The 65,372-nt window shown below is 44.5% G+C and overlaps 2 long non-coding RNA genes across 2 annotated transcripts; both read right to left on the bottom strand.

Moving 5' to 3' along the window:
- Positions 1-28,887: 28,887 nt before the first annotated feature.
- On the bottom strand, positions 28,888-32,943 carry LOC142586925 (uncharacterized). The gene is made up of 3 exons (XR_012829296.1): positions 32,894-32,943; positions 31,811-31,985; positions 28,888-28,992 (listed from the first exon to the last, which is right to left on the bottom strand). It is a non-coding gene; the product is annotated as an uncharacterized LOC142586925 (long non-coding RNA).
- A 9,926-nt stretch (positions 32,944-42,869) lies between these two features.
- Positions 42,870-48,178, bottom strand: LOC142586924 (uncharacterized). Its single transcript, XR_012829295.1, has 3 exons — positions 47,955-48,178; positions 46,240-46,414; positions 42,870-43,020 (listed from the first exon to the last, which is right to left on the bottom strand). It is a non-coding gene; the product is annotated as an uncharacterized LOC142586924 (long non-coding RNA).
- Positions 48,179-65,372: the final 17,194 nt, after the last annotated feature.

Below are 65,372 nucleotides of genomic sequence, written 5' to 3'. Positions count from 1 at the left end.
GGCCTGGTGATGAAGAAGGGGACGGTAGTCGAGAGGTCCACTTAGTGGCAACGAGATCGTCACCGATATCTTGAGGCTTGCTACTTGCTATCTCTTGCTTCTCTTGCTATCTAATTTGCTATCTTGCTTGATGTACAGAAATGGGATATTTCAAACTTTTCTGACGCCCAAACTCAAAGGAAGTGCGCGTCAGGCATAGCCGTTAACATTGCTTTGCCTCAACACCATGCCTTTTCGAAGGACGTTGTATCGTACGTATTGCTGTAGGGCTGTTGAATGTCCTTGGAGATACTTTCTTTCCTTTTCTTTTTACCCGTCAGGCTAGTCAAGATGCCTTTTCTCTACCACCCTACACACATTATACACAGCAGCTCGCCCTTTAAGAAATGCAGATTGTGTGGTCTCTGCTAAAAATACATTTGTTTTCGAAACTGCCTGTGATTGTTGTGCTCACAGTGGCAGTTGAAGACAAGCACGGCAGCACGGATCCTCTAAATGCTTGCTTAGGTGCTCAACCAAATAATTTATAATTGTCACTTGGCTGAGTGGTGGAAGTTGTGTATGGGGCATAACAGTATTTGTTTGTTCACACATGCATGCAGATAGTAGGCCTGTTTCACTTCAGCAGAAGCCCCTGCTGCCGTAGCAAGCCAGCCATCGCCATGTTTAGTTTTATTTCTTCGTTTCTATACGAAGAAATATGGTCTCACCGATTCAATATGAGGCCACACGTACTCTTAAATACTACAGTTGGTGCCATGAGAAGGGCGTGTATGGGCGATGATCACGCATATGTGCGCGGCGGGTCTTAAAAGTACTACAAGCTTACGCTACAACATCCAGTCACCACGATGAGGAAGGAGATCAATTATTGAAGATGTTCAATTAGCAATGAGAAAAGTCTAAACTCGGTATACAGTAGTAATGGGTGACCAATGCAACAGTGGGGAAAAAGCAGGCGGGGAACAGAAAATTGGCAACTACGGCGTCTAATGTAGAAACGCTAGAGCAGAGGTGCCGGCAGAATTCGCAGAAAACAATAAGCTGAGAATTATGAACACCTTTTTCTGGAAACGTAGCAACAGAAAGCGGACCTGGAAAAGCCCTAATGGTGAAACAAGAAATAAAACTGATTTCGTACTTTCTGCCGATGTCAGCATAGTCCGGGATGTAGGACTGAGAGGTAGGGTCAAGTGCAGTGATCATAGGTTAGTGAGCGCAAGGATACATCTCAACTTGAACAGAGAAAGAACAAAATTGGTCAACAAAAAACAAGTAAACTTGGTGGCAGTAAAGTTAAAAGGAGACAAATTTAGGCTGGTATTTGCAAACAAATAAGTAGCCTTAGAACAGAGAGATGATAATGATGATGATGACATAGAGGTAATGAATGAAACCCTAACAAGACTGGCTTGAGAGCCAGCAACTGAAGTTGGAGGCAATTAGGCACCAAGGCAACCAGTAGGTAAGCTCCCCCAAGTAACAAATAAAGTAATAAAGAAACGAAAAAAATGAAAGTGTCCAATCCAAGGGATAATATAGAATTCGCGGAACTGTCAAAACTGATCCACAAAGCGAAAATAAGTGATATTAGAAATTATACCATGAGAAAACTGAAGAAGTCGTAAAAAATGGACGCAGCGTGAAATCAATGAGAAGGAAACTGGGAATAGGACAAAACAAGATGTATGCACTGAAAGATAATATTGCCGCGACAACAGTTGCGCGCCCTTCCTATTGGAACGACACCACACAGTACCGTGGTGTCGTTCAGCAACAACAGGCAGCGATCTTCGTAGCACGGGTAGCCGATTGTACCCGGCTCGCATGCGCCACGCGCACGAGGTGTCACGTGTGGAGAAATAACACGTTCTAGGCCAGTTTGAGAAAGCGACAGCCGGGGACTTTTCACGACCGCAGTGACTTTTGGTTGTGGGCACAAGTTTGCTCTTTAAAAATACCGTTGTTTTATTACCATCGTTACATTTCAGGTGGAGGTGCCGTGTATGAGGCGAAGCCCAACGAGCGGAAGTCAGCATAGCCTGACCACCAGCGAGTTCATCCCGTGGAACTGACACCTGTTCACCAGCGGACCAACCGCCGTCTTCGAGACGACTCGCCCGAATTCGGCCCTCTTCTCTTCATGCCAAGGGAAACTCAGACAACGGATGCCGCCACAATGACTAGCTGGTAACACCGGCACAGCTGTTCGTGAGCCAACCTCGCAAGCCGCCAACATTCCATGGCGACTCGTTCGAAGGCGTGGAAGACTGGTTAGAACTGTTCGAAAGAGTGGCGAGCTTTAATGAATGGAATGAGAGACAGAAGCTCCGTAACGCATATTTCGCTTTGGAGGACTTCGCAAAAACGTTGCATCAAAACCACGAATCCTCTTTGTTCTCTTCGGAGGAATTTTGAGGACAACTGCTAGCAACATACGCCAGCACTGATCGTAAAGAAAAGGCGGAACTTCCACTTCAAGCGTGGAACCAGCTCACAAACGAGAATGTGGCGATGTACATCGAGGACATGTCCCGCCTGTTTAAGCGTGCTGTTTAAAACGTGAGTGAAGATAAGAAGCTGCGCCATCTCATGCGTGGAGTAAAGTAGGAACTATTCGCAGTTCTCGTCCGCAACCCACCGCGCACGGTCGCCGAGTTCAGATACGAAGCAACGGCCATCCAAAAGACGCTCGAACAGCGGGCTCGGCAATACAGCCGTGAGGGAAGCTGTGTAGCTGCCAATGTCTTCTCTGGAGGCGTTATAAACGACCTTGAAGCCCTGCGCGAGCTCATCCAGTCACTGATCAGGGAATAGCTCAACAAGGTGCGGACACCTCAGACTCCAACTGCACTATCTATCGCTGACTTTGTCCAGGACGAACTGAGGCAAGTCATACGGGAGGCAGAGCGTGAGCCACAGCCGATGCGGCGCACCCCAACTTACGCCCACATACTAACGCAACCCGCGGTACACAGTAGTGGAGCAGTTGCGACGACCGTTCCCTACCGGCCGACGGCACGCAGTGCACCTCGTCTGCTGGAAGCAACGGCTGCCTATCCGTGTCCAGCATGTAGTGCACCTCGTTTTGTGGAATAACAGCCCAGGAAAAGTGACGTCTGGCGTGACTACGAGCGCATGCCTCTGTGTTTTCCCTGTGTAGAAGCGGGTCACCTGTATAGGTTCTGCCCGTACCGTCAAGCTGGATTAAGGGGTTTTCCTTTAAGTGCACCATGCTGCCGAAACGGTGAACGGCCAGCAGGTATAGAAGAACATTTGTCCACGCGCCAAAGTCCCATTACTGCTCAAATCAATCACCCTTCGATGTGTGTAATGTCGCAAAGGGTACGAAGAAATTCATGTTGTTTACCTGCAATAGGTGGCCTGTGTGTAACCTAGTGCACTTACTGAATGGATGTGCAATTGAATAATGGATTGTTCAGTGGATACGGACGCTGACACACGGAAATTCATATAATCATCATACAATCACGAATATGCTGCTGCTGGGATGATTATTGCAACGTTGTCACATTTTTCGTAATATGCTCATTATACTGCTATCGTCACCCCATCGTGATCATGCTTTTTTCGTTGTACTGCCTTTATCATTCCATCCGCATTATTATTCATCATTCCATCGTCCATGATTCATGAGTGTCGTCATACACTTGTCATGCGATCATGGTCATTGCTAACCCGGGTGATGAAAGATTTCAGTACTAAGCATAAATTCTTTAGCATGTCAAATTGTACCAGAAAAGGATTTCCGATAAGGAGGAACAATTGTGCTTTGTAATAAGTCATACTTCTTATTCAGCATTTGACCCATCTGTCTGTGTTGTTCTTTATACTGTGTCAAAAGTTCCTGAAACTGAATTAACTAGTCCATAAACAAATACTACTACATGCATGTTGTGTGCTCATTGTTTGTTCAGCTCCTGCAGTAAGTTGATTTAGGATTTGAAGAAGTGGCATGGCTTTTATTCCGGTAGGCTATTCACTGACCTCGTGGGTCCTTTGTTCATACCATTAGTATTCAAGCTGTATCAACCTTGGTTAGATTCATATGCAGTGGATGCCTTTAATGAGCTTGCTTGCAACCTCGGTTCGTACAATGCCAAACAGTGCTGATATATTGTTATGAGGCTTATAGTAGCAAAATGCTGATCCACCTGTCATGGAGCAATAGTTTATTGTGCTGTTGCCTTGTTGCGGGCATCAGAAAAAAAATCTGGCTGCAGCTTCACGAAGGGCTGGATGCAGTGCTATTACAGAATGGACACGAGCCATCACCAACCACCTGTACTGGTGTGCATGCGCTTGCGGTGGCAATGAGGACATGCTGCTGGCGGCATGGAGTAGGATGCTGAACCACATAAAGAACATACATGAAGGACATGGTGGCCTGTACCCCCGCTGTCTTCAAGGACAATGCCGCCACATGCAATGGCTCACTGTTGGTAGGCACAAATATACAGCACCAAGAAAAAGTGCAGCACATATAAAAGAACTGCATTGATAATTCCCTTTCTTCTCAGACTCTCCAGCCCAAAAGCAAATTGAGCGCATTGTGGCAGCACCACTGTTGCTTAAGGACATCCGTCAGCTGTCACCATCTGTTCAGACGTACAGCCTGGAGTCCTTCCATAGTGCTCTAAACGGTTTTGCCCCATAGTCCACTGCATTCACATATGAAGGAATAAAGGACCGGGGAGTCTGCATAAGCTAATATTCTAGCAATGAAACTACAGTGGATTATTAATGCTGAGACAAAATAATTTTCTAGTACACTGATCGTTGCGCTGCACTTCAACGAGAACTCCCAGCGAGAGCAAGCAAGGAGCTGTGATGGCAAAGAACAGTGGCGCAAATGTCTCCCAAGGTCAGGCAAAGTACCTCGACAGCATGGGCGCTCAAGACAGCTCCCACATTTGGCAAGTCAATTTGAAACTACTTGCTGTGCTATGCTTTGCCTGTTATTGCAATATGTTATGCAGCAATGTTAGTAAAAAAAGGGAATGTTTTAGTCATTATGTACTGTCTACCAAAAGCATCGACATCTCTTGTAATGGAGAGTGAAGTGACTGCGACAGCTGTTTTTCACCGACATTTTCTAAACCTTCATGGCAGACTGTCCAATAAAGCCATTTTGTCAGATCAATGGAATTTTGTTGACGATTGCCACGCACTGCCAAAAGCTAGACAACTTGTCTCACTGAAAGGGTGCAATGACAGACACTCAGCGATAGAGAACATGGAATATTTGAACGGCCAACGTTTCCGGAGCGAAAGTCAAAGAGGGGAAACGCTTCTTTAGCGGGCTGGCGGCGGAGGTCTATGACATTGGGATACAGAAATTGGAGCACAGTCTACTAAAATGCATGGAAAAAATGGCGATTATGTAAAAAATAGAAGAAAGATTCACCTTTACAATGACGTTAATTTTTACGAGAATAAACAATGTTGTCTATTCCTCAAATTGATGGTAACGTTATTTATGGATCAACGCTAGTATATGGAGTGTTTGTTTATGCCAGAAGACATCCCCCTTTTAGGTGTGTGTAGTTATGAAAGGGAAGAAATGCAATAATGCGTTGAACTTTTCTTTTTTCAGACTATGTGCAAGAACTGCACAAGCAATTGATGGAGCTGTGTGCACAGTATGAAACGTTCTCAAAAGCACTTGCACAAGTGGAGGAAAGTGTTCTAGCTGCATTCGCATCTCGAGATAACCAAAGAGTGCCCAAGCGAAACCTTGTAGCTGCACACAAAGCACGGTTCCTCAAGTTCTTATGTGGTGCAAAGATCGCCATCACGCATTTTCTTGACTCTTTCCTGACCGCTAACAAAGTGCTCATTTTCAAAGGGGTGATTCCATTTCAAAAAGTACTAGCCACAACACGTACGATAAAAAAATTTTAGCTTATATGCTAGTTAAACGGGCAAATTTAGCTGCACTTTGAGCGAGTGCACCGTTAGTGTGGTTGTAAGGAATAACTCTGTTGTGTCGCGTTAGAAAACAGTGCCAAAACAAAGCAAACGGCCAAATGAGAGAGAACATTGTTGTTTCCTATTCTGATGGAACGTGTAAACAATATGCCTAATTGCTTGATTTCCTAAGTCCTGTTATGGAAAGAGTTAAACATGCACACATGATTTTTCCTACTCTGCCGTATTGCTGGCATTCTAGTCATCACTAACTTTTCCATTATGTCTTAAGTGAAGAAACACATCATCAACAAGAATACCTATTTTTTACTGCTCAACACTTTAGCTTTAAAAACTGAAAACCTTGTGACTAGTGATACCTGCGGACAGGTAAGCATAACATTTTCGATATCTGAGGAGGAAATCAAATGTGCACGGCGATTTATCGATGACACTCCACTGCTTCCGCCATTTTTTTCCCTCTAAGACCCTGGGTACTTGAACCCTGTGGGTGTTTCTGTGGGGAATGTCTCCCGAATTTTCGCGACAGCGCATGATGGCAACACAAAGCGTTCACCTTTTCCAAGCCGCCCCCACAGCCACCGTACAAATTGCCCATACGCTGTGTACCGGTACCTTCTGTAAAGAAAAAAAAACACAAAACAATTATTACACACTTGCATGGAAACAGTGAATTGAAGGCACTTCACTTGGTTGGATGGATTGTTGCTGTTAGTAGCACCTGTGCAAGAGGCTTCAGGCTATGGCCCCTAAGCATTTTTATTGATAATATTATTACAATTCTTTCGGCCACAGTTAAACCTTCATCCCACGTTAAATAACTGCCTAGCAGGCACTGGAAGTAAACAAGCACAGTTAACTGTTGTAAATCTATTCGTCAGCCAGCAGGACTACGGTGGCTGTACTTCCCAAGGCTAGAAGGGGGTTCTTTCTCCCTACAATTTTTTTTCATAAAACTTTCCCATGTTCAGCGTAATACATTTTTAATATCTTTTTAAGTGGCTCGTTCCCTGTTCACATATTACCTTTAATAATGTGCTATAACATTACTTCAACATTAGGTAGCAGTCGACAGCCAGCGCACAAATCCAATGTGATATCAGTTTTTCACTGTTTGTAGGTTGACTATAACATGACTGTGCTGCTCACATATCTATTAGGAGGTTCCTGTTGGTGTCAGTGAATCCATCTATGAAAACCTTCTACATTAGTATTTCTTAAAAACATGAACTACCTATTCTTCTACCCATCCGCTACATCTTGTTGTCACCTATTTTGCCACTTTCAACCCAAAGATATATTGTACGCATAAACCTTGACATCTTTTGCAACATTACTTTATCAACGGACATACTCAGCCGTCTATTTCTATTTTTGCTTTGTATATCTAGCATTCTAATTGCCATTTTCAATAAGTAGCAGTCATTCTAGCTCAATAGTCCTTGTAAATAAATACAGACTTATCTGCTGTTTGTTGGATTCCTTCTTAATTCCCAACCATCCTGAACTGCTTCTATCACTGCATGAATAAACAAAGTGTTTTTCCAAACAGCTCTTTTAACATCTATTAGCTTTGCTGTTGGGATATGTCATGCAGTATATGCTCATCAAGATGTTTAGAGGCAGAATGTTGCAATTGGAGGGCTGGCTGAAAAGAATAGACAAGCGCTGCCTACAAACAAACCGACTAAGTATTCCTTAGTGAACCCCTAACAATTCCAAGGTGTGTGATGAGGCCACTGTGGCAATTGATGTTAATAAAACAGTGTGCATGACCATTATAAATGGACAATGGCTTTGATGCACAACTATTTCTTAGCCAATGCTGAAATTAGGTGCACAAGAGAAGTAACAACCTGGGTGTAACAATTGCATGCAATATGAATTCCACTAAAAGCGTCAGAAATATATCTGGATTTATTTGGAAGATCAACCTTACAACAAGAAACTGTAAACTTGTCTCCCCCATGGTACCTGCGGCATCCTAGATGAGCATCAGCTTGTTAAAGCTATATGTATGCCAGGCACGTGCCCAGAATTTTTTTTCGGGAGGGGGCCTACTCCCAAGGTAACTTTTCTATGCAAAATCAGGGTCGGGTCTGATTTTACTAGTGCGAACTTTAAAATTTTCCATCGCTCACTATAAAGACACGTCGTAAACCTTCGAAATGGAAAAGAAACACGGTGTATCTGAGAAGTACGCCTGTGGTATACACCTCTGCTTTATTTGGCAGACAAGGAACCACATCAGATTGACTCACGCAGGAAAGAGGCACTGAAAGGACAGAGCCAAGAACAAGTAAAATGAAGATTTCTAGTAGTGTTTCTCTAAGGAGCTCTCCATGAATTGCAGTGAAAGATATGTTTGCAGAACAATCCCACTTCTTTTATGTGTCTCGTTTCCTGCTCTACGAAGTGAAGTACTAAGGCTCCTAGAGTTTCATACAATAATTACTACAGGGAACTCTGGCGGTAGTGTCTACGGGAGCTGCAATGGGGGCGGTTGAGCCAGCAGGGAAATTATGGGAAGTAAATGGATTTGCCCAAACTTCTTTCTTCCAGCTTCATTCGACTTTACAAATTCGTCATTTTCAACAATGTACCTTACAGTAAACAATTAAATAGACATTATTAAAGTTTCCGACCATAGGATTCGAACACAGGACCGCTAGGCACAGACGTCCGATACTGAAACCATTATGCCGCGATCGTATGCACCGACACGTGACAACTCCCTTATGAATTCATTGTGGGTACGCCACCCCAGTACCTTGAGATGCTAGGCGTGTTTCTATTTGGCCAGCTCGACAAGCTGAACCGTTGCAATTAGCAGCGATTTTTTGTGTTCGTTGGTCTTCGGCATTTGGAAAAGTGTATATTGCTCTGAAATTTGTGGCAATGAATACACAAAAAGCGTAATAAACAAATCCAAAAGCATGAAAATCAGACAAATCCATGTACTTCCCATCATTCCCTTGGCGGCTCAACAATTGAAGCGCCAAAGTTACTCATTCTTCGAAACTCTATGTCAAAAACGACTCGTAGTGTTATTTGGGAAGTTGTGTAATGATGCGTGGCCGCTAGTCCCGTACAGCCGTGTAGAGCACAGGACGCTGTAGTTCTAGACGTACTGCGCCCATCGTGGAAGGTTAGAAAAGCGCCTACATAGGCACAGCAATCAGTGCCTACGTCGGGCGGCTCGACTGATAACAGTAGAAGCGCAATTCAAAACACGGGGACTCATTCTCCACATCCGGCGGTATTTTCTCTACTTCCTTTTTATATCGAAAGATCTTTCATTCATAAATATTTTCATAAACAACAGCTTAATTTTTCAATTTTTGCAACTCTCGTTGCCCGTTGCCACGTTTCCACGAAAAATACTCTACATTTATGAGAAAAACCAGACGAGGTAACGGGTGACATTCGTATTGCTTATTGGTTCAACAGTTATTGCAGGGTTTGAATAAAATTTTGAAATTTTTAGGGATGACTAGGAAACATAAATTGTTGGAAATATATCAGTGGACCTTTGTAACGGCAGCACCTTCAGATTTCTAAACAAACATCGAAATAATGAGAAAAGTGAAAACATTCTGCCATTGTTTAGCTGGGAGAATATCAATATGTTTCACGCCCTCAGTTTACTGACCTTTCCCTTCACCCGATCAGCTATCGCTTCTATGCCTTGGCCATAATAACACTGTAACTGTAACATAACACTGTAACCGTAGCCCGCTGTTGACCGCCGAATAGCTGTCAAGTCTCAAGATTGATTTGGAGGCGCTTTAGGCCTGCCCGGGGGGAGAAGGAGGGGGCATCCCACCCGGGCCCCTCCCTGGGTACGTGCCTGATGTATGCTCTCCTGCCCCACACACAGCTGGAGATTTGATGTGCACAAACTTTTCATTTCTGATGCAAAAAATTGTCGACTGGAAGTCTTGACCTTGCTGTGTTCGCAAACTAATTATTTTAACATACTGAAAGAAATCTTTCTTCATGTTCTCTATTTGTCCCTTCCAAAACAATCCGAGCAGGAAAACAGCATTTAAATAAGTTCACGTGTTTATTAAGCTTTGTGTTCTAGTGATGCAAGCTTATTTCTTTTGGTGCAAAGAAAGTTGTGCAAGAACAAGAACTTACTTGTTCATTTCATCGTCCATGGTGTGCCGCATGAACGAAGTTCCAGGTACGCCACACGGAGCAAGGCAATGTTCAGACACAAAATATTCAAGTCTGGATGCTCCGCTATGCAACCCTGTGGTTGGGCGAGACTTACGGATGCACCCATCTCGCGACAGCACAGAAACTCGGGCTCAAGGAAGTTAGCGCGCGCCTGGCAGTGTCCATATTCGCACCTGTAATATGTAATCTGAAAGTAACAGTAATGCACGCACCATAAAATAACGATAAAACTGTTCAGTCTAAGAAACCGGTACAGGTTACACACGTAATTCGCAATGTTGCGTCCCGAACTGTTGACAGGCCGACTCATAGGTCCGTCCAACACGAAGCTACAGGCACCGTACTTGTTTATGGCTTGACCCTGAACTGCTTTCAATCGTTAAAACACGAAAATAACATGCCGCGTAATAGCTGGCCACGAATGAGAAAACTAGCAGGTTTCAATTAGATTCAACTGCGCATTGTGAATGCCAGGTAAAGTTCCTAAGCGACGAATGCAGCGCGTAAGAAGTATCTGTAGGTACCGGTCCGTGCTTGAGAGTCGCGACGGCATGTCCGGACTGTCTTCGTCGCCCGAAGTCGCATCGCTGGAGCCCTCGTTGCTTTCCCGCTCCGGAGAGCCGGTAACGAGGCCTCCGTCGTAGTACGCAACGACGCCGGCAGCGCGAGGCCTCAGCAGCAGGTCGCGCTCATCTGTGCTCAAATTGCAGAAGTTGAGCCCAGCATCGCGAGCCAATGTGTCGTTGTCCGGGTCTATTGCGACGAGCGCTGAAGTTTGCGTCATAGAATAAAGTACCAGCTTATTGTCGCGCGTTTCTCCTTCCGTTAGCCACCATACTCCAGCTTTCGCAGTGCTGTCGGCTCTGTCTTGGCTCTCTTTCTGGCCGCGCGTTTGCGTTTTGCGCAGAAAAGCTGTAGCGCCGTCTGCGGACGCTGTTCTACTCGCCGATGGCTTAACGTCACTATGAGACCATAACGTCACCATTCCTCGATCGGAGGGCGGGTGATTTGAACTGTGCTAGAGGTACGCGGACGCTTCAGAACGCATTTTCTCTTATAAGTCTCTCCTTGGCACGAAGCAAGCGTTTCGAGGTTGCTGGGGTGGTATTTCAACAGTGCACGTTGACTTAATAGTAACCTTTAGTGTCCCTTTAACATTTAAGATGCACACCAATCCTTCATCTGCGCATGACGACAAATGAGGACACCTAATGATCAGCTAGCTATCACTATGGGAAGGCAACCAGTTCCGCAAGTAGCGAAACTCTTTTTGTCGGCTGTGCTGGCTTCCTCGGGAAATGTTCGGTTTTAGTATGTTGCATCGCAGACAAAACAAGATGGACACTGAAAGCATGTGAGACTATCCAGAACGCGCAATGTCCTTTGAACGGCTTTCCGAAAGGATCATTTTCTTATTTTGTCTGCGACAACTTAGCTGGCGAATAAGTGGGAACAAGACGGGGAAGGGAGGGCATTTTCTGTTAGACACATTGATTCGAAAACAATAGAGAAAAAAGCGAAGGAATGCATACGCTATATTATGATCGTTTTATTTGAAATCAGTTAGCGGCTAAGCGATGGTCTTCATTCCGGCAACTTTTATGCCTTCAAGTAGCAAACGAAGGCATATGGGTCATCGGGTTGGTTCCTAATGTGCGCGTACAACTAAATTACCCTGGCTAAACAATGTGTAGTCACTGCTACCATAATACTTAAACAACACGGACTACAATGACGAAGGCTGTTTTTGTCGTTCTTTCTCAAATGCGTTCCTTAAGCGGTATAGACTTAGTAACTGAATCAAACTAAATATCCCAAGAATGTGTACACCTAATCAATGCACATATACCATCACGCCCGTTAGTGAAACTAGCTAACACTAAAGTGCTAAATTTTGCACAGATACACAAGTACTCGCAAAGAATCGTGAATGACGGAACAGCCGCCACCATAGCTCGCTTGCAGATAATACCAGCCACAATGCAGAATATGTGGATTCGGCTCCCACCAGCAGCTATTCTTTTTTGTCGCAGTTTTAATTCGCTTTTACTTATTAGTCTTCAGATGAACGAAAACGATATGATATTGCTATTTTCTTTCTTTCGATTCTGCGCCTGGTGGCGGAATGTGCACTTGATTTATATATTTGCGCATCATACGAATGCGTTCATGTGTTCATGAAATGTCCCAATGCAGCACAAGTGAGAATGCGATAGCCGGTAAGCCTGCGCCAATGTATTTTATTCCACATGATTGTGATCCCAAAATTGCGTTATGATGACTGCGAATATGACATTATATATATATATATATATATATATATATATATATATATATATATATATATATATATATATATATATATAAATATAGGCCTGGTGTATTGAATGATCCGTACGTTTTTTGAAGATGAGGAGACAACATTCAGATCAATTTTACCATTTCTGGAATTTTTGAATATTACCTATTTCACATAACATAAGCTCGGTTATTCGAAGAGGCGGGCATTACTTGTGAGAGAATTCGAAATACACATTCAACTAATTCACAGAAGTCCCCAAATTTTGTTTAGAAATTTTATCGGATGAGTTTGCAAGACGAATCCACTTGGACGTAGTTTCCAGAATGACGCCAACCTTGAGATATAGGCAGTAAAACTTTCTGTAGATATGCCAGTTGTTCTAGTTACTTGTTTATTAAACCCTGTTTGTTGCGATGAAGCACAAAATTAACTAGAACACCCACGTATTTCAGTTCACACTTTGTACAATTATATCTGGGAAGTGGTGTCAGCCTGCAGATCTGTATCAGTGTATACGTGCTGCAAGGTCACCGGCTGCAAGTTAAAAAGTGCGCTATGTGCAGTAACGTCATAATCTAGGATGTTAATTAGTGAAATTTAGTTATTTAGATGAACAAATGTTTTACTTTCTCTTGCTAGTAATGTGCTCCTCTTCGAATAATCCAGCCCAAGGACACTCTAATGTCGGATTACCTACTGCCAAACGATAACCTACTGCCAAAGGCGACATGTAATAATTCCACAAAAAATAAGAATTATCACTTTGTCTAGCACATATATCTGTATTCGTTCCCTTTTATTCGTATTTCAGATACAGAAATAGAAGATACGTTTTATGTAGCCTATTGAAATCCAGGTAACCGGGGTTCAAAACACCTCAAGGGAGAGACAATTTACGTTGGTTTGAATTGTCGCTATGTAAAAGTGAACACTTTTGACCACACGGCCTTATGGAATAAAAGACTGCTGGAACCCTCCCGTAAGTCACATATTACGCGGTACAAAATTTTAGGTTTTTTCACAGTGCACATTTAAAGGAGGAGTCCCAGCTTGTTTTTTTTCGCACACAATACTCACCTATGCGTCTGCACTAAGAGAAATAAATTCTTCACAGTCAGAAACAGCTGATATGGAAGTTATAGATCGTCGTCATAACGTATGTTCTCGGTCTTGTTGCTTTCGCAGACAGTGACTGATATTGGCTTCCAATATTTTCTTTGAAGAACAGCAAATGTCCACTTGCACATACACAATGGCGCATACCCATTTGCACATATTCTTTGGCATGCGTGCAGTAGCACCAGTGGCATGTAACCAAGATTGCGAGAGAAGTGCAATGAAGAGCGGCACACACCCTGTTTGTCCACAACCAGTGATGTACGCTAATTGCAGTGGCACGTCGACCTAGCTTCTTTAGTTTGCATTGTCTGCGAGATCGGTCATCCAGAGCGACCATGTACAAGACAGATTTACAAAAAGAAAACTTCAACTGTCGACGTTGCATCTCACCAAAATTAAAACTCATTTGTTGCAAGAAATGTGATAAAAAGATAATTTTTCTAAAAGGTCACCTTGACACATCCAGTTTATTATACTTTAACTGATGTATCCTTGTAATTTACACACAACTACTGAAATAAGACGCTTAAGTACGTGCTGCACAGTACTCATGCCGGTAGCGGAAGTCAGAGCGGAAGCTCTTACTCCGCTGTCAATCCGGCTCCGTGAAAGGAGACAGCGTGTCTAATTGACTCCTTTATTTTTGTGTGCCAAAGCTGTCTTCGGATAATGGAGTGTGTAGAAAAAGACCCTTGAATACTGGGTCATAAAAATTTTTACTTGGTGCAGTGGGCTGAAGTTTCAAGCGCCTGAGCAAGTGAAACTTGATTGGTGGGAACTGTAATGCAACATTCTTATTTCATGAATGCGGTAGCATTCAGCGGAAGTGCGACGCCGACGGCAGGTAAAATGGGCGGGAGCGCATATACGAGCGAAAAAGGTGAATAGTTTTATGTATATTTGTTCTTGCCTGTATCTCCTGATAAATTCTGAATAACCATTTACTAGCTTTTCAGAGAAAAATATATAGGAAAAATTGTAGTGTCTCGACGTTTCTTAGATGCATACACCACTGACCTAAATCCCTGCAAAAGGACAGAAAAGGAAAATGTTTGTGTTCGTTCCGCAATGAAAAGTGAAATTAGCATCAACACACAGAAGCATGTGAAATTAGCACACATTCAAACGCCGATGACAAAGGAAAATGCCTACGTTTGGGAGATAATTATCATTCAGTTGTTCACTTTTCCGCTAGATGACTACTCCTAATTCTTATTGCGAATGTTAGTCGTGAAAAACTAAACTGGGCGCTTGGTGTTCCCGGAGAAATCAATACGCCACTGTCAAGCTTACGTCGTACTCCTTGCGTCCAGCTGTCATCCCGGCAAACTTTCACCGATGACGCAGTAGTGCTGATAACGTTCGGCGGCCAAGTGCAGGTTACCATGGTGGCACGCGTTCATTCCTGCGCAAGGTTGTGACACTATATTGTTTTACACCACCATAGTGGAAATGATAAAGTATGAATGACAAAGTAAGAACAACCGGCTTCAGAAAATATCTGCTTGATGTTTTTCCTACGATAGATCTGCATTGCAAGTAAAGATAGTACATCTACAATACTGGCAGCTGAACTGCGTTGTGCGCTTTTGTCGGTGGTCGTCTTCTTTGAAGACACCGATTATGTAACGGTGTGCTGGCGCATGCGTTCGATGATGGTGCCGAATTAAGAAGACGAGGTTTTCGGGGAGACATCTACAAGCTCCCCGCAGTCCTTGCTCATCTGATGTATCGTTCCCCGTTTATTTGAACACTTGCTTTAAATCGCGTAGATGTGATCTCAGTAACAGTTTCGCAGAAAGGCAGAGTGTTTTGTAGTTTTTAAAAGTTTTCTAATTATTCTTTTACACAAACACGCGAATCACGGGGACCCACCTCGCTGGTTAAGTGCCTATTGTAGTAGGCTGCGGAATAGAAAGGTCGCAGATTCCAATCCTGGCTGCCATGGCAGTATTCCGATTTGAAAGCAAAGCAAAAAATATCTATGTACAGAGCTCTCCGTACATGATAAAGACCCAGATAAACCAATTAATGAAAGTTATTCAATATTATATCTTGAATAAAGCCCTTTAAAGCTTAGGCCCGTTAAACTGCAGTACAACGAAGTGTACGTTCAATGGTCGTCTTCAAATTTTATTGCGATACGGCGTACTAAACACATAATAAAGAAAAAGCAACTGTGGGAGAGAACCACCGCACAATTATATGCAATGCTTCCAACAGATAGCTTATTTACGCAGTGTGTACCATTATATGTATATATATATATATATATATATATATAGAAGAAACTACAATATTCAGTAACTCTCGAATTCTGAAAATTTTGCACAACGTACTCTGCATTAAGAAGAGACTTGGAAACGTACGAGGTCGACCAACCTGTTCTTCTAAATTCCTGCTTAAAGCCATTATTCACTAAGTGTAACGAAATTCTCTACACCAACAAAACCAAATAATTGACTGCGGCAGCTATGTACGAAACTGGAATGGCTTCGCGCCGCGTGAGGCTCGTTTAGTTGTCTATTTGTTAGGGTCACTGGAGCACCCTTTCACGCTCCGAGAGACCACTCAAGAAGGATATCCGAATGTTGCGTGTGGTGTTGCGTGTGGAATGTTGTTGTGTGGTGTAGATCGGTTTGACAACATAAGGAGAAGCTGTGTGCCGCTGAAGCGCTAGCAGCGAGCCGGGATTCTCCGGAACTGCATCGCCTCCATAATGAATGATAAAACACTTCACAAGACAGTTTGAGTATACTGTACTAAGATTCCAACAGACACGTGTGAATTTCTGCACTGATAATTGCTATAATTCGCAATTGCAAGTACCACCCATCCGCACATTAGAAATAATTAAGTCAAGGCCTTCGAATATAGTTCAAACTTCATATTGCCTGTTCTGCTACAGATAAAAGCTGCGGATACTGGGGAGGCACAGATTCCTGTTCTGGACGACATGCAATTGCCTCACTGTAGAATTTGTTGCTTTGAGCTGGGTGCAAGTCATCGCTTCTAAACTATAGTAGCATGCTCAAAGACCGGTTTCACACAGTAAACGGAAGAGGGTGGACCGTACTTCACTGCCCACTGTATTGATGTCTCATCGCAGTTCCATGCTAGAGCGCAGAAGAAAAATATTTTTAAGGCCAAGCTCTTCATGCCACATCACTAGAATTTGACGTTGATCGGCGCTTACTCCATTTTTAGGGGAAGCGGGCTTCTTGGTACGTACGTGTGTGCTCTTTCGCCAGTAGACAACTTGGGCTTTTGGGTATTAGCTGATTTTAGGCATGATTCCCACAAAGTGGTAGGTGTCAAAGGGACACAATGTATACATATTCTAAGTTTTATTTTCATATCTGGCATACTTATTTCTGTATACGCCTCTGAATAACTTTGTACGCATGAAGTGACGACGATATATGGAGTTTAATGGAGCAAAGGATCATCATCATCATCATCATCATCAGCGCGGTTACGCCCACTGCAGGGCAAAGGCCTCTCCCATACTTCTCCAACTGCCCCGGTCATGTACTAATTGTGGCCATGTTGTCCCTGCAAACTTAATCTCATCCGCCCACCTAACTTTCTGCCGCCCTTTGCTACGCTTCCCTTCCCTTGGAATCCAGTCCGTAACCCTTAATGACCATCGGTTATCTTCACTCCTCATTACATGTCCTGCCCATGTCCATTTATCTTCTTGATTTCAACTAAGATATTTTTAACTCGAGTTTGTCCCCTCACCCAATCTGCTCTGTTGTTTTATTTTCTTTAGGAAAGGCTAATTATAGTCAAAAAGCAATGATGGAATGTCAAACAATGATGGAATGTAGTCGACTATTTGGTCACCTACAATTTGTAACTGCACAGATGAACCTCGGCTGTATTGAGTGCAAAAAACTATTGCTGTAAATCGAGTAAAACATATGTGCGTTAAAAGAACGAGAATGGCTGGTGGGGTGTGCTATTTACAAGATAAATTTAGTTTGACCACAGCATAATGTGTCCGAACCGTGTATTCATAAGGGAGCAACTGAAACGCATGCTGTGAATGAAACATGTTCACCACTGCCAAGGATAACCCATATGGATAAACCACAACAAGGAGTGGAACCACAATGCTCCATCCCTCACCCAGATGAGATGAAAGAGCACGATCGCCGTATTGTAATAATGTTCAAGTATTTGATAAACTCAATTCGCACGCTTGTAGGCAACCCGAATATGCCGACAGCTCGAAGTACAGTGCAAGTGTTTGATGCCCTGAGCCCAGTGCTTGCAAATCTTGCATAAGCACAATGGCTATTCCACTGCCTTCACTCCGTCATCAAGTGCGGAATGCCAGTGGAATGCCAGAAGACTTAAGTCACACATCTTATGGTACCGCCAATACATTTTTACCAAACGATTTCCTACACTGGTAATATGTGAACCAAATGTGTCAAAAGCGCTAAGGCTCTCTGGCACGAAGCCTTCATGGCGTCGACGGGCGGGGAATCTAGCAAAGTATTTGGTTACATCCGCAAAGAACTAACATACATTCCCCATTCGGTGGAACCTCATGATGGAAACCAATATGTGTGTATCCGCATTACAAAGAGTAAAGTGTTCTCCCTTATCGGCGCCTACATTTCTTCATCTACTGGGTTCGAAGGCGACCGACCGCGAGACTTCCTGAATGCGACTTCTGGTTCCTCGATTACAACTGGTGACTTTATTGCTCCTCATTTCGTTTGGGGAAGTTCCATAATACATTCTAGGGGGCGAAGCAGCATTATGAACGATGGCAGTCCTACGTACTTGCGTGGCTCGACTTATAGAAGTTGCTTAGATTTGACTTCGGTGTCATGGCGTCTTGGTCAAAATGTTTGACTGTTCTCTGACATCGAGGCTCATGGCAGTGCTCATATTCCCACCTACTTAAGAATCACTGGGTTTGGAAGCTTCTTTTTTTCTGCTTACGTTTAGGATAAAGGTAGAAGACTTATGCTAAGACGGTTTTGCCTGCACCATTGAGGACTCATTACAAGTGTACTGGAAGCGTCCAAGTACACCTCTACATACACAAGTTGTACGGATTTGGACATGGAACTTGAGCGACTTCGAACGATTCGTAGAAGGGACGAGAGGCGATACAGACGCACTAAGACAATTGATAACCTTAGAGTCGCTCTACGTATAGAGGACAAAATCCAACGTCGTATGGACAGGCAGGAGCAACAACGGTGGATGACGTTCTGCGAATCACTTGACCCTCGCAAGGATATGGAGGACGCTACACGCCCTTAGTTCGTCTCCACAAGAACGAAATCTATTCCACGCTCTAGCCGTCCATCAAGGCCACTCGAAAGTTTATATAGCCGAAGATTTATGTGTGAAGATGGCCGGTACTCTGGTCACCGTTAATAGGGGAAATTCTGGGTGACGTTCCTGCGATGCACTTCCCAGAATTTAATGTCTTTCTCACTTGAGGAATTAGACGCTACTTGGGCCACATGCAGACGCTCATCGTCGCCAGGAAGGGACGCCATCACCAGCTCTGCTTTATGTTATCTAAGTGAAGATAGATGAGTTTGACTTCTGTAATTTTACGACCACGCATGGAATGATGTCGTTCATTTACGGTGGAAGTCCAGCCGCTTGATACCGCTCCTAAAGCCTGGAAAGTCGTCACTTGACAAAACGTCCTACCGACCCTTTGCGCTGTCCAGCTGGGTGGGGAAGGTCATGGAAAGGATGGTTTTTACATGCCTAGAGTGGTATCTTGAGCGGCGCAACGTATACCTTAAGGCCGACTGGGTTTAGAAGAGGCCGTTGCTCTGTTGACAATGTCATCGACCTCTTGACGACGGTGCAGCAAGAAAACATGGCAAACGTACATCGGTTGCAGTTTTTCTCGATGTGAAAGGCCCCTGTGATAATGTCAAGCATGGATCCATCCTTGATGCCGTGGAAAATTATGAAATTGGTTAAAGGAGGGGGGGGGAGAAACTGCGCCAGTTTATCCGACATGTTTAAAGAGGAAAAGAAGCGCTACTTCAGACGCGACCGCTCGTCTTGTCGACTTCTTCGTCTTACATCCCCTCTGAAGCCTTGGTTCTTTTTGTCTTTAAAATGAAATTGGTGAACGAATGTTTGGGTCGATCTGGAGTTATATTTTGAAATGATCCTTCTTTGTGCAGAGTGCAGATGGCCGAACTGCTGACCATAACACTTGCCGTGGCGTTCCGCAAGGCGAAGTTACTAGCTCCACTTTGTTCAACCTTGCAATCCTTGGACTTGCCTGCGTTCTACCACATACAGTCAACCTTTCCAATATGCTGACGACATATGCATATGCATAGTTACACTTCCTTAGGTGCGTGCACCGCTCCAAAAAGCAGTGACCGTAACATCACCGTACCTGTGTGCTGAAGGCCTCAGAATATCGGCCCAAAAGCGCGCCTTAGTCGCCTTTGCCTGCAAGCGCATGACCTGGTACCCAAGTTCTATTGACCATTAACTAATTTTGTACGCAAAAGGTCACCGATGCCTAGGTGGTATTATCGACAGAGATCTTCCTTGGAGCATCCGCATCTCATACTTGAAGAAGAGGCTCACCTCTGTTGTCAATATACTAAGATTTCTGCCGGTAAAACGTGGGGCATAACCGCGACATCTATGTTTTAACTATACAGGACCCTTTTTCTAGGATACTTACACACGCCAGAACGCTAACTTTTGTTTATACAGCCTTGACCCAACACTGAAACTGAAATTACCTGCAAGATTTCGACGATATCACGCAGCACTGCTGTGTCGGCTGTGGGTAGAAGCAGCGTTCTTTAACTGCAACCGCTATCTTATTCTAATGGCAGAATCACCAATGTGCACTGAGTGGAAGTTTGAAGAGATCATCGGTAACCTTCTTTCCCACTGTTCTCGCTTTGATAACCAACGTCAGACTCTCCAGTGTGTCTTGAATAGATTGGGCGATAGACCATTCCCAGAAGCAAAGACCTTGGGAGCATGGCCTCAATTAGAGCGCTTCTTCACCATCCGTAGGCAACAGACTTGAGTGCCCAACTGTAGACATCCTGCACCTAACTTAGTGCATGAGAAAGTGCTATACAGACTCGTGTTCTGTCTCTCTCTCTCTCTCTCCTTTACTCCCCCTCCCCCTCCCCACGCGTATGGTAGCAAAATGAACTCCGTCCTTCCTTCCTTCTCTCTCTATAGTTTGAATTGATTGATATACTGAAAATTATGAATATCAGTAGCGCTACTGCATCGTCATCGCCTTAAACGCAAGGGCCTGGAGAGGCGCGCTCTACGAAAACCTGCAATGACAGCGGAAGCGTCTGGTGGGAGGATGTGCTGCGAATATTGTGGGCTAATTAAATGTAACACTTCATTCATGAAAACTAGGACACCTTTGGTTCTAAAAAACAGTTGCGCACGAAAAACACTGCTGGATGGAGACAATCATGTTGTCTGTAAACTGCAGGAAAGTGCTTTTTTTGATCAGCTGGTGCTTCCTGGCACTCCAGCAGGACATTGAGTACGGTCAGCCGCTCGCCACATCTACCAGAACTGGGAGGTTCACAGCCAGTTAAAAGGTAAGAATAGGACCCCTATATGTGCCCTATTCTCAGTCGACAAAACGGGACATGAGTTCGTCGCCCTTTTGCTATAGGCGAAAAATTACTTACACGTAGCTTGAATAAATAGAACTAATTGGATCTTGCTTTGTTTCAGAATGGTGCCAAAATGTCGGAGTTTTTTCCATAAATATGGCTTGAAACTTTTTGCAGGGATAACTACAGAAGATTCACAAGCTTTAGTTGTGACGTACGTAGCAATTTAGTATGCAAACATATAAGCTATCGCCGGGCACGCAACATAATATGACATGCTATTGAGATACATGCCCAGAACACAGAAACGGGAATAAATCATTCACTACAGGTTCTTATGTCTTCGAAGAGATATTGATGCTCCGACAACGCTTAGCCAGTCTGTAAATATAATTGCTATTAGTATTTTTACTTTGATGACGTGCTTTACAGCTGACAACAGTGCATAGACCTCATCCGTAAAGGTACTTCTTTCCGGATTAAGTACATCAAACCCTAAGAAGCATGGACCTACTGTGGCATGAGACATGCCAGCATTTGATATTTATATGTTAGTGTAGCCTTCCTGGCAGGACTATTTTCTTATGTTCCAGAAATTGCATCTTAATATGTTCCACTGCAGCGCAAACACGTTACGCCCACAAATACGTTACGCCCACAAATACGTTACGCCCAGCCAAGTCTTTTTCCACTCATTGTACCTGATAGCCAAAAGTGCTTTTGACATTTTGAATTTACTCTTCTCCATTTGGCTCTCTGATGGAGTAGCATTCTGACTCCCCCTCCCTTTCTTTTTGAATTAGTTTTGTTGCAGCCTTCTGAAATTTAATTTTCAATCACCGGTGGCTCTTCCTGTTATGCGTTCCTGCAAACCCACGTACCGCTATTTGTTCCTTCTTTAACTGCTCCTCAATTTCTACCAAATTTTAGTTTCGTCTGCAGTCCTGCATGCTTATTTAGCTTATCGCATGCCGAACTATCTTTCTTGTTTTGCTCCTTTTTATGTTATATGGCAATACTGTTCAGAGGTTCCCCTGGAGGACCTTGTTGATCACTACTTACAATGACCTCCTAAGCGCCCGTGGACGCTCTGAACAAGCAACCACGCGACCAGCAAGTCACAAGCCCACTTCTCGTCCAAGCCTGTTCTTGAAGTGGATCCCATCGCGTTCCAAGCCACCACACCTTCTCACTTGCCCGTTTACTTCCCCAACCTCGAAACCATTGTCTCGTCTCATTGTCCATATAGCCTCATTAGTAGCCATAACGGCCCTTTATACGTTACTGCCACGTACATCCACATCCGGGACTGCGCATACCACAATATGCACCTGAGGGGAGAGCTTGCTCAAGTCGTCTACATCCCTTCGCCAATCGCTGGGCTAGTCCTGTCTCGTCTTTGTTTAGAACATCATTTATCCCACCTGCTACTACGACAACATTGCGTCCGTAGGCATTTTCCGCGAGCTTGGCTTTTGCCCGCTGCATGACAGTGCCCAATGTTTGTCCTGAAAATGTTCCTACCGCCACTCTTTGGCACCTTTCGCCCTCTCCAAAATTGCCGCTCAGCACCTAGCCATGTTTGAGTCCTTGGCGATTATTACCCTTTCACTCCCTGCTACTACGGAGGCCTCTCCCTGCTTCCGTTTGCCATCCTTTACTGTGGGATTTGGACTTGACCAAGGGTATGGAAGTGTGCGATCCTGCTTTTCTTTTGTGGCTGCATCAAGGCAGCTGCAGCTCTTTCCCGCTACCCCTCCCCACGTTGGGTGCATCCACGTGCTTTGTTGACACTCTCTCTCTTGTAACGTCGGCAGACTAAATTTCGTTGTCTCTACCATACTCGTTTACCAGGGCGGCCCTGTTCAGATTTTCCTCGGTTACTTGAAGTCTTTTTTCCATCGCCTTCCGTGCATGACGCTCCATATTTAGCTCACTTTTGAACTCTTCGCCCTGTTTCACAATCTGCCGCTGAAAATCCTCCATTTTCTATAGCCTATCATCGACATCACAGTGCCAGCCGGTTCACTCGATTTCTTCTCTATTCTCATCCCTCGCCTCACCAACCTTGATGGACCACAACACACACTGCAGGTGCTGCCGATTTTCTTGCCATGTGTTGCACTTCACTTTTTCTAATGGAAGCATCGAAGCTATCACGGGGATTAGCTTCCTGCAAAATAAAATACGCACAGTATATAAATCCTTAAAGTGCCTTAAAGTAATTATCAACGATGTTTAAAAAGGAATAAATGCCGCACAGACCTAAAGTATGACACGTGTTCGCATGTGTACAGCCACGCGGCCATGCTCTCAACTGTTCTACCAAAGCAATATTCCCCACACGAATACACTCAATGAAACCACTAATAGCTAGTAGTCTTGCCACTTTCAAACTGCTATTTAAAGGGTATACAAACTTTATGAGCCACATTGTTGCACGTGTTGATGCACGTGGCGCGAAAGGACGCTCCGACGATCCTGCATAACCAAATTACACGGAACACACCCGAGCACACGAAAAATAAGAGATAAAAAAGAAGGATGGACAATTATTTGTTAAGGTCTCAAAAAATCAGCAAATGAGAAACAGGAGCAAGCTCAAAGCATGCAAAAAAAAAACTGTTTTCGTCGCCGCCCTCGACCTCTGAAGAAACTCGTCCGTCCTCCACAAGTGCCACCACATCAACCATTTTGCCGTCATTTTGCAATTGCAGCACCGTCTATCATGCGGCACCATGCTGGTATGTGTGATCGCGCTGGAGGCTGCACTGGGAACGTTCTATTGATGACGAGTGGCAATGTTGTCCCCAGAGATGACAGCAAGTTGTTTGCATGGGAAAACTTCTTAGCATACCATCACTTAGCCTTTTGCTTCAATATAGCCCCAGTATCGAACGACGACGGCCCTAGAGGAGGCATGCGTATCTTGAAAGGATACGCATCTGAAAACGGCTGATGCCATTCTGCGTGCTGTTTTTGCCCCGCTCTCGCCTTGAAGCGAAAGACAACACGAAGGTGACTTTACTCGCTTCTGCTGGCCCACTTACTCAAAGCGGAATGGGCATCAGTGAGATTTTAAAGGAACAACGCCATAACGTAAAGCAAACGCAGGCTTTGTTTCTTGAAGCGCGCTGCAGATAATGTAGGCATTCCGGTGCCGGTACATGTCGTGATCACCGTACCAATCGCGTTCGAGTATATCAAGACTCCTCCATTGTTAGCAGCAGCAGGGGTCATTAGCTCGCAAAAATATCCAAGTCGAAATCACGATAGGTTAGCGGATAACTAGGTTATCCGCTAACCTATCGATAAAGATAATGATAGGTTAGCCTTGCAAACTGCGCACTTGTGACGATTCCTCATGTTGCAATACATGTGGTTCTCTTACTGAAAATAAGCACTGTTGTAAGTCAGCGCTTGCGTGTACCACGCCTTTCGGTGTCGTCGTCATTCAACGAGGCATGAGTCTCCTCAGTCCAGCGTTTTGACAGGCACTGTCCACGCTCATTCAATGTGATTTGTTTATGTTTGCTTGTGCACGCTGACACCGTACTTTTTAAATCAGTTACTAAGAGAACTTTTCCAAGTTTATTTGGCCCCGAAAACTATTATCCTGACTTCGTATACCTGTGTACTGATTTCCTATCGCAATCGATCCAAAGCCATTCGGGTGAAAGTGTGACTTTTTTGAGTGCTGAAGAAGCCGAAAGGGCAATCGATTACTTTCAAAATGTATTTCACCTTCGCCTCCGCACTAATTTCCATGGTGCATTGTAAGTTCAACTTACGTTACGAAGAAGAAAGGTGGCCTCGTCTGTAGCACGGCTGGTCGAAAGAGCTGTTGTAATTGCGTAGCTTGTAGCGCAATCATTAGCGACACCATCCAACTTATTTACAATAAAATTCAGAAAACATCGAGCAAGTCCACACTAACAATAAAGTCGTCAGCCTGGACATCGATGTTGTAAAGTTGCACGGCCGAAAGCCAGCAGGCGCACACGTGATAGGACAGGGATCTGGTTAGCATATGCCAGGACAGACTAAAGAGTTTGACTACAGGACGTTAGTAAACAGTGCAAGCAAACAATGGAACATTAAACTTCTTTTTTGTTGCTCTTTTCAGGTACCGCGACATATTGAGCCATATCTGTCATTTATCTGTGGTTTGCTTCTGTTCGATAAGTCACTTTTCGTTTTAGACGCCGCTTCTAAGAGAGGAAGAGCATTCTCGCTCCCGGGTTGTCTCGCCTTTCATTTTATGGTCGCCTTTGTGCGACCCTGCTTCACCACAGAAGTCATCCGCTATTTCCGATGGCATGACAGGCCAGAGTAATTTGTGCTTTGTGTCAATATATTCTCAACGCATTGCGATTCATTGTTGTTCGCGCAATGTTGTGATAACGCAGGTTGCTGGAGTGCCTCTCCTAGCCTGCGAGTGGCTGTTGAGTGTAACTGCTGAAGGTTCACGCCGAGGTTCTAGCCTTTGAACTCCTTGCTGCTGTAAGAATGCTACAGCACTAATACTGCAAATGCATTACATCATTTGTTTCACGTTTCGCAAACTATGATATATTTGTAGCTAGCATCCTAAACCATTGCTTGCACGTAAAGCGAAGAAAATGATAAGTACAGCGACGTAATTTATTATCCTTAAGGGAACATTTCTATAGCAGACTGTTGTTTCTCTCAATAAGCTGTCTATTGGCTGTGCTTATAGGACGTTCGTCACAGAAGTGGTGATGTAGTGCATTGAGGAATCGAGAAAATGTACACGTGCATCAATATAAAACGCATACAAGTATATTTACAGCAATAGAAAAGTAGAAAGAACAAAATAAACCAGCCCATCAATCCAATGCCACTGTATATACTCATGCAAAATGTTAGCCAGTTTCTACGTGACTGCTCCTACAGAGTATGCAGAGTGATTAAAAGTGTGTAAGCGCGCCATCGGTTTCATTAACTCTCAGGGAGGTAGCCTTCCTTGGCCGTCCCCTTTGATATTAGCGCATTCCATGTTTTATTGTGAACAAGCTTTAGCGCGTAAAATTTCTTTGGAAATGAATCATTGTCTTCTCTGTATAATGTTAGTATGTGGTCTTAGAACAAAAAATTTTATGCTTCGTGGTTTTTCAGCCACTTTGGGGACATGTATCACAGGCGTGGCTTGTTTTTCTGATTCCACACGTTTGCTAAAGTTATTATCAGCATTGCAAACATATTGCATCAAATTTCGTTTTTGTGCAGGTATTCACACAATGTATATTTGGCCAAATCAAGGAAAAGATGTAAAAAAAAAACGAAAACACAAAGGGCTTTCCCCAGGTGGTGCAATTGTATAATGGCTTTAATACAGCTTGCTGGTTGTGCCAAAAACACAGTTGGTAGCCTGCGCCCTTTTCTATTGCGGCTCTTCTTCTCCTACCTAACAGTAATTGTTTCGCGTAGTACATGAAGAATTTCAGGAAGGATTTTATGTGACGTTGTGGTAGTAGCCTTAGGCATTTTTTTTTCGCTGAGGGGAAAGTTAACGCATGCTAGTCACCAATATTTTTTTGTTGCTTCCTAATTCGCTTCCCTTTAGACCAACGAATATAATCACTATGCTTACCATAAGTGCTCTCGTCGTAACACTGGCTTTCGCTGGCACATCATCAAGAACGCCCCTTAATATAATAGCTCTGAAGTTACAGCACATGTAATCTATAGTTCATGCGCCTCTTTCGGAGAGAAAACAAAATTCAGAAAGGCAATATCTAACATACCTAACATTAAGACGTCGTCAGCTCAGGGAAAGACCGCAACTCTGCACAATTTTCCGTTGTGACCAGCTGCTCCTTGTAATATTATGTTCAAGCACACTATTTAATGGCTGAATATTCTATCAGGTAGTTGCACTTCAGAAACATGCTCTCACCTGTTGTTGCTAAGAAATAAGAGATATTGAGTTTAACTTCAAGTATTTTGAAAATCGGTGGGAATTTTAACTAGAAGTGGTAAATCATGAAACGGTTACAGTAGATGTTTACTCGACAAATTCGCTGTAGGCACGTCCAAACTTCCGCTGACTATTACATTGAACGAAATACTCTGGCGCGCAGAAATAAAGTTATCAGGAATTCCAAATATTGCATCATCTGCATCAAGCATACAGTTGCTTTAATTTTATGTTGGGAGGCCTCCATTATTCTAGGAAATCTTTGAGCCAATTCGTCCTCTTCATCTGGCCCACTAGATTGTGCGGGTTATCCTGCTGTGTGCACCTAAACCTATTTTTTTGTGAATTTCCATCCCATGGTCAGTGTCCCTTCTGAGTATTTGACTTAGATAAATTGCTCCTTCTCAGACTCTAGAGGCTGACTCGCCGTCATGAAACCTTGTTGCGTTTACAGGCTATAGAACATTACCTTGAAAATCTGCATTAAAATCTTCAACCACACTCTCACAATTTCTCGGCTAAAGTTCTCTATGATTTCTTGAATATATATCCAGTGTTGCTGAAAAGAGCAACCTAATCTTCACGCCAATGGTGATGGAAATATTTGCTGCTGATTCTCACTTCTAAGCGTTCCCAGTCTAATGGCTTGGATACTTCTACCAAACATGCAATGACTACCATGCAAGTGATTGCCTAACGCGTTAGGGATAGACAAATTTTCCACTTTTCTTGTCCAGAATCAACGTAGCTATGGAATACTTGTAGATATTTTCAAATATATTAGGATATAAATTATGTACTCTTTGATTGCCCAATGGCACTAGGATCCATGTTATCTACTCAATGAAGTGCCTCATCATAACCCATGAATACCATATAAATAGGTTGATTGCACTCTGCAAATTTATAAAATACATTATTAAATAAATTATTATGATCAATTGTAAAGTATTCCTTCCTGACGTCAGCTTGCTCTCATTGTTGATTTAATGGAAATGTTTCCTTGATTCTAAAACAAATTATCGTAGTGACTATTTTATACAGTACCGGAAGCAGGCTAGTGGGTGAATATTTCTTTAGGTTTTAACGTCTTCGTTCTTGTGGATTGGTACACTGTTTGAACTGTTCCTGTTCTCGGGTACAGTTGAGATCGTGAGTCATTGTGTATCATTTCGCAATTAATTCAAGCAGGTCATCTCCTCAATGTTTGATTAAATCAATTGCTGTTCCACCTGTTCGTTCTTTTCACGGGGACATCTGTCTCAAGGCCCTCCTAAATTCATCATTTGTTATATAAGCAGCTGTTGTACGCGGTTGCTGACTACTTGCAATGCATGTTGTGTGGCTCGTCTATGTACTTTACAGGTGAGTATATAATTGTTCTGCTACGCCTACCATAATGTAGTATTCATAAATTTTCATTTCCGACTTCATAAAAATAGAGAAATAGCGGCAGCTGTTTGACAGAATGTGCATTAGTTCGAAGCCGAAAAGAGTTTGGTATATTCAGTAGTTAATATGTCCGGTATTGAATTTTTAACTAGTTTCTGTTATGCAAATGCATAAATTATGACGCGTAACATGCGTAGCAAACAGTTGAAAATACCCAGCTGAAAGATGGCGAGTTTAACGATTTATAACCACTTAGCGAACCCCTCATATGGTAATGCTTGATAAAGCACCATATCAAATAACCTACTTTTTTGTAGAACGAGGACCAGTAAGCACTTTACGTGTAAAGCGGTGATTGACAAATTACAAGGCCCGCTCTTACGACGAAGATATCCACTTTTTATTTCAGCTCTTGAACGGTCCAATGGTTGAGTTGAGTCCTATTCTCGCTGATACACAAATGTTAGTGTTGACGTGGCAGCGGGCTGCAACACAAAAAAAGAGTTTGTGATTGTTATATACTAGTTCTGCCACATCATATTGCCAAAATTTAGAAATGTACCTATGTCACGTACCTGGGCAAAACCAAGGTTACGTTGCTTCTGTACTTAGTATATTGCTACACAAACGAACAAAAATCATGTAATAAACACACTATGGCGGTAAAAACTGGATAGTGCTTTCAAACTGTCTCGAATTGAGCGAGGCAGTCAGCATATTTAGTAAATGTCCCAAATCCAAATTTGTCTAATTCAGCATGAGGAATTGTGCAGCCTTAAGTCCTTTTTGCTACTGGATAAGAAGAAACATACGACATGCTATTTTTAGCAGCATCTGAGAGTTATTTGCACATTATGGTTTTTTTTGTGTGTTCAGTGATATTCTCATAAACGTAAAGCAGTCTTGTTTTGATCGTGGTTCTAGTTCGGTTGGACTCCATGACCGTACTTGCACAGCCGTGTTTGCCATCTAACTATATACCACATTTCTGGTAAATAGCTAAACAGTAGAATCTCAATAAATTGTTGCACTCTGTCCTATGTGCAGAATGGCGTCTCCCTTCACGGCAGAGTTAGTCGTCACCCTTCTACACAACATCCCCTCCACACCTCACCCCTTCTGGTCTGACTATGTCCAATGAAGAACTGTTAGGCGTAGAATATCAGCGTTCATTCGTCACTCTGACACTCAGCATTAACTGCTCAAATTTTTATGCTCCTAGGATTACTCCTTTACAGCCACATATTATTACCTACGCCCCCCCCCCCTGCTCATACTCCTTAAATAAAGATTCATGTTTTAAGTAGGCCGATTTTGCAAACGAACAAGCTAATATCGTGTAGTGGCGCGGCGTCCACCTGCGCCAACATTGGTTCAATATATTTTTTTATAAAAGAAGTTCTTCTACGAAGCTGCTTCGACGCTTGGTAGAAAAAATATGGGCCAGATAGTGCATAACTGAACGGTGTGGTGACATCACGGAATGCAAGCTTGGAGTGTGAACACGTTTTGCGACGGACGCTCACGTCACCTTTGCCATGAAAATCGAAACATAAGGTTTCTTCTTTCCATTTCTTCTTGAAGGAACGCAAGCGAACGGCATCCACTCGCTTGGTACACGGCGCAGCTGTGCCCCTTTTCACTTCAGAATAGATGTCCATGTCCAAAATGATCTAGGCTCGGATTTAAGACTAGTGCCACTGAATTTGTGCTTTTTTTTCGACGCATGGCTTCCACTCTGGCGTTATTAGCTGATTTGAATTCCAGCGGCTATATCTGAATGGCTGCTAACTTCCCTTGATCGAAGGGGACGCATACTGCCAACTAAATGAAAGTCTAGATGTGCCTATCAATAACGATTACCTCACTTATTAACGCAACAGCTCGAAAGAGTAAGGTATCTCATCTCTTGCTAATAAAACATTGCATCAATAACGCTGCAAAATGCCGTTACCCTGACTGCTTCATCAAGACGCCAAAGCACCGCACAACCTTGCAATAAAACATTGCATCAATAACGCTGCAAAATGCCGTTACCCTGGCTACTTCATGAAGACGCCAAAGCACCGCACAACCTTTGAAGTCCTTTGAAGTGCACCTAGATAATTAGTGACTGATACTTGTTTCTTTCAATGTAGCTTCAAATAGGCCCCAGTATAGTTCATTTAAAATCTGTGTTATACAATGTACCAAATGGCACAACTGTGATTGGAGGGAAACGTATGCGTGTGTGTGTGCGTGTGGGGAGTAAAACGGTAACTTCTTCGTACTTTACATTAATATGTGCCCACGGAGGTTGACATTTATTTCTCTTTCAACCACTAGAAAGTAAAAGTACTACTTCTGAAATGACCTAATTTGTTGGAATGAAGTTACGACCATCAAGTCAAGAATGCAGTTAGAGACTTTCTTTCGTTATTCCTAAGGTTATTTTTGCGTTCCAACTGGGAGAACATTTTTAGCACGAAAATGTTTGAAGCGTGGCTGGCGTGGCTTAGTCAGTATTATGCCCCATCTCAAAGAATTATCATCCCGTAAATCTGCCAGACCGCAAGTTTTGCCGTTTTGTGGTATAAACAGGCTAAAAATGTTTTTATTAGGATATTGCGTTCTCGAAGACTTATATGTGTTGAAATTACGAGACATAGGCATTATTTGTATATCAATTAGTAATATTGGGGACAACATGGCCCACTATAAAAATGTGGGCGTTTAGAAGTGCCTTTCAGTCTAACTCAGTTGTCGTTTACGGTCAATAGCGTTCTTGCGTGGACCTGACATTTCTTCCGATGTTGATTCCCGACATTTTATAACCGTTCTGTGGGGTCAGGGCCACCTGGCAGTTTTCAGGAATGTGGTACTGTAACGCTGCCCAGCAACACAGGCCTCACGTGCTTGCTATCATTGTCAGTACTTTGTTCTTACATTATTAATTTATTTTATTATTTTCATGCAATAAGTGACGTGGTTACTCCAAAGCTTAACGGAAAAAGTACCTCCGTACATTTGGCGTCGAAATGGTCTGGTACGGCGTCTTTTGTTGTCACACTACAAAAAAAATGTAGCTGCTGAAACAAGTTTTTTCATTTAGGACAGAGAGTTGCGCTAGATGGAATATAGAGATAAACATGTTCCAGCACATGAGAAAAACAAAGAAAGAGGTTCAGAGACATAAGGACGACAGACGTGGCAAAGCAAAGGTCCAACGCGTTACCTTTTCTATCCTCCTCAACATTCTCACCATTTCTCTCAACCATTTTTCTCGTGCGCTGGAACGTGTATTTGCCTTCGTTTTAGAATTACCGTCATCAGCACAGGGGCAACGTGTTTCGTAGACTCCCGCCACAGCTCTCGTGGTGCACTTTTCGCCTAATTTTGACACTAGGTGGCACGTTGGTCCATTGCTGCCGTTCTTCAGGCAGCACAGGCCGTGTCGGCATTGACTTGTGAATTCGCACTTCTCGCCCTGTAGCTTTTCCTGCAATAGGGTAAGAAATAAACTTTTTCAGTAGCAGCTAATAAAAGAAACATGGCGAAGGTTCATTGAACGATGCGTTTTGATCGACACGTCTTAGAAGCGCAGGCTATTGCTAGTACCCTTCGGCAACAGCCCGTACACGGATGTTTATAACGCGTCACATCGGCGCTCATCCATTCATGAAGTGACACTGTAGACACGAAGAATATCTTTATTTAAGAACACCAATGCGAAATCTGAAGTATAGAGGGATTTAACCTTGTTAGACTTCTTGATTCCATAGCCCAGACGGGCCGATAGCATGTACACGGTGTGGGCGTGTACGCTAGGCCTACTTTCGGTGGAAGGGAATAGTCTTGGCGCGGGTACCGGGCGATTGCTAAAATTTGTGTATTCGAGGCTCAGAGCCTTTTATGTATTATTTTTAGTACACTAGGAAAAGCGGAAGATCTCGGATCGTCTCATCTTTGTTATCGGTGCGATAATCTCAATCAGCGGCAGGCTTCCTGGGAGTCCGTTAGAATCCGTCTGAACGGCGTCTGCGTTTCGTGTTGACTCCACAATATTGCTACCACAGCGGCAACTCGCAGTCATCGGTTGCGTACAAACTACTACAAAATGAGCCATCAGCTGCCTTTCCGTGATTTTGTCAAGAATATAGCAATCCGCCCAGTCAAAAGAGAAATGCAAAAAAAACTCAGTGCCCTTCCACTCTGTGAACAAGGACGACCAGCGAAGTTGGTACTGTGGCCTCTTAATGGCAAACTGCACCTCCACCGCGGGTCAGCCCGACGTTGCACTATATTCTGAATCGGCCCACGTATGGGGAGTGCTTAACGCCTGCTTCACCTGCGCCGTGGGTCGGTGCGCCATTGCAGTGGCCCAGGTATGGGGAGTTTTTTACTTACCACGCCAAAGACAGGAAGATTTCCTTGCACAGTAGAGGCAACAGCGTCGCTGTAAAAACGAAAGTGATTTTCAGTGTCGAATAATACGTATGCATAAACTGTGCATGATCCATTACGCATCTTATTCCAAGCTGTGCCACGAATTATACTTTTATGACTGGAAGACATTGTTATGTGTAGAAAGACACAGACGAAATAGGCTATTTACAGGCTGTTTACACTGGACTGGAGCCAGAACACCAGGCCGACATTCGCTCGCGCCAAGGCCACAGACCCTCTTCGTCGTCGTTCTCGCGGCGGCGCGTCCCTTGAGCATCGCTCGATGATATCGTAATACTACCCCCTGCGGCAAAAGCGCCGTCACGGTGCTCTTAAATATCCAAGGCGTGTGGAGAGTAGTAGGGTTTCAGTCGAGCGACGTGGACAACGTCAATGGTTGTCACAGCAGAGGACGTAGTGTGCGTGGCTAAAACGATTTCGCAGGTGACATCGGTCACTTGGCAAACCACGCGATATGGGCCCGTGTAGCAGGAAAGCTGTTTTTCACAAAGGCCAGATTTACGCTTTGGTGACCAAAGCAACACGAGGGTGCCGGGCACAAAATGCACATCACGGTGACGGAGGTCGTAGCGTTGCTTTTGTTTGCCTTGAGAGATTTGTAGACGAGCGCGCGCAAGTTGGCGATCAGGGTCAGCATGGGCGACAGCATCACGGGCATAAACGCTAGTTGATGCTGTGGTGGACAGAAGCACAGTGTCCAGTAGTAGCATCGGTTCACGGCCATACAAGAGGTAAAAAAGAGAAAAGCCAGTAGTGTCCAGACGGGAAGAGTTGTACGCAAACGTAATCTAAGGTAGAGCCTGGTCCCAGTCACGGTGATCGTCTGAAACGTATTTGGATAGCGTGTCTGTAAGGGTGCGGTTCAAACGCTCAGTGAGGCCGTTTGTTTGAGGGTGGTAGGATGTGGTAAACTTATGCTGTATTGAGCACGCACGCATGATGTCGTCAATGACTTTGGCAAAGAAAGTACGGCCACGGTCTGTTAGCAATTGACGCGGAGCACCATGAATCAAAATGACATCATGCAGGAGGAAGTCCGCAACATCAGTTGCGCAACTGGTCGGAAGAGCGCGGGTTTGGCGGAGCTGGTCGCGTAGTCAGCCGCGACTGCAACCTACTTTTTTCCTGATGTAGATTCCGAAAATGGGCCGAGAAGGTCCAAGCTGACACGATGGAAGGGCTCGACAGGGATGTCGAGCGGCTGCAGGTAACCAACGGGGAGCTGGGAAGGCTTCTTGCGTCGGTCGTTGGCAAAGTTCTCAAGCGGCGACCTAACGTCGTACGGAACGGGCAAGGCGCGGCCAGAAAAAACGGCTACGGACACGCTCCTAGGTTCGAGATACGCCGAGGTGTCTTGCCGTTGGTGCGTCGTGAAGCTCTTCTAGAAAGGCTGAGCGAAGGTGTTTAGGTAAGACAAGCAGGAACTCAGAGCCATCCGGATGAAGGTTACGACGGTACAGAGTACCGTCGCGGAGGACGAAGAGGCGTAGAGTGGCGTCGGCCGGAGAGTGTTCAAAACGGTCGATGAGTGCTCTGTTGTAGACGTCACGCCGTTGCTCGTCGGCGAAATGAAGCAGCTGCGACACAGAGAATACGCAAACAGCACCGGTAATATTGGAGGAGTCAGGGTCGTCAACAGGGTAGCGCGACAGGCTGTCAGCGTCCTGGTGCAGGCGGCCACACTTGTAGACCACGGTATATGAAAATTCTTGTAGCCTCAAAGCCCATCGACCAAGCCGGCCTGTAGGATCTCTTAGCGATGAAAGCCAGCAGAGAGCATGATGGTCAGTGACTACGGTAAAAGGGCGACCATAAAAGTAAGGACGGAACTACGCAACCGCCCAGACTACATCAAGGCATTCTCGTTCCGTAATCGAATAGTTGCTCTCCGGTAGTGTGAGGAGGCGGCTCGCATAAGCAATAACGCGATCATGGTCACGCTGACACCGGGCTAAGATGGCACCTACGCCATGACTGCTGCCATCTGTACGCAATTCTGTAGGCATATCAGGGTCGAAGTGGGCCAGAATGGGTGGTGAGGAGAGAAGAGTAACGAGACGAGAGAAGGCGGCGACTTCTACAGTACCCCACGAGAGTTGTACGCCGTTCTTCAAAAGATTAGTGAGGGGTCTAGCAATTGCCGCAAAAGCTTGAATAGAACGACGAAAGTACGAGCATAGCCCTACAAAACTTCGAACGTCTGCGGCTGTCTTCGGAACCGGAAAGACTCGGACAGTGCGAGTTTTGTCGGGATCGGGCTGTACTCCGGAAGCGTCAACGAGGTGGCCCAGAACAGTAATTTGGCGGCGGCCGAAACAGCATTTGGACGAGTTAAGTTGCAGCTTCGCCTTTCAAAATACATCAGGTATAGTTGTTACACGCTCAAGCTGAGTGTCAAACGTGGGCGAGAAGACGATGACGTCGTCGAGGTAGCAGAGACCTGTGGACCATATGAAACTTCGGAGCAAGGAGTCCATCATACGCTCAAAGGTGGCAGGGGCGTTCCATAATCCAAACGCGTTACTTTATATTGGTATAGGCCACCAGGTTTGATGAACGCGGTTTTTTCTCTGTCCATAGAGTTCTTCGAACTAATTCTATTTTTCCGTCCTTGCAATTTTTGCATTAACAGCGTTCTTGCATCTCTCCCTCATCGATACGCGGCCGCTGCAGCCGTAGGCAAATCGGCGATCTCGAGCTCAGCAGCGCAACGCCATAGCCATTCTATAGGCTACCCCGACAGGTAGCATACTTCGGGGCGCACTGATAGTTAAGTCACAAGTGCGAAATGACGTTCCTCAAATTAGTCGCAATATCTGGTCATGGGAAATAGGTTCAAAAATACGTTGACTCCAGAAGTAATGCCTAGCTTAGTCTCACAAGATGGTTGCGCGGTACTATCCCCCGTTTTTTTTTCTGAATTGCATTGGTGCGGCTCACTACGTGCTTGCGGGCGCTTTTCCGAGCATAGTTTGGTGTGCGCCTGGTTTCAGCACTGGTTTCAACGAATTGCTCGTGACTCACTGTATAACGCACTTAGCCAGTGCCGAATACTCGTATGGTTCTGTTTTCTGTTTTCTTTCTTTTCTCAACTGTCCCCATGTGTTCACGCTGAACGGTTATATATAATGCGAGCAGTAAAACTGGTGGATTTATTGTAGATCATAATCTATTCACCAACTCAGACATGCGGAAGCCGACATCTGCTCACTAATACTAAACTGTGGACCAAATGCAATTCTGGTCACAGTGGCTCTTCTACAAGGCGCAACTATCACCCATAAACACCGAAAAGGCTAACCTTTAATCCTAGACTGTCACATCCTCCTTCGTCAAACTAAGTGGTACCACGCGCGTCCGATGAACACCGAACAAAAGAGCTAGCAATACGGTACATTGGCGCTTCATTGTAGATCCGTTAGAAAAAAAGAATGCGGGCATTACGAAAAGGATGACTCCGACGAGCGTCTGCTTGCTTCTACGATGATGATCACAGCTTGGTATGGTTTTGATTTCAGTTTTGCTAGCTGCGACGCATCGTCGGAAGGAAATTTCCACTCGTATACCTTCTTACGGTAGCCGTCTGGCACCATGTGCAGGAAGGAATTTAACCGACCTTCTCCCACCATGCCTCGTCGAAATGAGACGTGACTTCTCCAGCTACGGTTGGCATCCAGCACCACATGCAGAAAGGAATTTCGCCCGACCTACTCTCACCACGCCTCGTCGAAATGAGGCGTGACTTCTCCTGCTGTGGTTGGCATCCAGGACCACGTGCAGAAAGGAATTTCACCCGACCTTCTCTCACCATGCCTCGTCGAAATGAGGTGTGACTTCTCCTGCTACGTTTGGCACCCGAAACCTCGTGCAGAAAGGACTTTCTCTCACCCGACCTTCACCCAACATGCCTCGTCGAAATGAAGCGTGACTTCCTAATTCGCCATGACCATTTCGAGTGTCCGCCGGTCTGGCGGAAGCCCCGCTTTGCTTACAGGCCTCTTTTCTGTGTGTGTGTGTGTGTGTATTTGTGTGTGTGCGACTTTAGAGGGCCCCTTTCCTCGAACGGACCAACTCTACAGGAGAACATCCACGAACCAGCAACGCCCAAAAGAGACGGAGAAGCGTCTACAATTCCAGGAGGCTCGGTACCACCAGAGGCATGGTATAACCGGAAGCGGGGCCCTCTTTCCGCCAATCCGACTCTGTGCCGGTCACGTGACGTCGACGGAAACAAGATCCCTCCCACGATTGTAGAGAGCCTATTTAAGGGGCTCCGAAATCTACTTTTGATCACTTCATTCTTTTCTCATCATCTTTCATCAACCTTTGAATAAACCGTGCAAGTTTCGCACTAGAAATCGTCTCGTCCTTCGGCGGTCGCCATGGTCTACCGGATGCCTGCAGCCCGCCGACAACGCCACGCTACCCAACGTCAGTCGAGCTTCGATACGAACGCGTCGCTACAACTCGGCAGCTGTACGATACGCTACCCTGGAATACGCAACAGCCTGCTTTGGCACAAGCCGGCGCAGTTTCCCCTTAAATGCTGTTTTCGCGCACAATGGCGCAAGGATCCACTCTCAGTGCAGTTTGGCGCAATCGGCGCAGATGTTCCACCATAGTAAGCGCCATATCTGAATCAAAGCGGGGAGGCAGCGCGGGAGGGTTCGGGGGCGCCTTCGAGTGCGCCAACAGGTACGTAGTTTGCGCGGTAGCGTGCGGTCGGGCGTCGTATCTTTAAAGGGTCTGCAAACGGCTGATGCCATTATGCGCGCTATGTTCTCGCCGTCCTTGCCTTGAAGCGAAAGACCGCACGAAGTTGACTTCACTCGCTCTTGCTGCCATGCTTTTTCAAAGCGGAATGTGCCTCAGTGAGCTTTTAAAGGATCACCGCTATAACGGAAAAGAAAAGCGGAGCGTGTTCCTCGAAACGCGCTGCAGACACTGTAGTCATTCCGCTACCAGTACAAGTGAGGATCAACGTACCACGCGCGTTGAAGTATATCAAGACTACTCCATTGTTGACAGCAGCAGGAGTCGTTACCTCCCAAAAATATCGAAGCCGAAATGGTGGATAGGTTAGGGGTAACTTAGCGCCCCTTCGTTTTAAAGGTTATCCCATCAGCTTAAACATAGACTAGCCTTGAAAACTTCGCACTTATGACGATTCCTGATGTTGCAATTTATGTGGTTCTCTTAGTGAAAATAAGCACTCATGTAAGTCAGCGCCTGTGTGTACCACGCCTTTCTGTGTCGCCGTCTTTTAATGCAATATAAGCCTCTTCACACGAGCATTTTGCCTGGGAATGTCCGCGCTCATCGAATGTGATTTGTTCATGTTTGGTTTGTGCGCACTGACACCATGCTAAGGGGTCGACCGTTAAGCCCGAGGCCTGGCTAACCGGGAGGCCGGCCCCTGAAACCCGGATGCTCACACTTCCAACTTCTACAAGGAAACCAGACGCGTGTACCTGCCTCCCCACACCAACCTCGTCCGAGCGAAAGCCACCGTGCTTTCCAGACTGCACATTGATTCAATTCTCAGTCATACAAGGCATTTTTTATTCACTGGAGGGGATTGCGACCCCGTCTGTACTAAGTGCGACCTTGGAGTGTTCGCCACTCGGGCCCACATTCTCTGGGGATGCGAAGGTTACCCTCCCCGACAATCATTACTGCCAGCTCCCTCCGAGGAGGGTTGGAACCAGCTGCTGACAAGAGCAGACAAGAAAATGCAACTCACCCTCGTCTCCTGAGCCCACGACGTCGCCCCAATATGGCAGCCACCCTAGGCCTACCTACCCTAACATACTACACTGCAGTGGCAAATAGTTATTTCTCTCGCTCTCTTATTAAATCACTTAGTAAGCGAATGTTTCCAAGTTTATACGGCCCATAAAGCTACTATTCTTACTTCGTATACATATCTATTAATTCGCTATCACAATTGATGCATTGCCTTTCATGCGAAAGTGTGACTTTTTTAGTGCATAAGACACCAGAAGTGCAATAAATAACTTTCGAAATGTATTTCAGCTTCGTTTCCGCAGCAATTTCCAAGGTGCGCTGTAAAGTCAAATTATGTTGAGAAAAAAAAATATGTTGTCCATGTCTGTAGCACAGCTGGTCGAAAGAGCTGTTGTAATTGCGTAGCTTGTAGCGTAATCATTAGCGACACCATCCAAGTTATTTACAGTTAACGTAGGAAATCATCGAGCTAGTCTACACTGACAAAAAAGTAGTCAGCCTGGATATCGATGACGTAAAGTTACACGACCGAATGCGTACACAGTTTCTTCTGGCCTTGGGAAAGCTCGCAGGCGCACACGCGATAGGACATGGAATGGGTTAGCATATTCCAGAAGGACAGATAAGAGATTTTGACTACAGGACGTAAGTAAACACTACACGCAAACAATCAAACATTAAGCATCCTCTTTTTTGTTGCTCTTCTCAGATACCGCGAACAATTGATCCATATCTGTCATTTTTCTATGGTTTTCTTCTGCTCGATAAGTCACTTATTGTTTTAGACGCTGCTTCTAAGAGACGAACCTTCTCGCTCGCGGCTTGTCCCGCCTTTCGTTGTAAGTTCGCGTTTGTGTGGCCCTGCTTCAACACAGAAGTCACCCGCTATTTCAGGTGATATGAGAGGCCATAACAACTTGTTCTTTGCGTCAATATTTTCTCAACGCATTGCGATCCATTGTTGTTCGCGCAATATAGTGATAACGCGTTTGAGTGCCTCTTCTACCCTGCGTGTGGTTGTTGAGTATGATTGCTGAAGCTTCACACCGATCTTCTCGCTCTTGAACTCCTTGCTACTGTAAGAATGCTACAGCACTAATACTACAAGTGCATTACATCATTTGTTTAACATTTTGAAAACTATGATATATTCGAAGCTAGCACCCGAAACCATTCCTTGCACGTAAAGAGAAGAAAAGAATAAGTACAGCGACGTAATTTATTATCCTTAAGGGAACATTTCTATAGCAGCCTGTTTTGAGGTGCTGGGAGGACGTTCGTCACAGATGTCGTGATACAGTGCACTGAGAAATTGAGAAAATGCGCATGTGGATCAATCTAAAGCGCATAAGATATAATTGACTCCAATATAAAAGGGAAAAGAAGAACAAAATACATGAACCCAGCAATGCAATGTCACTGTATGTACTGATGGAAAATTTTGGCCAGTTTCGACCCGGCTGCTCCTAAAGAATATGCAGAACGACGACGAATGTGTAAGCCCGCCATCAGTTTCATAAATTGACAGGGAGGTAGCCTTCCTTGATGGTCCCGTTTGATATTAGCACACTGTTTTCTTGTGAACAAGCTTTAGTGCTTAAATGTTCCTTTAAATGTATCATTGTGTTTTCGGTAGAATGTTAGTATCTGGTTTTAGAAAAAAAATATAGTGTGCTTCAAGTGTCTTGAGCCACTTTTGGGCCGTGTATTGTAGGGGTGGCCTATTTTTCAAATGTCATACTTTTCCTACAGATCTTATCAGCATTGCAAGTACTTTACATCAAATTACCTTTGTGTACACGTATTCAGACAATGTATATATGCGCAAATGAAGGAAAAGTTTTCGAAAAAGAAAAAAAGGGCTTTCTCCAGGTGGCGCCATTATATAATGCCTTTAATAGATCTTGCTGGTTCTCCCAAAAACAGAGTTGGTAGTCTGCGCTCTTTCGTAACGTTGCTCTGCACTTCAGACCTAACGGTGACTGTTTCATTGTGACGTTGTGGTAGTAGGCTCTGGTATTTTTTTTTAGCCGAGGGGAAAGTTAACGCATGCTAGCCGCGAATATTATTTTGTTGTTGTTTGCTAATTCGCTTAGCCTTTATACCTAGGAATAAAGTCATTATGCCTACCCATGAGTGCTCTCGTCATAACACTGACTTTCGATGGCACAACATCAAGAACACCCCCTTATTAATTTCGCTATGGAGTAACAGCACACGTAATCTATGGTACATGCACCTGTTTCGTAGAGAAAATAAAAATAAGAAAGGATGTATATAACATGTCTTATATTAAGAAATCTTCAGCTCTGGGAAAGACAACTCTGCACAATTGTCGGTTACGTCCATATGCTCTTTGTGTCCGTATGCTCAAACAGGCTATTTTATGACTGAGCAGAAACTTCAGAAACATGCTATGACAAGTTGTTCGTGAGAAAATAGGGATTTCGATTTTAACTTCAGATATTTTTAAAATCGGGGAAACTTTACCTAGATGTGGTAAATCATGAAAAGGCCACAGAAGATGCTGACTCGAGAAACTGAAGGCACGTCAAAACTTCCGCTGAGTGTTGTAGTGAACGATATACCCCGGTGCACAGGAATAAATTTATCAGGAATTCGAAATATTGCATCATCTGCATGAAGCACACAGCTAGTTTAATCCTATGTTGCGAGGCCTCCGTTATTCTACGAATTCTCCGGGCCACTTCCTCCTCTTCATCTGACCCACCGGCTTGTGCGGGTTATCCATTTCCTAATGCCTGCGGTATGCACCTAAACCTATTTTTATTATTGTGTCAATTTCCTTCACATGATCAGTGTTCCTTCTGAGTATTTGACAACGATAAAGTACTCCCGCTCAGACTCCAGAGGATGACTGGCGGTAATGAGCCCTTGTTGCATTTGCAGGCTATCTAACATTACCGTGGTATTCTTCATGACATTCTTCAACCCAACTTTCACAATTTCTCGGCCAAAGTTTTCTATCATTTCTTGAATTCATATCCAGTGTTGCTGGCAAGAGCAACGTTATCTGCACGCCGAAGGAGCTAGAGATATTTACTGCTGATTCTGACTTGTAAGCGTTCCCAGTCTAATTGCTTGAATACTTCTACTAAACATGCAATGACTACCATTCAAGTGATTGCCTGACGCTTTCGTGATAGGCAATTTTCCACTTTTCTTGTCGAGAACCAATGTATGTATGGAATACTTGTAGATATTTCCAAATGTATTAGCATATGAATTATGTACTCTTTGATTCTCTAACGCCTCTACGATCCATGCCTCTACTGAATCAAATGCCTCTTCATAACCTATGAAAACTACAAAAATGGGTTGATTGCAGTCCATAAATTTGTAGAATGAATGATTTATCAGATGAATATGATCAATTGTAGAGCATACCTTGCTGACGTCACCTTGTTCACTTTGTTGATTTAATGGAAGTGTTTCTCTGATTCTAATAGATGTTATCGTGTGTAATATCTTATACAGTACCGAAATCTAGCTAGTGGGCGAATATTTGTTTAGCTTTGAACGTCTTCGTTCTTGTGGATTGCTGGGATGTTGGCATTGTTTTAGTTCTCGGGTACAGTTGAAGTCGTGAGACATTGTGTATCATTTCGCAATTAATTTAAGCATGTCATCTTTGGTTAAATCAACTCTTGTTCCACCTTTTCGCTCTTTTCACGGAGACATCTCTCTCTAAGCTCTCCTACCCTCATAATTTGGTATAGAAGCAGCTGTTGTATGCGGTTCCTGACTACTTGCAATGCATGTTGCTTGGCTGGTCTGTGCACTTTAGAGGTCAGCGTAAGTTTTTCTGCTACTTCTACTTTGATGTTTTATTTATAAATTTTCATTTCCCAGTTCGTAAAAATGCAGAATAACGCAAGCAGTTTGACACTATGTGCATCAGTTAGAATGCCGAGAAAAGTTTCGTATACTCAGCCGTAAACAGCACCTGCATTAAATTTTTATGTATTTTTTGTTATACAACTGCATAAGGTATGCAGTATAAGATGCGAAGCAAATAGTTGAAAACACCCAGTGCTAACATGGCGATTTAAGGCTTTACAACTGCTCACGAAACCCTCATGTGGTAATGCTTGATAAAGCACAATATCAAATAATCTATGTTTTTATAAAACGAGAACCAATATGCACATTGCGTGTAAGCCTTGTCATTGAGAAATCACAAGGCCGTTCTTACGGCAGAAATGTCCACTTCTTATTTGGGCTCTTGGACGCTCCGATGGTCGAGTTGAGTCTTATTCTTGGTGATACGCAAATGTGACTTTTGATGTGGCAGCGCGCTGCAACACAAAAAAATGAGTTTGTGATGTTTGACGTACAGGGTGTGTCACGTAAATTGTGCAAAAATTTATAAATGCGCTAATGCCACGTAGCTGGACAAAACCAAGGTTATGTTGTTTCTGTACTTTGTATTTTGCAACAAAAACAAACAAAATCGTATACTGAACATACTACAGCAGTAAAAACTGCATAGGGTTTTTAACTGCCTCAAATTGAGTAGGACAGTCTGCATATTTAGTGAATGTCCCAAATCCAAATTTGACGCATGCGGCGCGGCCAATTATCCCACCTTAGGTTTTTGTATTACTGAATAGCAATAAATATACGAGATGCTATATTTATAAGCACCTGAGAGCTGCGGGCACATTATCGATTTATTTTCTCTTCTCTGACATTATCATATACGTAAAGCCATTTTTTTGTTCGTGGTGCTAGTTCGCTTTTGCTACCTAGCCCTTCACACAGCAAATCTATCTGTACTTGGAGAGCGGTGTTTGCCAGGCAACTATTGAGCACATTTCTGGTAAATTGCTAAACAGCAGAATCTGAACAAAGTATTGTACTTTGTAACGTCTGCATAATGGCGACTCCTGTTACGGCAGGGTCAGGCGTCACGCTTCCGCGCATCATCCCCCTCCTCACCTCACCATTTCTGTCTCAACTATGTCCAATGAAGAACTGTTAGCCGTAAAACATCAATGTTCATTCGTGACTCTGACACCCAGAGCATAAACTACTGAATTTTTGATGCTCATAGGATTACTGCTTTACAGCCACATATTATTGACAACTGCTCCCACCATGTTCATAATCTTTAACTGAAAGGTCATGTTTTATGTAGACCTATTTTGCAAACGAACAAGCAAATACCGTCTAGTGGCGTAGCTTCCACCTGCGTCAATATTGGTTCAACATATTCATTTTATGAAAGAAGCTGGTCTGCCTAGCACCTTCCATGCTCCTCCATACATTGCTGTTTAGATGTGTTTGTTTCCATATGGCACATTTTTGTTCAGATAAGGCGTGATTGAACGTTGTGGTGACTTCACAAAATGGCAGCTTGGAGCGTGAACACGTTTTACGACGGACGCTCACGTGAGCTTTACCATTAAAATCTAAACATAAGTCGCACATATATAAAATAAAGTGCAATTCTTCTTGAAGGAACGAAGGCGAACGGCATCCGTTCGCTTGGTACACGGCGCAGCTGTGCCCATTTTCACTTTGGAATAGATGTCCATGTCCAAGATGTTCGAGACTAGAATTTAAGGCTAGTGCCACCCAATTTTTATTTTGAACGCATGGCTTGCACTGTGACCTGATTGGCTGATTTTAATTCCAGCGTCTATAGTTAAATGGCTGCTAACTTCCCTTGTTCGAAGGGGACGCATACTGCCATCTGGATGAATGTCTAGATGTGCCTATCAATAACGATTACCACGCTCCGGAATGCAACAGCCCGAAAGAATAAGGTATCTCTCATCCCTTGCCAATAAAACATTAGATCAAATACCGTAACCCTGGCTGCTTCATGAAGACGCCAAAGCACCGGATATCCTTTCAAGTGCACCTAGGTAATCAGCAGCTCACACTTGTTTCTTTCAATGTTGCTTCAAGTAGGCCCCAATAGGGTTCAGTTAGAAATATGTGTGATATAGTGTACCACATGGCACAACTGTGATCGGAGTGTATGTATGTGTGTGTGTGTGAGGGGGGTTTATGCATATGTGTGTGTGTGGAGTAAAACGGTAACTTCTTCGCACGGCAACTTCACATTCGAATGCCCCACGGGGGTTGACATTTATTTCTCTTTCAACAACTAGGAAATAAAAATACTACTTCATAAATGACCTAATTTGCAGGAATGAAATTACGACCATCCAATGAGCAATACAATCGGAGTCTTTCTTTGGTGATTAATAAGAATATTTTTATGTTACAAGTGGGAGAACATTTTTAGTACGAAAACTTTTGAAGCCTGGTTGCATCAATATTATGCCCCATCTCAAATTTATTATCCTGTAAATGTGCCAGAGGGCTAGCTTTGCCGTTTTGTGGCATAAAAAGGCTAAAACTCAGTTGGTGTTTACGGGCAATGGTGTTGCGTGTTCCTGGCATTTTGAAGCGAAAGCTTTACTGGCCGCGAACTTGCGATTTCGCGTGGCGGTGCTCCGAGGAGGCACGTGACGTCACAACGCGCTCCTTGCCGCAGATATTTCGCTCTCTCTCTCTCGCTCCCTAGTCACTACTGCGCATGCACCACTAGTAGCACAGAGCCACGGGTGTTCCGTCGCTGCGCCGGGCCTTTCCGCCGCCGCGGTTTCGCATGGCGTCACAATGCGTCCCTCGTCGTTGCGCTAGCCTGCGCTCGCTTTGCCAGCTGCATCGCATGCCTGATAAGATGTCGGAGGATTGAAAAGGAGGGCTCGCGTGCGCCTCAACCACAGTTGAGGCGACAGTATGGAAGGCGGCAATTCTGATAATCAGGAGGAGGCCTGGAATCGACATCGGAACGAGATAAAGAGTAAACGACTCGCCCAGGAAACAGAAGAAAAACGCGCCGAACGACTGGCTAAACGCCGCAAGATAGCTAGACCACCAGACTAACGTGAACTTCCAGTCAAGATTAACCAAGGCTAACCATGCTAACCAGCCTTAGCAACCAGGTATATCCTGGCATTGCCAAGCTAAGCCAAAGCCAACTTTCTTTTCGAAGATGATTCCCGACTACTTTAACCATTTGGTGGGGTCGCGGCCACCTGGTAGTTTCCAGGTACTGTGGTACTGTAACGCTGCCCAGCAACGCAAGCCTCACATGCTTGCTATCATCGTCAGTACTTCGTTCTCACATTATTATTTTATTTAACGTATTCATAGAATAAGTGACATGTGTACCATAAAGTTGAATGGAAAAAGTACCTCCAAACATTTGGCGTCGTAATGGTCTGCTACGGCGTCTTTTATTGTCACACTACAAAGAATAAGGCTGCAGAAACAAGCTTCCGCATTTAGGGCAGAGAGTTGCGCTATATTGAATATAGACATAAACATGTACTAGCCCGCGAGAAAACTAAAAACAACGTTCAGAGACACAAGGACAACCGACGTGGGAAAACAAAGGCCAAGCGCGTTACATTTTCAATTGTCCTCTATTTTCTCCACCTCTTACCATTTGTTTTACGCGCTGGAACATGTATTTGCCTAGGGCATTTAATTACCGTGATCAGCACAGGGGCAACGCATTCTGTAGACTCCCTCCACAGCTCTCGTGGTGCATTTTTCGCCTAATTTTCCAACCGGTTGGCACGTTGGTCCGTTTGGGCCCCTCTTTAGGCAGCACAGGCCGTGTTTACATTGATTTGTGAATTCGCACTTCTCGCGCTGTAGCCTTTCCTGCAATAGGATAAGAAATATACTTTTTCAGTAGCAGGCATTAAAAGGAACATGGCGAAACGTCTTTTCCCCGCTCATGTTCGGATCAGCTCGGCGGAATAGGCCTAACATCTCTTCTGCATCAATGTTGCGCTGGCTGGTTGTGCAGCGTTGACCATCTCCATTGAGGTCTGCGCTAGGGTAAGTTGCGAGCAACTCCCGTTAGAGGATATAGCAGGACACAAAAACCGCTGCATAGTTTTCAAACAGTGCTTTTGTGCTGCTCTCTAACGCGAAGTAAAATATTCGTAAATTGCGCTCTCCGTATCATCAGTTAAACTCCATAACAAACTCGATCTCCTAGCTGGTCCTCTGCAGCCCCAATTGTGAATACGTAGAAAGGTCAGGTGTCATCGATGGATTCTTGACGACTTGAGATGGCTTCACCAGAGTTCGCGGAACCTCAGTAGCGCCTCCGTTCACACTCGTTGGCAGTCGAATAGAATTAGACAATAGGGAAAACTCGGCAAGGCGCTCGATACTACACGCTGTGACTGCTGCGTTTGTGAATAGGAATAATTTTGTTGAGTCCGAGCAGTCGTGGATCTGAGCTGCTTTCTCTGGCTTCATAAAAGCTTGAAATAGTCACATGCGGACAAAAAACTAATCTTTTCCTTAGAAATGCCCCTGAACAAGCACATAAGTTTGTTCGTTCCAAAAATAATAGTTATCGTGCTTGAAACTTGAATACTTTTCTGCAAGGCATTATCGACAAAAGGTAGTGTTTGTTTTTATGTCGCTCAATTTTGTGAGAAATCAAAATTGTTTGATTGCACACAAAAGCGAATAGCAGCAATTATTATGAAATGAACGATACTGCGTAGTACACTAAATGGAGCGAAATGGCAACTACCTTGAAACAAGTGTTTTCGACAGCGCAGGGAAATCAGATAAAAGAACACAGAGCACGTCATTCTGATTATCTAAATTTATCTGATTATAGTGTGCCTAAACTCATAGCGATATTATGCCGAGTTCAGTGCAGAAAATAAAAAATATATTTCCGACGAAATCTTTGTAAAAGAAAATTTCTATATGAACTTTATTGGTTCAACGACAGCAATAGATTATAATATATTAAAAGCATATCACTCCAAATTACATTAATAAGGTATAGGTCACAATTTTAAACAAAACAAAGGTCAGAAACATGTAGAGTCCATGCATTTAAGCTTTCATTCTCGCTTGAAAATTACACCTAATATTTATTGTGAAAACTGTATACATACCCGCCGCGGTGGCTTAGCGGCTATGGTATTCTGGTGCTAAGCAGCAGGTCGAGGGATCGAATCCCGGCCTCGGCGGCCGCATTTCCATGCGGCCGTAATACAAATAACGCCGGTGTCCCATGCATTCGAGGCACGTTAATGATCTCCTGGTGATCAAAACTAATCGGTAGCCTCCCATTACTGCGTGCCTCATAATCAGTTTGACATTTTGGCACGTTAAGCTGTATAACCCAAACCAAAACTGCGTTCATAAACACTCAGTGCATACTTACTTTTATATAAGGACTGTTCCTGTGGCTTTTAGCTAGTAATGCTAAAGTTCCTAAGAACAATACAACGTAGCTAACTTGGAAAATAGAAATACCACACATCGTATCAACTTTGCGAATTCTCATAAAATCCTAAAGGAAAGATTCTGCGAAGCGAGCGTTTGTGTTTTCTAACACACCAGGTGCACGTAGCCCTGCTGGTGCCCTTTTGCAGTATTGCACTTGCGTACTGCCCAAGAGGTAAGAGAAAATTGATGGCGCGGGAATTGTAGAATTCATTTGTCTTGCTCTTACGAAAGCAATTGTTCTTCGTCGCTCGCAAGAAAGGATACATCAGACAAAGCATGCAAGACTTACCTGCATGCAGCCTTGTTCCAACTTGCGTCCAGATGCTCTTTGAGAAACTTCTTTTCATTCCATGTCTTCTGGCTCCCACAAGTGCTATCATATGAATGTTGTTGGGAGGGGGTAGGGAGAATGGTGTACGTGCCAAAACCATGACATAATTATGAGGCACGCTGCAGTCTGAGGCTCTGAGGTCACCTTGAAAAGCTTAGGTTCTTTGCCTTGGCTTCAATGCATGGTACAGGGGTGCGTTTGCATTTCACGTCCATCGAAATGGCGCCACCGTGGCCTCGATCAACTAAACTAGTAGAGCACGGGTTACAATTGTTCTACTCGCACTGCCTTATAGCAAAACTTTATTAAAGCGCCTTCACTGAATTTAGTATTTCCTAGGTATGCTGATCCCCTAGACATGTTGCTATCTATATAAGAAGAAACTATCATGAGGTGGTTAAATGAGTGCTATAAACATGCTTGCTCTTCATCTGCAGCGCATATCGCTGCAGACTATTTCTTGCCTACACGGCGAATCTTTAAGACACATAAACCTTGTTCTTCAAGCCATCTGATTCCCGTCGTTCAGCTGTTCAAGGAGCGCAATTACTTTACTCGTGAGCTTCTTCTGTTTGTGTTCTCCTTACACCATTCAATAACTGCTGTGCTGCTGTGCACTTGATTTTGAGAATGGTACAAGTGTTTCTTTTTTCCTTATGCCCATTTCCACCTCCAGCTTGCCGCGGCACGGTAAGCACCATCTCCGGAATCAGACTACATTACAGACCACGATATTAGGAATCCCAACCGTTTACGATTATAGTAAATGCCGAATCAGACATTTTTCTTGGCATAGGATCAGAAACACTGTGCCCTAAAAAGACGGCATAAAAACGTCACAATAATTTGTTCAATTATGCGCCAAAAAGTGTTTGTTCCAGTGAGCTTAGTTAGGTATGCTGTTTCTTGTTTTAACGCTTTATAACGCAGAGAACAGACGGTAAGATTCCCATGGCTATTATTATTATTATTATTATTATTATTATTATTATTATTATTATTACTATTATTATTATTATTATATGGTGTTTGTGGCCATAGAACGCCGTGAAAAATAGTAATTTTTCCGGTGACCTGTCGATGACGTGGATAGTGAATTCCTTATGGTAGAAGTGACATCGCCGTTGAAGGGCCCAAAACATCATCATCATCATTATCATCATCATCATCACCATCAGCCCGATTACGTCCACTGCAGGGCAAAGGCCTGTTTCATACTTCTCCAACAATCCCGGTCACAAGATAATTGTGGCCATGCAGTCCCTGCAAAATTCTTAATCTCATCCGCTCACCTAAGTTTCTGACGCCCCCTGCTCCGCTTCCCTTCCCTTGGAATCCAGTCCGTAAGACTTAATCACCACCGATTATGTTCCCTCCTCATTACCTGGCCTGCCCAAGCAACCTTTCTTTTTCTTGATTTCAACTAAGATGTTATTAACTCGCGTTTGTACACTCACCTGATCTGCTCTCTTCTTATCTCCTTAACGTTACACTCATCATACTTCTTTCCATAGCTCGTTGCGTCCTCCTCAATTTAAGTAGAACCTTTTTGGTAAACCTCCAGGTTTCTGCCGCGTAGATGAATTCTGGTAAGGCACAGCTCTCATACACTTTTCTCTTGAGGGATAATGGCAACCGCTTATTCATGATCTGAGAATGCCTGTCAAATGCAACCCCAGCGCATTCTCATTATTCTGATTATTTCAGTCTCATGATCAGAATCCGCGGTCACTACCTGTCCTAAGTAGATGGATTCGCTTACAATTTTCAGTTTCTCGCTACCTATCGTAAACTGCTATTTCTTCCGAGACTGTTAAACAATATTTTAGTTTTCTGCAGATTAATTTTTAGACGCACCCTTCTGCTTTGACTATCCAGGTAAGCGAGCATGAATTGCAATTGGTCCGCTGAGTTAATAAGCACGGCAATATCATCAACGAATCGAAAGTTACTAAGGTATTCTCCATTAACTCTCATCCCCAATTCCAGTAGCGCTGAACCCATTAGCGTCTCTCTTCGCTACAATCACCCACCGGGAGCGAGAAGGGAGCCGTCCGGCGACCTAACAGCTCGTCACGATGAGCGGGTCGTAGTAAGGCTTTAAACGGTCGACATGTACAATCTCTCGTCCACGGCGGCGCATGTCTGAAGATGGCTCAACTGGTTCTATCACATAGTTCACAGGAGATGCGCGTTCGAGAACACGATAAGGGCCTTCAGACTTAGGGACCAGTTTTGATGAGAGGCCAGGGGCAGTTAAAGGAACTGAGAGCCACAAGAGCGCTCCCGGATCGAAGGTGACCGTGGCAGTGGCGTCACCGCGAGTGCTCCTCTGGCGCTCTTGATCAGCGGAAATAAAGGCCCATGCGAGGTCGCGGCACTCTTCTGCATGTCTGACCGTGGCAGAAATTGGCACGCACTCGGATGCATCCGGCCGGTACGGCAGAATGGTGTCAATGGTGTGCGAAGGGTCTCGACCATACAGCAAGAATTAGGGTGAAAATCCACTCGTGCTCTGCGTAGCGGTATTAAACGCGTAGGTGACGAATGGCAGAACGGCGTCCCAGGTCGTGTGGTTGGAGGCAACGTACATTGAAAGCATGTCGCCGAGCGTACGGTTGAAGCGTTCTGTGAGGCCATTCGTTTGAGGGTGGTACGCCGTAGTCGTACGATGAACAACGTGGCACTCTTTGAGAATCGCTTCAACTACTTCCGACAGGAAGACGCGTCCGCGATCGCTGAGCAGCTCTTGAGGTGGACCATGCCGCAGGATGAATCGGCGAAGCAGGAATGATGCAACATCGCGTGCTGTAGCTGCTGGGAGAGCGGCGGTTTCAGCGTATCGTGTAAGGTGATCTACTGCCACAATGGCCCAGCGGTTACCAGACGACGTCAGGGGAAGTAGCCCATACAAATCGATGCCAACGCGACCGAACGGCCGGGTAGGGCAGGGTAGAGGCTGCAGACCAGCTGGCGAGTGGTGGGGTGATGATTTTCGGCGCTGGCAGTCGGTGCATGAGAGAACGAACTTTTGAATGTAGTTGTACATTCCCCGCCAGTAGTAGCGTCGTCGGAGGCGCTGGTAGGTTTTGAAAAGTCCCGAGTGAGCAAACTGTATATCAGAGTGGAACGATGCGCAGTTTCAGAACGCAGGCTTCGAGGTACAACTAATAACCACTGGCGGCCGTCAGAGGTGTAATTGCGTCGGTGAAGCAGGTGGTCTCGAATGGCGAAATGGCGAGCTTGACGGCGTCATGCACGAGTGGTTGGCCGCGATGACGGATCAGCAAGGCAGTCTATGATGGAGGCAATCAAGGGGTCCTTGCGCTGCTCAGAAGCGATGGTCCCAATGTCGACGGAAGAAACGTCAAGCTGGGATATTGCGCAGCAGGGATTGTCGACTGGCAAGGGAGAACGTGAGAGGGCGTCAGCATCAGCATGCTGGCGTCCGTTGCGGTACAGTACGCGGATATCGTAATCCTGTAAGCGAAGCGCCCAACGGGCGAGACGGCCTGAGGGATCCTTCAATGACGACAGCCAGCATAGTGCATGCTGGTCCGTGACGACATCAAATTGTAGATCATACAAATAGGGCCGGAACTTGGTAAGCGCCCAGATGATCGCCAGGCATTCTTTTTCCGGGACGGTGTAATTGGTCTCGGCTTTAGTAAGCATACGGCTTGCATATGCCACAACATATTCAGGAAACCCTTCTTTGCGCTGCGCTAGGACAGCGCCGAGGCCAACACCGCTGGCATCTGTGTGTACCTCAATAGGTGCCGTTGAGTCGTAGTGGCGCAAAATGGGAGGAGACGTCAGCAAATGACGGAGCTTAGTGAACGCCTCGTCGCACTCGGACGACCACGAATGGAGAGGTCCGTTGTTGCCAAGGAGCTTCGTCAGGGGCGATATGACGGCGGCGAAATTGCGAATGAAGCGCCTGAAGTAGGAACACAAACCTACAAAACTGCGCAGTTCTTTGACGGACGTCGGTTTAGGAAATTCAGCTACGGCACGAAGTTGGTCTGGATCGGGGAGGATTCCATCCTTCGAGACGACGTAACCTAGTATCGTGAGCTGCCGCGCTGCAAATCGGCACTTCTTCAGGTTCAGTTGGAGGCCAGCGTTTGCTAAGCACGTGAAAACACGCCGTAGGCGTTCAAGGTGCGTGGTGAAATCAGAGGCAAAAGCAACAACGTCGTCGAGATAACATAAGCACGTGTGCCACTTCAAACCGCGGAGAACTGTGTCCATCATGCGTTCAAAGGTTGCTGGCGCATTACAAAGTCCAAACGGCGTGACGTTAAATACGTATAGGCCATCGGGTGTGATAAAGGCTGCCTTCGGCCTATCGACGTCAGCCATGGGTACTTGCCAATAGCCGGACCGTAAATCTAGAGATGAAAAGAATTCTGCTCCGTGTAGGCTATCGATGGCGTCATCGATTCGCGGCAGCGGTTATACATCTTTGCGAGTGATCTTGTTCAGGCGCCGATAGTCCACACAGAACCGTACCGAGCCGTCTTTTTTCGTAACAAGGACGACAGGGGATGCCCATGGACTGTTCGAGGGCCGGATCACTTCGCGGCGAAGCATATCGTCCACTTGCTCATTAATCACACGACGCTCTGTGGCAGAGACGCGATATGGTCGTTGTCGCAATGGCGGTTGGGAGCCAGTGTCAATATGGTGCGTGACAGCAAACGCCCGGCCAAGGGAAGGTTGCCCGACATCAAAAGAAGAGCGAAATTCTTCTAAGATGCGCAGAAGCTGCGAACGCTGATGTGGGGTGAGGCCATCGGCAATAGATAAATCGAACACACCTGTGGGCAAAGGGTCCGACGTAGAGAGAGAACCGAGCGTGTTGTAACTGGCGCAGGACGTGTCTTCGGGAATATCCGTAATTTGTACGGCGTCGATGGCGTGCGATGGCGACGTGCGATGGCGTCAGAGAGGCTGCTGCACTGCATTGATAGAATCACTGACGAGTTGGCAGGAACGTTTCTGTCGTGCCTGACGAGTAGTTTGTTCGCAAAAGAAGCATTATCGGCAAGCGTCATATCTTAGATCGGCGACAGTTCTAGTTGGGCCCGTGCGCAATGAATGACGGCATCGTGGCGGGCGAGAAAGTCCCACCCCAGGATAACTTCGTGGGAGCACGAGGAAATCACAATAAGTTCGACGGCGTATACAACGTCCTCGACGAGAACACGAGCGGTGCACGCCGCAATCGGGTGAATACGCTGTGCGCCTGCTGTTCGGAGGGCGAGTCCAGCAATGGGCGTCGTAACCTTTCGAAGGAAGTGACAAAGCTTTGCGTCCATAACTGATACAGCAGCTCCGGTATCCACGAGGGCATATGTGCGCACACCGTCAACTAACACGTCTATCGCATTGGTCGGGCTACGTTGAGGACTTTTGCGTTTCGATAGGGTCGCAGCCCTTGCCTCATGGACTGCGACGATTAGTTTTCCTCATCCCGAGCTTCGGGCCGAGGGCGCATCGGTGATGGGGAGCGTCGGCGTGGAGAAGTTGAACGGCGGATGTTGGCGGACCGGCGGAATGGTGGTGACGCAGCCCGAGGTTCGTCGTCGTAATAAGGGCGCGGAGAACCCGCCATAGAACTTGGCCCATATGGTGTAGCGCTAGGCGACTGCACGCGACTACAGTAGCGTGCGACGTGGCCTGCGTAGCCGCACGCAAAACATATCGGTCGATTGTCCGCTGTACGCCACCGAGTCGTTGCGGCAGGTCCCATCCATGTGGAAGGGGGCGTTGGACGTGGCGGCTGGTGAATCGATTGCATAGCAGGCTGTTGTCGGGGCATAGCGAGGACTTCAGTGTACGTGGGAGGTCCCCGTTGAGGGAGTTGTTGAGGCTGGGTGACGACTTCCGCGCAGCTGAGTGGCACAGCTGTCGGGATCTGTTGGGGCCGGGCCATGACTTCGGCATAGCTGTGAGGCGCAGCCGCAGGGACACGCTGGTGGTGCTCAGGCAAAACTTCGTGCAGTTCTTGCGCTATGACACGGCGAAGCGGAGGCACAAAACTTGGCGTAGGCGTGTGTACCGACTGCGACTGTGCAAAATCCATCAAGGAGAGTTGCCGGGCAGCTTCCTCGCGGACGAACGCCTTCATTTCTGCGAGCAACGCTGCCTGGTTGAACATGGCAGCCAAACCAGCGAGGTGTTCGTCACGCGGTAGACATCGACGGGTCAGTGACAGCTGCCTGCGGAGTTCTTCATAGCTCTGACACAGTGTGACAATTTCAGCCACAGAGCGTGGACTTTTGGCCAGCAACATGTTAAAGGCGTCGTCTTCTATGCCCTTCAGGAGGTTTTGGATTCGATCAGACTCCGCCATGGTCGAATCGACTTTCCTACATAGGTCCAGGACATCTTCGATATAGCTGGTGAACGTTTCGCCTGGCTGTTGAGCTGGTTCTCGCAAACGTTGCTCGCCACGCAGCTTGTAAACAGCAGGGCGACCAAATACATCGGCGAGGGAAGTCTTAAATTCCGACCATGTCTGGAACTCTGCTTGATGGTTGTTATACCACAGGCTGGCAACTCCAGCGAGGTAGAACAGAACATGGCTCAGTTTGGCCGCTTCGTCCCACTTGTTAAGGTCGCCTACCCTGTCGTACGCCGTGAGCCATTCGTCCACGTCAGTGTCGACCACTCCAGTGTAGATAGGAGGGTCGCGATGACGAGGCACCCCGGGGCACGCAGTGGGTGCAGGAGGAGGCGTTTGCTGGGAGGCCTCTTGGGGCATGGTAGATGGTAGGGTACGAGACCGGAGTTCCAGGATGATCGTCTGAGGGTACCCCGCACACTCCACCAATTCTAAAGGTGTTTATTAGGCAGAGCTCGGAGCAGCGCAACGTCGACGGAGAGGGCAGTCACAGCTTCCAAGCACGAGAGCCGTTGCTGAGCAGGAGCGCTCGACCCACTACCGTTTAGAGCCAGTAGCGCTGAACCTACTAGCGCTCTCTTCGCTACAATAGGTAATAAAATAATGAAACTGGCTAGTTAATGATGGGAACTATGGCAATTTGGTTTCATTAAAAACATGAGACAACAAAGCTAACAGTGACACTACAACTTCAAGGGAGACCTTGAATACAAAGGCAGTTAATCACGTGTTAAAAACCATTTCCCGAGTGTCTGTTTCAGCTAAAAAATCTAAAACTGTTGAGGTTAAAAGTGGTTCTTTGCTATCAAAACATGTCAGGTGATGATGTATTTTTGCGCGATACGGAGCAGGGAAATAAATTTTTCTCTCTGCTTCTGTTGCAGGGCACTCAATAAGAACATGGTGGACTGTGAAATTATTACTGCGATCCTATAGGCTGGAAGAGCGTCCCAGTCTGTGATTACCGTAAGTGGGTCCTGTTCGTAATTGGCAAACAAGTGCTTCCTTGTTCCGTGCTGTTTTCTCCCTTATCCAGTTCCCTAGTTTTGGTTTAAACGATGTGTAGCTTATGCAATGCTTGGGTATCCCACTGTCTTTGCCAATGCTTTCACAGTTTGCGATGTAGAAAAGGCTTTAAATCTGTTGCAGGGATCGCTAAAATTTACTGACGTAGTGTTCTCGTCAGTAGCTACGGTGCCTTTTATAACTTTATGGCCAGGTTCCCAGCTTAATACGATCACTTTGTTACACAGATACGCGGAGCACAACAAGCTGTGCAGTTCATTCAAAATGAAATTCTTGTGTTTTCATAGACTGATTGGGGATCTCACTACACTTACTGAGTCTGGGAAGACAAGAGCCTTAGCGACATTTGTGAGCCCTGTGTCTTCATTTGCCGAGAGTATAGTGTAGGCTTGAGCTGTAAAGATACTCGTGTGTGGATTTAGTTACCCGGACGTTGAAAACGAAGGTTCGAGAGCTGAGTAAGAAACAGCCGTAGAGGATTTGAATGCGTCGGTATAATACGACAGAAAGCTTAGCTAGTTGGTAAGGATTCATTATGAGAAGTAGTATACTTAGTATTATGCATAGTATTCTGTGCAGGAGTACTTATTCTGGTGTTCACCAAAATGGGATTGTATATGCGCTTCGGGCGCACGCTTTCATATTTCTGCAGAATAGATGTCCCATTCAATGGTCTGCCATTTCCACGGATGAGGCAGGTGAGTAGAAGCCATGAAATGAGAAGTACTCAAGGCGACCGGTGACTCTTGACTGGCGACTTTCATGTAGTAAGAATTAACCAACTAAATATAAGTACTTACAGTCTGTCAAGCTGGACCCTGTTTCTTCATATTGAAGGAGACATATCTGCCGAAAATTGAGTTATATAGATAAAAGGAAAAACAGAGAAACTCTAAGACAGGAAATACGTTGTTATTGAAGATTAGCCAGCTCATTTAGAACCCGCAGGTGCGAGGGCAGAGCGTGCTATATACTGAGCATGGTCGAAAATGGTTCGTTATAAAAAGAAAACTGCGCAGCAAATCCAAGCGAAACCCACCTTGAATGGGCAAAGTTCTGAGACTAACACATGCACGTAAATTGCGCCTCTGATTGACGTCGAGAAGTAGCACATACGTAGGAGTACTCACAATAACAGCTTGCGTTCTCTGGTATTTCCAGAAAAGAAAAACAGCCCGATCAGCGGCTGGCGTACGCAGTCCGCGATAATACATACTGTCCTTCTTCTATCATGGCGATACTATTGTCGTCATATAGCCGTTATTATGTGTTTGTAGTCCTACTGTCGTAACGACCTAGTTGTCGTTCCTTCTTGTCATTCCAGCTCCATCTTCCGATTAGCTTCATACTACCGCCATCGTCGCGTTCTTGTTCTATTCCTTCTTCCATTATCTTCAATACTTCTTCATTCGATCATTCTCATACAGTCGTACTCAAGACATTATCGTCGGTTTATGGTACACTTGGTCTTATCATGGCGGTAGGGGCATGCAATTGCGGAAACATCACCATCGTCACGACACCATTGTTACTGCGTCGTTGTCATGCAAATGATAATATAGTGTCATGTAATGGCGTTTTGTTCGATCTATCACCGTCATATGAACTTTGTAATGCCATTTGCATGATACTGTCGCCGCCACCTCAACTTTTTATTCCATTGTCGTCACGCAGTTTTTGTCATACCATCATCATTATTTCATAATAGTCTTCTCAATGTTGTCACGTCGACGTCGTCCTGTCAATATTATTCGCTGTTTGTCGACCACTGTCGCCACTGCGCTTCGTTATAGTCGTTACAATGCAATTATGTGCATTCAATTGTCATCATTCTCTCCTTCTCATTCCAGTGCCGCCATTACATCGTCGGTATATATTCGTCCTCTTGCCGCCGTCGTTCCTCCAACTACGTGACCTGAGTGTCGTCACCCACTGTCGTCACCCACTGTCGTCACGTCGTTATCGTCGCAAAGTATTCGTCGCCCTTTTCATCGTCATCATTCGTTCGTCGTCCCTTTTGGTATACGCATGTTTGACCAACATTACGTTATGTGGAGCTACACGTTTCCATATGAAATCTGATTGAACTTCATTGTCTGCTCTGTACAAGCAATTTTTCACTGAACACCACCAGCGCTATTGCTTAAACTAGTTCGGACTGAGTGTGATACTTCTGAGTATATTTTTATTATTGTAGTTAATCAACATTTCTGAGAGTAAATGGTGAATTATATTGCAGTTTGACAATTTGAAAAGCTGAGATAGATTTTGCATATTTAGTCCATGCCTTAGGCCGTGAGAAAACCTGTTAGCAACGTGTATTCTACTATTCGTACCCCTCAGACACATAATATATTAAATAAGCTTTCGCCAAAATTTCTTTTATGATTTGCTTCTTTACATGGCAGCCCCCTATGAGCCATTATTCACGGGTTGTGCGCGTGCGCTGTTTTACCACCCTGAGTTGCCTGCTCAAGCTAAATAGCTGCAGAGGGATCAGCAACGAGATTTGTGAAGCTCCTGGAATGTTCCAAAATTCGGTGATATTTGGGTATACTTAAAGCATTCCCTGCTGCCTTAAATATGGTTGTTGTGCCTATTTTTATCCTTCAATTTCTAAATTCATTTAAGCGTTATATAGCCCGACACATAAGATTTATCTTAATCATTCAAGCTTTCAAGAGAAGTAAACTACAAATAAATGTTAAAAAAATCCTATAAATTTTATGAACTTTCAGAATGGGTGTCCAAGCACGTCAAGAAGCGGTATTAAAAATATTACTTTGCTACTACTGTGGCAGCACAGAGATTGTTTCCAAAATACAAAAAAAGACACAAGACGTCTACCTAACTTTTCCTTTTCAATTTCTCTAAAATATAACGAGTCTGTTGCCTGAATGCCTGAAGGACGTGGCTTGATAAGGAACATGCACGTACTTTTCGTTTGGCCAGAGTTTATTTTTGAATCTATGTTGCAAGAAGCTAATTCTATAGGCTCTTCAAGGTATTTTTGTCATATTGGAGTGCATTCATTAGGCTAGCAATCTCAAAGGCTAATGAAGCAGCAGAAAATGGACGCAACATGAAATGAGTCTGTTCTAATGAAACCAGGGGGAAGAAAATTTTGTATAGGACAAGCCAAGATGTATGCGCTGATAGATAAGAAGGGTAATGTCATGAGTGGTCTTCAGTCGCCTCAAAGTGTGCTGAAGAGAAATAGTCATACGCTAACCTGATGAAACAATATTCTTCTATTAAAAAGTAATTATTAGATTAGACCGATTATGATTGATTAGATTAGATAAAAATGATCAGTAAGGAGAAAATAAGGATATTCGAAATCATTACGTTAGAAAGACTGAAGAAGCCATAAAAAGAGGACGGATGATGAAATTAGTCAGAAGAAAACTTGGCATAGGACAAGCTAAAATGTATGCACTGAAGGACAAGGAGGACAATATCATCAGTAATTTCGAAGAAATGACAAAAGCAGCAGAAGAATTCTTTACTGACCTGTAAAGTGCACAGAGAAGCCGCGATGCCTCCATTCTAAGAAGTATTGAAGAGGCTGCGGAGGCCCCTTCTATAACCAACGATGAAGTAAGAAGGTCTTTACAAGATATGAAACGGGGGAAAGTGGTAAGAGAAGGTGGAATAACGGTCGATTTATTAAAAGATGCGGGAGCTATTATGCTTGAAAGGCTTGCGGCCCTTTACACGAAGTGTCGCATGACATCGAGGGTTCCAGAGAAATAGAATAGCGCAAACAATATAATAAGGCAGAAAAAAGGAAGCGGTAAATAATTGAAAAATATAGGCCCATAACCTTACTTCCAGTATTGTATCAAATATTCTACAAGATAATTTTGGATAGAATGAGGACAAGACTTGACTTCAGTTAATCTAGAAAGCACACTGTATTCAAAAAGGAAAACTCCACAATGCATCAAATCCATGTCATCAATCAGGTAAACCATAAATCTTCAGAATACAGTCAACCTCTCTATATGGCTTTCATAGGTTAAAAAAAGCATGTGATTGAACAGAGATACCAGTATTATTAGACGAATTACGTAATCAAGGAGTACAGGAGGCATACGGGAATATCTAGGAAGGAATCTACAAGGATTCCACTACTACCTTGTTTCTCAACAAGGAAAATAGAAATATGCCTACAAAGAAAGGGGTCAGGCAAGGGGCAAAATCTCCCCAATGATATTCACTTCAGGCTTGGAAGAAATGGTCAATCTATTTAACTGGGAAGGCTTAGGAGTAAGGATTGACGGCGAATATCTAGGCAACCTTCGGTTTGCAGATGATATTGTCCTGTTCAGCAACATTGGAGACAAGTTACAACACGTGATTGAGGGCCTTATTAGAGACAGTGTAAGAGTGGGATTGAAGATCAATATGCAGAAGACCAATACAATCATGAGGAGCCGGGCCAGACAACAAGAGTTAAGGATCGCCAGTCAGCCTCTAGAGTCTGTGAAGCAGTATGTTTACCTAGGTCAATTACTCGCGAGGCACCTGTTTGTACTGATAATGAGAGGGAAATTTACGGAAAAATAAAAATGGGTTGCAGTTTATATGGCAGACACTGTCAGATCCTGACAGGAAGGTTACGACTACAATTGAAAAGAAAGGTGTACATTCAATGCATTCTACCGGGGCTAACCAATGAAACAGAAACATGGAGCTTGATAAAGGTGCTCGAGTACAAAGACGGAGCAAAGAATTATCGAATGAAGAATGTTAGGGGTAATGCGAAAAAGCGGTGTGGATCAGAGAGTAAACTGGCATAGCCAAGATTTTGATAGTCAGAGAAAAAAACAAGAGCTGTACAGCCCATATAATGCCTAGGTGAGGTAGAAAATGGACCGTTACAGTTAGCGAATGGGTGCCAAGAGAAGGAAAACGGAGTCGACGATGGCAGAAAATTAGGTTGGGCGATAAATGTAGGAAGTTCGCAGGCAGAAGCAGGAATTGGTTGGCGCAGGACAGGGGTATCTGGAGAGCGCAGGAAGAGGCTTTCATCCTGCAGGGGTCATAAAATAGATTGATGATAGTATATTCATTTGTAATGCTCTGGTTTACCTTATTAACAATGTACTGATGCTAATTCGCAAAGAATGCGAGCTTTCTTCAAATATCTTTCTTTTTTTACAAAACAAGTCCGCTAATTGTAGATTTTACTCGTGCCAAAATATTGCAGAATATTTTAGGCACATTGTAACTAATGAAATTGCAAAGAGTCTAAGAGTCGATGTAAAGCAATGTAATTGGCAAGAATATTTAAAATCTCGATCCATATTTAGGACCTGAATTGTTCGTTTAACAATGCCGAAACTTTTTATTGTGCAGACGATACTTCATATTATATGAGGACTCTTAACGTGGTCTTTTCATGTCGCTGTTAAAATTATTAGCAGCAGCACCACGCAACAAACGGGATAGTGGCAAAAGCTTCGCTTCATATCTGCTTTGGTAACGTTTTCCATAAGATCCATAAAATGTAATCGTGGAAAAAATCATTTCTACTGCGCTTTCGTTAACACATCCGGCGCAGGTAGTTGTGAGCTCGGGCTTTTTCCGTTTCGCTTAAAACTTATAACAAAGAAAGAAGAAATGAATAGACCTTCTTTATTGGCTTTTTTGTTTCATGAAGCAATTATTTGGCTATACAATTAGAAAACGTATCTGAAAACAATCTCATACGTAGTTTTCTTAGGCTCAATGTTTTTTAATTATGTTCTCTCGCATTCGTTTTTCTATTTCGTACTAAAGTTTTACAATGTGGATGCTTAAGGCAAGGGGAATAGCGTCGTATTTACAACGTTTTCTTTATTCCTTTGGTTATTGGTAACTTGATTATTTCACTATCTGCTTAGAGCAGGCCATATTTGCAATTTTCTCTTTTCCTGGTAATTTTTCAATTTTAGCTGTACCTGATAAACAGTTTATTCATTACATACAGGAATTCATATCATCGCAAGTAGCAATTGACTCATCGAGATACGTGCGTCCCCCCTCTAACTTTTGAAATATTTATTCTAAAGCGTTGTTGAGTACTTAGCGGCACAAGAATATTTGAACTTGCAGAACTACCGAATCAGTAAGTCTGCTAGGGATACATTAGCCCAGGTAATAATGGCTTAGGCGATTATTATGTGTTGCATGTGGCTTCCATAGTCATCTGTTCTGCCGTACCAGATGCAGCCACTTATAACGTTGCTGAAACCCTCGTTTTCTCTAATGGGTTAAAGTTGATTTATTTCTGAAGAAATTGTTACGTTTGTTCTGAATATTGTTGAAAATTTGATTCCAATATATTGCACTTATTCATACTTATGTAAGTTTTCTATACCGTATCCTACAAGACAGATTAGCATTCTGTTAGTGTTAGTCTGCCGGAGAAGCCTAACCACGATGGACGGCACAAAGAAAATTCTGGCTAGCAGCAGCCCGACGTCTTAATTCACGTAGAAGCCTGCCATGCTTTAGCAAGAAAATCGTCCCGGTGTGTTTGTCTGGGATTGAATCAGCGTTAGACTCCATTTCACAGGTAGATGCACCTTAACTTAACAGATGTTATCTACTGTTACAACTTATACACTGCTTTGTGTCCATTGAACGCGCGGCAACTGTACATCGTCGAACCCAAAAAGATCGACCAAACCATTGACACTCAAGACTTCAGCGTTGCAGTGGAGGCCCTGTCCCTTTTTTCAAAGCTTCAGAGATAACGTTGCATAGATATTTTAACCAATACTGATTCTACGATATCAAAAATTGTTAATGTTGTATACAGAATTATCAATTCATCAGTTCACCTAAAACATTCCCAACACTGAGTATATACCAGTGCACAGGACATGGATATGCACGTCCTACGATGCCTAATATTCTAGTATTTACCCAGCTCTTCAGCTGATCTTCACCTCTCAGTGATAATCTATCTTATTCCCGTTGGGATTCTGTGGCACACAAACACGGACATCTCAAACTCAACTTCGGTAACAGATGGGTGTTTATTCGAGTGCTTCAGATCGGGCTCATGTTTTGCACACACATTCATAGCCGGCGGCAGAATGAAATAAACGTTTATTGAAAAATAAAACAGGACAACAGTCTGCCTGCGCATGGCGGAAGTATAGGACAGCCAATTGTCAGCTAACTATCACGTTGCGAAAACTATTCTGAGTCTGTGACGTAACAGATTGTCCCTGCGGCAGCAAAGAATGTGCGAGTAATGTTCATCGTCTCTGAAAGTGTGCGAAGCGTGAAACAAATCTCTCCGACGACAGGAAGCTCGATCGCCACGGAACCGGCTACACCGCACACACAAACACACAGAATTTCATAGTAATGTCACAAAAAAACACTTTACGTCCTATTATTTTCTGCTGAAACTGGCGTCACGATACTAAATAATTTAATCACTTAAACAGATGTCTTGTTCCGACTCACCTATGACTGGTTTGAAGATATGGAAATTGAAATTCAATATCTTTCTTTTACCTTCTATTTCTAATACGTTTATAAATTGAAAGAATAGAAAATACAGTATTTAGAATACTTAGATAAAATATTTAGTGACCACCATCCTTCAAGTCAGTTACTGTGCGATGGCGTGGACAGTAACTGTAATAATTCTGAAATTTTGTTTCCTTGCTGCTCCTTTTCTTAATTTTAATGCATCGCTTGCGCCAATTCCTGTGAATAATGTATATTTGGCAAAATCAAGAAACGTACAATGTTCTGATCACGCTTCCGAGAGGTGTATGGCAAAATGTAGCCAAAGTCTGACGATGTTTCGAAGTTTCCTGTTGCACACAATATTCCCATGTTCCGCCAGCAGGAATAGAAACAGACTGTTATTATTATTAACAGATAAATAGGATTCGGTGACTTCTTGCTAATGATTGTTTAAAGCGCGAAGCAATATGTTCGTGCCACGCGCTTTAAGAAGCTCTGGACACCGATGGCTACTGTGCCGTTCTTAGGCGCATCTGCGCAAGATACACGTCCCTGACAATAAAAGAACGTACTATTATTGTATGCGCACAAAGTAATTCTACAAAAATACCACATAAAAATCATGTTGCTTCAAAGGCACGAATGTTTTAATAACGAATGAATCGTATTTTTATTCCTGAAAAACTGCTTCTTTTATATCATCAACTTAGCTGCCAGACATATTGATGGATCTATACGGGACTGTGTACATATAAGCGAGTGGATGCAGCAACAGCCGCCTTCGCAGCTTCGCAATGAACAACTGCCGCATCGTGCACCAGCGACACGACGCCCGTATTCACAGAAAGCCCTTACGTTCGAATCGTTCTCAAGAATTCACTCTAGCCAATAGTGTCGCTTGACATATTGTTACTAAAGGTGACGACCTATCGCAAAAACGACTTCCGAGCAGAAATTTTGGGATAAGGGAGAGGAGCGTTGCTTGCTGCAGGCCACAGAGCAAGAAATATTTAGGAGTGGAAACTCCGCTGTTTGCGGCGACCAGTAAAGGTCACAAGCCCGCGGATGTGTCTTCATGCTGGCGGCACCTGGCGGCATGGGAAGAAATTACCGCCGTTTCGGTTGCCAGGGCAACCGGTTGAGCGTGTTGCTCCCGTTCGGCCGCGCGCGCCTGACTTCTACCACGTAAAGCCCCTTAAACTTTGTAAAGTAGTGCCACGCTTTGAAGAACGCCGCCTCCTCCTCCGGCGCTCTGGCCGAAGCCAACGCCGCGTCGCTATTCGCCTAATGGCATCACGTGGTCCCTTGCGCCGGCTTCGTTTGTTTACAGTCACGCTTCAGTGCCATCTTTGCTCGAGAAGCGGCGCTTGTTGGCGGCATTCCTTCCGTTCCTATTCTGTGTTGTTTTGATCTTGTGAACGCCTTGAAGGATGTTTTGTTGCAAGTGCGACGTCGCTTCACGTCATTTTCTGTTACCATGACCTGCTGCGCGTTTGGATGCCAATACAGTTTTATCAAAGGCAAGAATATGTTCGCGATACCGTCCGGTAAGCGCAACGCGTTAAGAAGAAAGACATGGCTTCACCGAATCGGGAGGGAGAATTTCCGACCAACTTCCTCCGCGCGACTATGTGATGTAAGTTGTGGCTCTCTCAGAGTATTGTATGTGCCAGGCTTGCGTATTGTGCTGCGGGAAATAACGTAGTAGATATTGCACAGTTCACTGTGCATGTGTCATTTGTACGCACGCTTTAACATGATTTTTACGCAACGTTTGCTTTGCTTATATGCGCACTACGTGGTCGTGTTAGTCATATTCGGTGCGCTTAATCGTTTTGAACGCCAACCGGCTTGAGTTCACGGGCACGCGAGGTTGCGTACGATAACGTGATTACGAAATTTTGAAGATTCAGCTCAGTCCTTTTGATAAAATTTCAGTCTCGATCATGAAAGCGCCTCAGGGCAGCAACTCTCTGCCTTTTGTGGTTACTTACTAGCCTTCTTTAGATAGACTAGCTTTGTTTGCCACATTTGTTCGTGTTCCTCGTTCGCGGTCGCCCGGTGGATTTGCGATACAGAGGCACCGATGAAAAGCGTGTGTGCTT

Source organism: Dermacentor variabilis, chromosome 7, assembly GCF_050947875.1.
Source record: "Dermacentor variabilis isolate Ectoservices chromosome 7, ASM5094787v1, whole genome shotgun sequence".
NCBI lineage: Eukaryota > Metazoa > Arthropoda > Arachnida > Ixodida > Ixodidae > Dermacentor > Dermacentor variabilis.
Note: the sequence above shows the minus strand (reverse complement) of the source record. Positions and strands in the feature narration are given on the sequence as shown.